The sequence below is a fragment of the Rhinopithecus bieti genome, unplaced genomic scaffold (genome assembly GCF_001698545.2).
Source record: "Rhinopithecus bieti isolate Rb0 unplaced genomic scaffold, ASM169854v2 scaffold_13247, whole genome shotgun sequence".
In the NCBI taxonomy this organism is placed as follows: Eukaryota; Metazoa; Chordata; class Mammalia; order Primates; family Cercopithecidae; genus Rhinopithecus; species Rhinopithecus bieti.
The window spans coordinates 507,278-577,736 of record NW_016807505.1 but is presented as its reverse complement, the minus strand read 5'-3'; the positions used below and the strand labels follow the sequence as shown (position 1 = coordinate 577,736).

At 54.3% G+C, this 70,459-nt stretch overlaps 2 protein-coding genes and 1 long non-coding RNA gene across 5 annotated transcripts in view; all 3 read right to left on the bottom strand.

Annotated features, from left to right (window-relative positions):
• The window catches only part of LOC108535959 (uncharacterized), an 8,485-nt gene extending 1,294 nt beyond the window's left edge, over positions 1-7,191 (bottom strand). The window contains exons 1-10 of one of the 2 annotated variants that reach the window (XM_017882400.1): positions 7,175-7,191; positions 6,070-6,201; positions 5,594-5,693; positions 4,240-4,368; positions 3,810-3,854; positions 2,611-2,655; positions 2,374-2,505; positions 1,940-1,985; positions 496-626; positions 72-116 (exon numbers count right to left, since the gene is read on the bottom strand). In XM_017882400.1, the coding sequence (XP_017737889.1) occupies positions 620-626; positions 1,940-1,985; positions 2,374-2,505; positions 2,611-2,655; positions 3,810-3,854; positions 4,240-4,368; positions 5,594-5,627 (438 nt within the window). In that variant the 5' untranslated portion in view covers positions 5,628-5,693; positions 6,070-6,201; positions 7,175-7,191 and the 3' untranslated portion in view covers positions 72-116; positions 496-619. Of the gene's footprint in view, positions 1-71; positions 117-181; positions 290-495; positions 627-1,939; positions 1,986-2,373; positions 2,506-2,610; positions 2,656-3,809; positions 3,855-4,239; positions 4,369-5,593; positions 5,694-6,069; positions 6,202-7,174 lie in introns of those variants that run through there. The other variant, XM_017882401.1, reaches the window with a different exon arrangement.
• Positions 7,192-9,842: 2,651 nt separating this feature from the next.
• On the bottom strand, positions 9,843-20,095 carry LOC108535960 (uncharacterized). Its single transcript, XM_017882402.1, has 13 exons — positions 19,920-20,095; positions 19,185-19,315; positions 18,761-18,804; positions 16,529-16,660; positions 16,118-16,134; positions 15,216-15,277; positions 14,672-14,843; positions 13,873-14,285; positions 12,791-12,921; positions 12,362-12,406; positions 11,663-11,793; positions 11,235-11,278; positions 9,843-9,894 (listed from the first exon to the last, which is right to left on the bottom strand). Exons 1-8 carry the CDS (start codon positions 19,962-19,964, stop codon positions 14,283-14,285), a joined length of 606 nt encoding a protein of 201 aa, XP_017737891.1. The 5' UTR covers positions 19,965-20,095; the 3' UTR covers positions 9,843-9,894; positions 11,235-11,278; positions 11,663-11,793; positions 12,362-12,406; positions 12,791-12,921; positions 13,873-14,282.
• Positions 20,096-33,703: 13,608 nt separating this feature from the next.
• Positions 33,704-50,846, bottom strand: LOC108535962 (uncharacterized). Of its 2 annotated transcripts, XR_001887375.1 has the most exons (19): positions 50,544-50,846; positions 50,120-50,162; positions 48,670-48,801; positions 46,803-48,277; positions 46,412-46,457; positions 44,907-45,039; positions 44,480-44,524; positions 43,211-43,296; positions 42,561-42,604; positions 41,697-41,823; positions 39,777-39,907; positions 39,632-39,654; positions 39,351-39,394; positions 37,848-37,978; positions 36,599-37,466; positions 36,028-36,149; positions 35,604-35,647; positions 34,132-34,260; positions 33,704-33,750 (listed from the first exon to the last, which is right to left on the bottom strand). It is a non-coding gene; the product is annotated as an uncharacterized LOC108535962 (long non-coding RNA). The 2 variants fall into 2 exon arrangements; XR_001887376.1 differs by lacking the exon at positions 39,632-39,654.
• Between the last annotated feature and the right edge of the window lie 19,613 nt (positions 50,847-70,459).

Genomic DNA, 70,459 nt, shown 5'->3' with positions numbered 1-70,459 from the left:
GGCCATACACGGACCCTCGGGGACTCATGTGGCCTGGCTCATGACCCATGACCCCAGCAGGATCCACTCACCTATGCCGGTCAATGCCAGGGGGCCTGCCTGGGCAGAAGAGCTCACTGAAAGACACAGGGGAGAACAGGGGCTCAGGGAGGAGCCACCAATGTTTCCTGGCCCAGGGAACCGGAGTGCCACAGCAAGCCCACAGTGGGAGCCTGGGCTGCCTCATAGAGGAGAGCAGAGACAGGTTGAACCACCTCCAGATGCCCTTCAGAGCCTTGAAGTCTCCAGCCTAAAATACAAGGGCCCTGCCGGGGACTTTGTGATCCCAGTGTCCTCTTCCAAAATTATCACCTAGGCTGGGACTCAGCGTAATCCTATTGAGCATGATTTTTAAGTCATCACCTCTCTTCAGAACGTTATAAGGTTCTCATCATTGACCCAACCTAGGACAACCCCTCCCCGCACTTGCATCCAGCAGGACCAGGATATGCTCACCACAGCTCAGTGCAGGAGACCAGGGCACCAGGAGAGGCCTGAGCTTCAGTGTACCTGGGACTGGGAACTAGTTGACAGACACTGGTCCAGGGCCATTGGGCCCAATGCAAGTCTTCCTCCAGGCTCACCATCTGGGGGGACAGGAGAAGGACATGTGTCCAAATAGGGCCTCACATCTCCATGTGGAGAAGGGGATAAGGGATATCCCTGTAATGGGTTCCATGTGGAACACTGACTCGTCGTGGATGCAGGGCACCCTTGGCCCTCCCCATCACCAAACCCTGAAAAAACAGGGCAGGCTGGTCACTGGGTTCGGGCCAGACACCTGGGCTGCACCCTACTTCTGGTCGGGAGAACACCTCCACTGGCCCCACCAGCTCCCCTGCATGATCCCAGGGTTGCCCTGTGACCACTGGCATGGGCCACGGCCACCAGCCCGCTCCTGGCCAACCAAGGAGGGTAGACTGGAAGCTATGCACCATTGCAAACCTGGCAGTCACATAGCCTGCCCCTGGGCATGGTGGGCACCCACTGAGGAGCCCTCCCCAAGTGTGCACTGAAAATCACAGCCTGGGGACCCAGGCCACGTGCTTTCACTGGTGGGACCCCATCCATAACCCACACACCTCCCAAACAGAGAGCCGGGCCACACTCGGTCAATCAAGGACCACATGGTATTTTCTCTTTTCCTTGGGCCCAAGATCCTGCAAACCTGGAGGTGACCCCATGGCTCAGAAGCCGGGGTGGCAAATTCCCGGTACAAGACCCTAGACAGTGGACCTTCCCACCTCAGAATGCCACTGTTACCGCCACTCAAACGTGAAGAACAGGTGACCCCCATGGGATACAGGCTGCCCCCTCAGCCCAAAGCCCATGGGTCACAGGACTGGCCTGAAGCACCACCAGGAGCCAGCCAGATCTCAACCGTGACCAACCCCATTGAAACTGTACGACCCCTGACCAGGCTCAGTATGTGCCACTGGGATGGCCCATTGTTCAACAGGATCGGCCCCATTCAGGGCCACAGGTGGGATGAGATCCTTGAACCTCTGTGGCTCGACCCGGTCACCACCCCCCAGGAACAGGCCCGGGAACCAAGAGCTCCCATGTGATACCCGTGGCAACCCGGAGTCCTTCTGGCCCCCCTCATGTGACCTGGGCAGTCCTCAAGACCTGATCCGCACACCAAGTCTCAACTGGGTGATGTCCTGCATGGGGCTGAAGGAACCCTTTGCTATCTGGACCATCATCACCCCTGCAGGGCTTCAGGGAAGGCATCCTCCTCGGGTAAGATTCCCAAGGAAGCTGCCCTCCTGGAGAAACTATGCCTCCCTGGTGGGAATTAGGGTGGCTCCCTAAGGAAACCCTCATGGCCCAAAGTCTGACCCTCGGCAACCCCAAGCAGCCTGGCTCATGGACCATGACACCAGCAGGATCCACTCACCTATGTTGGTTAATGCCAGGAGGCCACCCCTTGGCAGAAGAGTTCACTGAAAGACACAAGGGGAGAAGAACCAGGGCTCAGGGAGGAACCACCCATGTGCCATGTCCCTGGGGAACAGAAGGGCCAACACCAAGCCCGCACAGGGGGCCTGGGCTGCCTCACGGAGGAGCGCAGAGACAGAGTCGGGCCTCCTTCAGATACCCTTCAGGGCCTCCAGGGCTCCAGCCCAAAATACAGTGGCCCTGCCAGAAATCTTGGGATCCCAGCATCCTCTTCCAAATTTCTCACCTAGGTTGGGCCTCAGCGTAATCATTGAGCATGGTAATTTTAAGTCATCACCTCTCTTCAACACGATATAGGGTTCTCATCATTGACCCAACCCAGGGCACCCCCCTTCCCCACACATGCATCCAGCAGGACCCAGATGTGCTCACCACAGGTCAGTGCAGGAGACCAGGGCACCAGGAAGGGCCTGAGCTTCAGCGAACCAGGGGCTGAGCACCTGGCTGATGGATGCTTGCCAGGGTCCATTGGTCCTGATGTAAGTCTTCCTTCAGGCTCACCATCTGAATGGACAGGAGGAGGACATGTGTCTGAACAGGGCCTCACACCTCCAGGTGGGGAACAGGGTAAGGGATACCCATGTGATGGGATCCATGTGGAACACTGACCTGTCATGGATACAGGGCACCCTCGGCCCTTCCCATCATCAAACCCTGAAAAAACAGGGCAGGTGGATCACTGGGCTTGGGCAAGATCCCTGGTCTTCATGCTATTGCAGACCTTGAGGGTACCTCCAGTGCGCCCTCTGGCTTCTCCTTTGCACCAGCCAGGTCTACCCCAGGACCACTGAGCATGGGACAGGGTCACCGACATGCTCACGGCCAACCGAGGAGGCTGGCCCAGAAGCCATCTGCTGCTGTGGACATGGAAGTGGCATAGCCTGCCCCTGGGCGTGGTGGGCACCTGCCCAGGTGCTCTCTCCAAGTCACACCTGAAATTGCAGCCTGGAGTCCCAGGGCCATGTGCTTTCTCTGGTGGGTCCCCATCAATGCCCCACAAGTGTCCCAAACACAGAGCCAGGCCACCCTTGGCCAATCCTGGGCCACATGGTGTCCTTTCCTTTCCTTAGGCCCAAAACCCTGCCTCCCTGGACATGACCCCATGGCACAGAAAAAGCCTGGGCAGCAAATTCCTGGGACAGGACCATCAACAGCACGCCTTCCCACCACACATTCCACTCTTCCAGCCACTCACTCATGGGGAAGGGGTGACCTCTAGCAGGACACAGGCTGTCGACTTGGCCTAAAGCCCATTAGCCCCAGGTCTGGCCCACAGCCCCACCAGGCACTGGCCAGAGCTCAGCCTTGACCCAAACCCAGGGAAATAGCACTGCTCCCAACCAAGCTCAAAGAGGCGCCATGGGATGGTCCATAGCTCAACCATCCCATTTTGAGCCATGGTTGGGGTGTAATCCTTGAATCTCCATGGCCCAACCCCATGGGCTCATTCAAGCACCCCTGTCTGGGGAAAGAGAGCTCTTGCATGGCCTCCGTGGTGCCCCGGAGGCCCTGTGGCCCGTTATGTGGCCTGGGCAGTCCTCGAGGCCAACACACGCACCGAGTCTCAGCTAGGAGCTCCTCTGCACGGGGATGAAGGACCTGCCTCGACCACTGCCATCCCTGCAGGGCTTCAGGAAAGCAACGTCTTGGGTACAATTCCCAAGGAAGCTGCCCTCCTGGAGAAACTGTCCCTCCCCAGTGGAAATACAGGTTGGTTCCCTGAGGAAACCCTCCTGTCCTAAAGACTGACCCTCGGTGACCCCATGCGGCCTGACTCATGGCCCATGACGGCAGCAGGATGCACTCACCTATGCTAGTCAAAGCCAAGGGACCCTTCTGAGCTGAAGAGTTCACTGAAAGACACAAGGTGAGAATGAGGACCCAGGGAACAGCCACCAATGTGCCCTGCCCTCAGGAAACAGGTGTGCTGACAGCAAGTCCACACAGGGAGACTGCTGTGCTTCATGGAGGAGCGCAGAGACAGGGCTGGGTCTCCACGAGAGGCCCTTGAGGGCCTCCAGGTCTCCAGCCCAAAATAGAGTGACCCTGTCAGGGACCTCGTGATTCCCAGTGTCCACTACCAAAATTGTCACCTAGGCTGGGCCTCAGCGTAATCCTATTGAGCATGATTTTTAAGTCATTACCTCTCTTCAGGACAATATAAGGTTATCATCATTGACCCAACCCAGTGCACCCCGCTCCCCATGCATACATCCAGAAGAACCTGGATGGGCTCACCAGCTCCATGAAGGAGACCAGGGCACCAGGAAGGGCCCAAGCTTTGTGCAACAGGACTTGGGCACCTGGCTGATAGCCTCTGGCCTGGGCACAGCAGGCCGAATGCAAGTCTTCCTCCGGGCTCACCATCTGGGGAGACGACAGGAGAGCCCATGTGATGGGATTCATGTGAAATACTGACCTGCCATGAACATAAGGTACCCTTGGGCCTCCCTGCCACCTAAGCCTGGAAGGATAGGGCAGGGAGGTCACTGGGCTCGGGCAAGACACCTGGGCTATGCCTACTGCATGCCTCAAGATAACCTCCACTGCCCACACCGGCTGCTCCACATGACCTCAGGGCTGCACAGAGACCACTGGACACGGGATACGGCCACCAACCAGCTCACGGCCAACAAAGGAGGCTGGTCCTGATACCAGGCACTGCTGCAGACCTGGTAGTTGCATAGCCTGCCCTTGGGCATGGTGGATACCCCACCAGGTGCTCTCTCCAAGTGTGCATTGGAAATCGCAGCCTGGGGCCCCACAGGCCCATGCTTTCTTTGGTGGGTCCCCATCCATGCCCTACACACCTCCCAAACTCAGAGCCAGGCCATACTCGACCAATCGGGGGCCACATGGTGTCTTCTCTGCTCCTTGGGCCCAAGACCCCACCACCTGGAGGTGACGCCATGGCTTAGAAGCAGCCTGGGCAGCAAACTCCTGGGACAGGTCCCACCACAGCAGGCCTTCCCACCTAAGGAGGCCACGTATCCTGACACTGGAACTCAGGAAAGATGTGACCCCCAGCAGAACTTGAGCTGCTGACCTGGCCCAAAGCCCACAAGTCCCTGGGCCAGCCTGCAGTACCATCAGCTGCTGGCCAGAGTTCAAGATTGACCCATCCCCACTGAAACAGTGACACATCCCCACCAGGTTCAATGTGGAGCCACTGGGATGGCTCATTGCTTAACAGCATCAGTCCCATTCAGGGCCATGGGTGGGAGTGATGCTTGAAACACCGTGGCCTGACGCTGTGGGCCTGATCACTCAGTCACCACCCCCACCACAAGCCTGAAGACCGAGAGCTCCTGCATGACCCCTGTGGTGCCTCACAGCCTGTGTGGCACCCCGCATGTGGCCTGGGCAGTTCTTGAGGCCTGACCCATGCACGGAATCTCATCTGGGAGCTGTCTGCCCTGCAGGAGCTGTAAAAACCCTTTGCTGCTTGAAACATCATCACTTCTGCAGGTCTTCAGAGAAAATGTCCTCCATGGATCCGATTAGAAAGAAAGTGGCCCTCTGGGAGAACCCAACCTTCCCCAGTGGGGATTCCCCCACTCCCTGAGGAAACCCTCCTGTCCCGAAGGCTGACCTGGCATCCCCACGCAGCCTGGCTCATGGCCCATGACACCAGCAGGTTCCACTCGCCTATGCTGGTCAAGGCCAGGGGGCCACCTGGGCAGAAGATGTCACTGAAAGACACAAGGGAGAAGGGGGACTCAGGGAGGAGCCGCCAACCTGCCCCGCCCCTGGGGAATGGGGCGCTGACACCAAACTCCGTGAGCCTGGGCTGCCTCACGGAGGAGTGCAGAGACAGGGCTGGGGGCTGCCAAGATGCCCTTCAGGACCTTGAGGTCTCCAACCCAAAATACAGTGGCCCTGCCAGGGACCTCAGGATCCCAGTGTCCTCTTCCAAAATTCTCCCCTAGGTTGGGCCTCAGCGTAATCCTATTGAGCATGATTTTTAAGTCATCACCTCTCTTCAGACAATATAAGGTTCTCATCATCGACCCAACCGAGGGCACCCCCCTCCCATGCATGCATCCAGTGGGACCCAGACGGGCTCACCACAGCTCAGGGCAGGAGACCAGGGCTCCAGGAAGGGCCTGAGCTTCAGCACATCAGGAGCTGGGCACCTGGTTGACAGACATTGGCCCGGGTCCATTGGGCCCAATGCAAGTCTTCCTCTGAGCTCACCATCTAGGACAGCAGGAGGACACGTGTCCAAATAGGGCCTCATACCTCCATGTGGGGAAGGTGGGTAGGGGATATCCATGTGATAGGATCTGTGCAGGGTACTGACGTGTCACGAAGACGGACACAGACCACCCTTGGCCCTCCCAGCCACCCAACCCTGGAAGGACAAGGTAGGCGGGTCACTGGTCTCATGCAAAAAGTCCAGGCTGCACCCTACTGCAGGTCCTGAGAGCACCTCCACTGCCCTGCTGGCTGCCCTGCACAATGCCAGGTCCGCCCTGAGACCACTGGGCACAGGCCAGGGCCACCAACCAGCACATGGCCAACCAGGAGGTTGGCCTGGATGCCACACACTGCTGCAGACTTGGCAGTCGAGAGCCTGCCCCTGCCCCTCTCCAAGCATACACTGGAAATCACAGCCTGGGGCTCCAGGGCTATGTACTTTCTCTGATGGGTCCCCATCCATGCCCTGCATACCTCCCAAATACAGAGTCAGGCCACACTCAACCAATCCAGGGACACATGGTGTGTTCCCCTTTCCTTGGGCCCAAGAGGCTGCCACCCTGGAGGTGACCCCATGGCTCTGAAGCAGCCTGGGTGGCAAATTCCCAGGACAGGTTGCTCAACAGCGGGACTTCCCACCTTAGGAAGCCACCACTCCAGCCATTCAACCTCCGGGAAGGGGTGACCCCAAGCATGACCCAAGCTGTCCCCACGGCCCAAAGCCCATGAGTTCCAGGGCCAGCCTGCAGCACCACAGGTACTGGCCAGAGCTCAGCCTTGACCTAGCCCCAGGGAAACAGCACCACCCACCACCAGACTCAAGGAGGCGCCACTGGGATGGCCCATTGCTCAACAGGGTCAGTCTCATTCAGGGTCATGGGTGTCCTTGAAACTGCATGGCATGATCCCCATGGCCTGATTGCCTGCCCCTCTCCCCAGAACCCCCGTAGTGCCCCAGAACCTCTGTAGCCACCTCATGTGTCCTGGGCAGTCCTCGAGGCCTGACTGACGCACCGAGTCTCAGATGGGAGCTGCCCTGCATGGAGTTGAATGAACTCTTTCCTGCCTGGACCACCATCACCCCTGCTGGGCTTCAGGATAGGCATCCTTCTTGGGTACGATTCCCAAGGAAGTGGCCCTTCTGGAGAACTCATCCCCGGTGGGAATTCAGGTCCACACTTTTAGGAAATTCTCATGACCCGAAGGCAGATGCATGGTGACCCCACTCTGCTTCGCTCATGACCCATGACCCAAGCAGGATCCACTCACCTATGCCAGTCAATGCCAGGGGTGCCATCTGGGCAGAAGAGCTCACTGGAAGACACAGGGGAGAACAGGGGCTCAGGAAGGAGCCGCCCACATGCCCTGTCCAGGAACCAGAGCACCAACACCAAGCCCACACAGGGAGCCAGGGCTGCCTCACGGAGGAGCGCAGAGACAGGGCTGGATCCCCTCAAGATGCCCTTCAGGGCCTTGAGGTCTCTAGTCCAAAATACGGTAGCCCTGCCTCTGACCTTGGGATCCCAGCATCTTCTTCCAAAATTCTCACCTAGGCTGGGCCTCAGTGTAATCCTATTGAGCATGATTTTTAAGTCATCACCCCTCTTCAGGACAATGTAAGGTTCTCATCATTGACCCAACCCAGGGCACCCCCCTCCCCACTCATGCATCCAGCAGGACTCGGATGTGCTCACCACAGCTCAGTGCAGGAGACCAGGGCACCAGGAAGGTCCTGAGCTTCAGCACACCAGGGGCTGGGGATCTGGCTGACGGACACTGGCCCAGAGCCAGGGGGTCTTCCTCTGGGCTCACCATCTGGTGAGATAGGTGGAGGACGGGTCCAAACAGGGCCTCACCCTCCCTGCTACTGAACCCTGGAAGGACATGGGACCCTCCCTGCTACTGAACCCTGGAAGGACATGGGACCCTCCCTGCTACTGAACCCTGGAAGGACAGGGCAGGAGGTTCACTGCGCTCAAGCAAGAACACCTGGGCTGTGCCCTACTGCAGGCCCTAAGAGCACCTCCACTGCCCATGCCGGCTCCCCGAACAACCCCAGGGCCACACCAGGACCCCTCGGCACAGGCCAGGGCTATCAATCAGCTCATAAGCAATCTAGGAGGCTAGCCCGGATGCCACAAACTGCTGCAGACCTGGTAGTCACATAGTCTGCACCGGGGCATGGAGAGTGCCCCCTCAGACACCCTCTATAAGCATGCTAGAAATCGCGTCCTGGGGCCTCAGGGCCATGTGCCTTCTCTGGTGGGTCCCCATGTATGCACCACATACCCCCCAAACATTTTCCCCACTCTCGGCCATTCAGGGGACACATGATGTCCTCTCCTTTCTTTGGGCTCAAGATCCCGCCTCCCTGGAGGTAAACCCATGGCTCAGAAGCAACCTGGACAGCAATTTGCTGGGACAGGACCCTCAACAGTGACCTTCCACCACAGGATGCCTGCCACCCTTCCGGCCACTCCACCTCTGGGTAGGATGACCTCCAGCAGCAGGCAGGCTGCACCCTTGGCCCAAAGCCCACAATTTCCAGGGCCAACCACCAGGTGCAGGGGTTGGGTCAAGGCCAGAGCTCAGCCTTGACCCAACCCCATTGAAGCCACGCTGCCCACACCAGGCTTAAGGAAGCACTACTGGGATGACCCATTGCTCAACAGGGTTGGTCCCATCAGGGCCATGGGTGGGGCCTGACCCTTGAATCTTCACAGCCTGACTCCATAAACTTGATCACTCACACCCTGCCGCCATCCCACCACCCCCAGTAAGCCTCAAGGATGGAGAGTTCCTGCTTAACACCCGTGGCCTCCGGAGATCCTATGGATCCCCTCATGTTGCCTGGGAGTCCTCAAGCCCTGACCCGTGGACTGAGTCTCAGCTAGGAGCTGCACTGCATTGGTTTGAAGGAACCCTTTCCTGCCTGGACCACTGTCACCCCTGCACAGCTTCAGGGAAGGAGTCCTTCTTGGGACCAGTTTCTATGGAAGACGCCCTCCTGGAGAAACCAGCCCTCCCCAGTGGGGATTCAGGTCAGCTCCCTGAGGAAACCTACATGGTCTAAAGGGTGACCTTCGGCAACCCTATGCACCGTGGCTCATGGACCATGACGCCAGCAGGACGTACTCACCTATGCCCTCAAGGCCAGGGGGACCACCTGGGCAGAAGAGCTCACTGAAAGACACAGGGGAGAACAGGTACTCAGGGAGAAGCCGCCAATATGCCCCATCCACGGGGAGCAGGAGGGCCGACACCAAGCCTGCACAGGGAAAGTGGGTTGCCTCATGGACAGGAGCAGAGACAGATTTGGGCACCCCCGAGATGCCCAGGGCCTCAGTGACTCCAGCCCAAAATATAGTGGCCTGGCTGGGGATCTCAGGATCCCACCATACTCTTCCAAAATTCTCACCTAGGTTGGGCCTCAGCGTAATCCTATTGAGCATGATTTTTAAGTCATCACCTCTCTTCAGGACAGTATAAGGTTCTCATCATCGACCCAACCCAGGGCATCCCCTTTCCGCACATGCATCCAGCAGGACCTGGAAAGGCTCACCAAGCTCAGTGCAGGAGACCAGAGCACCAGGAAGGGCCTGAGCTTCAACACACCAAGGGCTGTACACCTGGCTGACAGACACTGACATGGGGCCAGTGGTCCCAATACAAGTCCTCCTCCAGGGCCACCATCTGGGGGGACAGGAGGAGGACATATGTCCAACCAGGGGCTCATGCCTCCACGCAGGGAAGAGGGTGGAGGGGTGCCGGTTCACGCATGCTCTCCCTCCGTGGGCCCATTTGATGGGATCCATAGGAAACACTGATGTGTCACAGACACAGAGGACCCTTGGCCCTCCCTGCCAGGGAACCCTGTGAGGACATGGCAGGCAGGTCACTGGGCTCAGGCAAGACACCCAGGCTGCACCCTACTGCAGGCCACCAGAGCACCTCCACTGCCCACACTGGCTATCCCACATGACCCCAGGGCTGCACCCAAACCCTGGGAAAGGACCAGGGCCACCAACAGCTCATGGCCAACCAAGTAGACTGGCCCAGATGCCACGTGCCGCTGCTGACCTGATAGTTGCACAGTCTGCCCCTGGGAATGGAGGGGTCCAGGACCGTCTCCAAGGGTGCACTAAGAAATTGCAGCCTTGGGCCTGAGGGCCACGTGTTTTCTCTGGTGGGTCCCTATCCATGCCCCATACAACACCTCCCACATGCAGAGCAGGGCCACACTCGGCCAGTTGAGGGAAACATGGTATCCTCTCCTTTCCTTGGGCCCAAGACCCTGCCAACCCTGGAGGCGACCCCATGGCTCAGAAGCAGACTGGATAGCAAATTTCCAGGACAGTTCCTTCCACAGCTGGCCTTCCCACCTCAGGAGGACGCCCTTCCCGCCACCCGCCCACAAGGAAGGGGTGAATCCCCAGCGGGACACAGGCTGCACCCGGGGCCCAGTGCCCATGAATTTCAGGGCTGGACTGCACCACCAACAGGCACTGGCCAGAGCTAGTATTGACCCAACCTCAGGAAAACAGCACCACCCCATACTTGGTTCAAAGAGGCACCCCTGGGATGCCCCATTGCTTAACAGGGTTGGTTCCCTTCAGGGCCATGGGTGTGGTGTGATCCTTGAATCTGGGGCCCGACCCCATGGGCCAAATCGCATACTACTCTCCAGGTTCGGAGAGACCCCGCGAGGCCCCTGTGGTGCCCTGGAGCCCTTGTGACCCCCCTCAAGGGGCCTGGCCATCCTAGGGGCCTAACCCAAGCACTGAGTCTTGGCTGGGCACTGCCCCGCGTGGGGCTGAGGGAACCCTTTCTTGCCTGGACAACTGTCACCCCTGCAGGGCTTCAGAGAAGGCATCCTACTTGGATCAGATTCACAAGGAAGCTGCCCTCTGGGAGAACCCATCCCAGGTGGGGGTTCAGGTCGGCTCCTGAGGAAACCCTCATGGCTCAAATGCTGACCCTCGGCAATCCTATGGCCTGGCTCATGGCCCATGACCCAAGCAGAAGCCACTCACCTATGCTGGTCAATGCCAGGGAGTCTGCTGGGTGAAAGAGCTCACTGAAAGACACAGGGGAGAACAGGGGCTCAGGAAGGAGCAGCCAAAATGCCCCACCTCCAGGAAAGCAGAGCGCTGACACCAAGCCCACACAGGGAGCTTGGGCTGCCTCACGGGGGAGAGAAGACAGAGTTGGGCCCCCAACGAGGTGCCCTTCAGGGCTTCCAGGTCTCCAGCCCAAAATACAGTGACCCTGCCAGGGATCTCATTGATTCCCAGTGTCCTCTTCCAACATTGTCACCTAGGGTGGGCCTCAGCGTAATCCTATTGAGCATGATTTTTATGTCATCACCTTTCTTCAGGACAATATAAGGTTCTCATCATTGACCCAACCCAGGGCACATTCCTCCCCACGCATGCATCCAGTGGGACCTGGATGTTCTCACCATAGCTCAGTGCAGGAGACCAGGGCATCAGGAAGGGCATGAGTTTTAGCACACTGGGGTCTGGCATCTGGCTGATGGACACTGGCTTGGGGCCAGGGGACCCAGGAAGAGTCTTCCTCCAGGTTCACTATCTGCAGGGACAGGGGTCAGGTGTCCAAACAGGGCCTCACATCTCCATGTGGGAAAGGGAGCAAGGGGTGCCTGCTCACACATGCTGTCCCTCCATGGACCCATGTGATGGGATCCATGTGAAACATTGACGGTAATGGACCCAGGGAACCCTTGGCTCTCCCTGCCACTGAACCCTAGAAGCCTGACCCCATGGGCCTGATTGCCCACCTCTCTCTGGGGATGGAGAGCCCCCCACACAATCCCCATGGCACCCTGGAGCCCCTGTTGTCCTGCTCATGTGGCCTGGGCAGTCCTCAAGGTCAGACCTCATGTCAGCAGGGAGCTGCCCCGCATGAGATTGAAGGAACCCTTTCCAGCCTGGACCACCATCACCCCTGCAGGGCTTCAGCGAAGGTGTCCTCCTGGTGTCAGATTCCCCAGGAAGCCACTGTTCTGGAGGACCAACCCATCCCTCCATGGTGGGGATTCAGGTCGGCTCCCTGAGGAAACCCTCCTGTCCCAAAGGCTGACCCTCAGTGACCCCATGTGTGTGCCTCATGGCCCATGAACCCAGCAGGATCCACTCACCTATGCTGGTCAATGCCAGGGGACCCATCTGAGCAGAAGAGCTCACTGAAAGAATCAAGGGGAGAATAAGGATTCACGAAGGAGCCACCAACCTGACCCGCCCCCAGAAAACCAGAGTGCCAACACCAAGCCCGCACAGAGATCCTGGGCTGCCTCACAGAGGAGTATAGGGACAGGGTTAGGCACCCCCCAGATAGCCTTCAGGGCCTCCAGGTCTCCAGCCAAAAATACAGGGGCCCTCCTGGGGACCTCAGGAGCCCAGCATCCTCTTCCAAAATTCTAACCTAGGCTGGGCCTCAGCATAATCCTTTTGAGCATGATTTTTAAGTCATTACCTCTCTTCAGGACAATATAAGGTTCTCATCACCGACCTAACCCATGGCACCTCCCTCCTCACCGCTGCATCCAGCAGTACCCGAATGGGCTCACCAAGTTCAGTGCAGGAGACTAGGGCACCAGGAAGGGCCTGAGCTTCAGTACACCAGGGGCTGGACACTGGGCTGACGGACACTGGCCCAGGGCCATTGGGCCCAAAACAATTCTTCCTCTGGGGTCACAATCTGGGAGAACAAGAGTAGGACAGTTGTCCAAACACAACCTCACTCCTCCATGTGAGCAGAAAGTGGGGTGTGGCAGTTCAAGCACACTCGCCCTCCATGGACCCACGTGATGGGATGCATGCGGAACACTGGCCCATCACGGACACAGGGCACTCAGTGCTCTTAGCCACAGAACCCTGGAAGGACAGGGCAGGTGGGACCCTGCTGGCTCCCCCACACAACCCCAGGGTCATGCCAGGACTACTAGGCACAGGCCAGGGCCACCAACCAGTTCACGGCAAACCAAGGAGGCTGGCCTGCATGTCAGATGCCACTGCAGACCTGGCAGTCACATAGCCTATCCCTGTGCATGGTGGGCACCCACCCAGATGCCCTTTCCCAGCACATACTGGAAATAGCAACCTGGGGTCCCAGGGCCACATGGTTTCTCTGGTGGGTCCGCATCCATGCCCCACACACCTCCTGAACACAGAGCAGGGCTACAATCAGCTAACCAGGGGACACACAGCATCTTCTCCTATCCTTGGGCCCAAGATCCGCTACCCTGGAGGTGACCCCATGACTCAGAAGCAGCATGGGCCGCATATTCCAAGGACAAGACCCTTGACAGCAGGCCTTCCAACCTCCAGGCAACCATTCCCGACACTTGCCCACTGGGGAAGGGGGGATTTCCAGCCACGGGGAAGGGGGGACTTCCAGCCACAGGGAAGGGGGGACTTCCAGGGGGAGCAGGCTGACACCTTGGCCCAAAGCCGACGAGTCCATGGCCAGACCTCAGCACCACCAGGCGCCGGCCGGAGCTCAGTCTTGACCCAAACCTAGGGAAACAGCACCGCCCCCCTCAAGGCTAGACGAGGCTCATTACTCAACAGGGTCTGTCCCATTCATGGCCATGCATTGGGCACAATCCTTAAATCTCTACAGCTCGACTCCATGGGCCCTATTACCCACCTTTCTGCATGAATGGAGAGCTCCTGTGTGACTCCCATGGTGTCCCAGATCCCCTATTGGCCCCTCAGGTGGCCTGGGCAGTCCTCGAGGCCAGACTCGAACACCTAGACTCATCTGGGAGCTACTATGTGTAAGACTGAAGGAACCCTCTCCTGCCTGGACCACTGTCATCCCTGCAGGGCTCCAGGGAAGGCAACCCCCTTGGGTCTGATTTCCCAGGAAGCCACCCTCCTGGAGGACCAACCCATCCCTCCCCGGTGGGGATTCAGGTTCACTCCCTGAGGAAACCCTGCTGTCCCAAAGGCTGACCCTCAATGACCCCACCTGGCCTGGCCCGTGGCCCATGATGGCAGCAGGATCCACTCACCTATGCCGGTAAATGCCAGGGTGCCCTGCCTGGGTTGAAGACCTCACTGAAAGACACAGGTGGAGAAGTGGGGCTCAAGGAGGAGCTTCCACGTGCCCCACCCCAGGGAACTGGACCACCAACAGCAAGCCCACACAGGGAGCCTGGGCTGCCTCACGGAGGAGTGCAGAGATAGGGTTGGGCCCCCCAGATGCCCTTCAGGGCCTCTAGGGCTCCAGCCCAAAACTAATAAATAAAGTCCCCTACCGGGGACTTCGGGATCCCAGCATCCTCTTCCAAATTCTCACCTAGCGTGAGCCTCAGCGTAATCCTATTGAGCATGAATTTTAAGTCATCACCTCTCTTCAGGATAATATAAGGTTCTCATCATCGACCCAAACCAGGGCACCCTCCTCTCCATGCATGCATCCAGCGGGACCCAGATGTGCTTACCACAGCTCCGTAGGAAACCAGGATGACAGGTAGGTCCCAAGCTTCAGCACACCAGGGTGGGCACCTGGCTGATGGCCACTGGCCTGGGTCCATTGGGCCCAACGCAAGTCTTCCTCCAGGCTCACCATTTGGGGGGACAGGAAGAGGACATGTGTCCAAACAAGGCCTCATCCTTCCATGTGGGGAAGGGGTAAGGTATACCCATGTGATGGGGTCCATGAGGAACACTGACCTATCATGTACATGGGGAGCCCTTGGCCCTCCCCATCACCAAACCCTGAGAAAACAGGGTAGGTAGGTCTGGGCTCAGGTAAGATGCCCAGACTGCACCCTACTGACGGCCTTGATAGCATCTCCACTGCCCAAGCTGTCTGCCCCACACAATCCCAGAGCCACTCCGGGAACACAGGGCACGGGGAACCAACCAGCTCATGGCCAGCCAAGGAGAGTGGCCCAGAAGCTATGTGCCACTGTGGACGTGGAAGATGCATAGCCTGCCCCAGGGTGTGCTGGGCACCTGCCTAGGTGCTATTTGCAAGCCCACCTGAAATCAAAGCCTGGAGTCCAAGGGCCACATGCTTTCTCTGGCGGGTCCCCATCCATGTCCTGTAAATGTCCTAAACAGAGTCAGGCCACCCTCGGGCAACCATGGGCTACATAGTGTCCTCTCTTTCCTTAGCCCCAAGACCCCACCACCCTGGAGGTGACCCCATGGCTCAGAAGCCAAATTCTCAGGACAGGACCATCGACAGTGGGTCTTCTGACCTCAGGATCCACTCTTCCAGTCACTCACCAGCAGGCAAGGGGTGATCTCTAGCAGGACCAGGCTGCCGAATGGACCAAAGCCCAGAAGAACCTGGGCTGGCCTGCAGCATCACCAGATGCTGGCCAGAGCTCAGCCTTGACCCAAACCCAGGGAAACAGCACCGCCCCACACCAGGCTCAAAGAGGCGCCATTGAGATGGCCCATTACTCAACACGGTCGGTCTCAGTTAGGGCTGCGGTTGGGATGCAATCCTTGAATCTCTGTGGCCTGAACCCACGGGCCCAGTCGAGCACCTCTCCAGCGAAAGAGAGCTCTCGTGTGACCCCTGGGGCACCCCAGAGCCCCTGTGACACCTGTCATGTGGCCTGGGCCGTCCTTGAGGCCAGACCTGCATACCAAGTCTCAACTGGGAACTGCCCCACATGGGAATAAGGGGACCCTTTCCTGCCTAGACCACTGTCATCCCTGTAAGGCTTCAGGAAAGGCATTGTCTTGGGTCTGATTCCCAAGGAAGCCGGCCTCCTGGAGAAACCGCCCTCCCCAGTAGGGATTCAGTCGGCTCCATGAGGAAACCCTTCTTTCCCAAGGGCTGACCCTCAGTGACACCACGCAGCCTGGCTCATGGCCCACGATGTCAGCAGAATGCACTCACCTATGCGCATCAATGTCAGGGGACTCACCTGGGCTGAAGAGCTCACTGAAATACAGAAGACACAAGAAGAGAACAGGGGCTCAGGAAGGACCCAGCAAGGTGCCCTACCTCAGGGTACCAGAGAGCCAACACCAAGCCCACAGAGGGAGCCTGGGCTACCTCATGTAGAAACGCAGAGACAGGGTAGAGCTCCCCCAAGATGCTGTTCAGGGCCTGGATTTCTCCAGTCCAAAATACAGAGCCCCTGACAGGGACCTAGAAATCCCAGCATCCTCTTTCAAAATTCTCACTTAGGCTGGGCCTCAGCGTAATCCTATTGAGCATGATTTTTAAGTCATCACCTCTCTTTAGAACAATATAAGGCCCTCATCATTGACCCAACCCAGGGCACCAACCCCCCAACCCATGCATGCATCCATTGGGACCCAGATGGACTCACCAGAGCTCTGTGCAGGATACCAGGGCACCAGGAAGGGCCAGAGCTTCAGCTTATCAGGGGCTGAGCACCCGGCTGAGGGACACTGTGTCAGGACCAGCAGGTCCAATGCAATTCTTCCTCCAGGGTCACCATCTGGAGGGGTGAGGGACAGGTGTCCAAACAGGGCTTCATGCCTCCATAGGGGAAAGTGGGCAGGGGGTGCTAGCTCGCACATGCTCTCCCTCCATGGACTCATGAGATGAGATCCATGTAAAACAGTGACGGTCATGCACGTGAGGAACCCTTGGCCCTCCCTGCCACTGAACCCTGAAAGAACAGGGCAGATAGATCATGGGATTCCAGTAAGACGCCTCGGCTGCACCCTACTGTAGGACCCTGGAGCACCTCCACTGCCCACGCCAGCTCCCCCCTACAACTCTGGGCCTCAATGGGACCACTGGGCAGGGCCAGGGCCACCAACCAGCTCACGGCAAACCAAGAAGGCTGGCCTGGATGCCATGCACCACTGCAGACCTGGCAGTCACATAGCCTGCTCCTGGGCATGGAATGCACACATTCATGCACCCTCCATAAGCTCACACCAGAAATACCATCCTGGGGCCCCAGGGCCACGTGCCTTCTCTAGTGGGTCCCCATTCATGCACCTCACACCTCCCAAACACAGAGCTGGGCCACGCTCTGCCAATCAGGGGCCACATAATGTCCTCTCCTTTCCTTTGGCTCAAGACCCCATCACCCTGGAGGTGACCCCATGACTCAGAAGCAGCCTTGGCAGCAAATTGCTGGGACAGGACCCTTCACAGTGGCCCTTCCACCACAGGATGCCACCCTTCTGGCCACTCCACTATGGGGAGGGCTGAACTCCAATGGGACCCGGGCTGCACCCTTGGCCCAAAGCCCACGATTCCCAGGGCCAACCATGAGGTGACAGCCAGAGCTCAGTCTTGACCTAACCCCACTGAGGCTGAGCCACCCCCACCAGGCTCAAGGTGCCACCACCGGGATGTCCCATTCCTCCATTGCTCAACAGGGTCGGTCCCATTCAGGGCCATAGGTCATTCCTGACCCCTGAATGTTCAGGGTCTGACTCCGTAAGCCGGATCAGCCACACACTGTCCCCCTTCAAGCCTCGGGGACAGAGAGCTCCCATATAAGACTCCTGGCCCCGGAGACCCTGGGAATGCCCTCATGTGGCCTGGGCAGTCCTCCAGGACTGACCTGTGCACCAAGTCTCAGCTAGGATCTGCACTGCATTGGGTTGAAGGAACCCTCTCCTCCCTGAACCTTTGTTACTCCTGCAGGGTTTCAGGGAAGACATCCTTCTTGGGACTGATTTCAAAGGAAATCTCCCACCTGGAGAAACCATCCATCCCTGGTGGGGATTCAGGTCAGCTCCTTGAGGAAACCCTCATGACCTGAAGCGTGACACTCTGGGACCCCACCCCGGCCTGGCTCATGGCCCATGACCCCAATAGGATCCATTCACCTGAGGCCCCGCCACCATGGAGGTGACCCCATAGCTCAGAAGCAGCCTGGACAGCAAATTTCTGAGACAGGACCTTCCACAGCAGGTCTTCCCACCTCAGGAGGACACTCTTCCTGTCACTTGCTCACAAGGAAGGGGTGACCCCGAAGGGACATGGGCTATCCCCTTGTCCCGAAGCCCACCAATCCCAGGGCGGGACTGCACCACCATCAGATGTTGGCCAAAGCTAGTCTCCACTCACCCTAAGGAAACAGTGCCGACCTGCACTTGGCTCACAGAGGCACCACTGGGATGGCCGATTGCTTAATAGGGTCAGTCCCATTCAGGGTCATGGGTTTGGTGCAATCCTTGAAAATCCACAGCCCAACCCCATGGGCCAAATCACACACACCTCTCCAAGGTCAGAGAGCCTGTGCATGAACCCCTTGGTGCCCCAGAGCCCTTGTGTCCCCCTTCATGTGGCCTGGCCATCCTAGAGGCCAGACCTGAGGACCGAGTCTCAGCGGGACACTGCCCTGCATGAGGTGGAGGAAACCCTTTAATGCCTGGACCACCACAACCCCTGCAGGGCTTCAGGGAATGTATCCTCCTGGGGTCTGATTCCTAAGGAAGCTGCCCTCCTAGAGAACCAATCCCAAGTGGGCATTCAGGAAGGCTCCTAAGGAAACCCTTGCAGCTGAAGACTGATGCTCGGAAACCCCACACAGCCTGGCTCATGGACCATGACCCCAGCAGGATCCACTCACCTATGTCGGTCAATGCAAGGGGGTCTGCTGGGCAGAAGAGCTCACTGAAAGACACAGGGGAAAATGGGGGCTCAGGAAGGAGCCACCAAAGTGCTCCACCCCTGGGTAACAGCAGCGCTGACACCAAGCCCACGTAGTGAGCCTGGGCTGCCTCATGGAGGAGTGCAGAGACAGGGGTGGGCACCCTCTAGATGCCCTCAGAGCCTCCAGGTCTCTAGCCCAAAATATAGTGGACCTCACAGGGAACTCATGTTTCCCAGCATCCTCTTCCAAATTCTCACCCAGGCTGGGCCTCAGCGTAATCCTATTGAGCATGATTTTTATGTCATCACCTCTCTTCAGACAATATAAGGTTCTCATCATCGACCCAACCCAGGGCACCCCCTCCCCATCAATGCATCCCGTGGGACCCGGATGTGCTCACCACAGCTCAATGCAGGAGACGAGGGCATCAGGAAGGGCCCCATCTTCAGTGTACTGGGGCTGGGCACTTGACTGACAGACGCTGGCCCTGGGCCAATGGGTCCAATGCAAGTCTTTCTCAAGGTTCAACGTCTGGGGAAACAGGAGTAGGACATGTGTCCAAACACAACCTCATCCCTCCATGGAGGCAGAAGGTGGGGTGTGGCGGCTCAGGGATGCTTGCCCTCCATGGACCTATGTGATGGGTTCCATGTGGAACACTGGCCCATTGAAGACACAGGGCACCCTGTGCTCTCTCAGCCACCAATCCTTGAAGGAACAAGGCAGGCGGGTCACTGGGGTCGGGCAAGAAGCCCCAGCTGTGCCCTACTGCAGAGCCCATGAGCACTTCCACTGCCCATGCTGGCTCCACCGCATGACCCCAGCATCATGCCAGGTCTACTGGGCACAGACCAGGGCCACCAAACAGCTCATCGCCAACCAAGGAGGCTGGCCCAGATGCCAGATGCCACTGCAAAGCTGGCAGTCACATATCCTGCCCCTGTGCACTGTGGGAACCCATCCAGGTGCCCTATCACAGCACGTACTAGTCCTGTACATGCCTGGGGTCCCAGGGCCACATGCTTTCTCTGGTGGGTCCCCATTCATGCCCCCCACACCTCCTAACACAGAGCAGGGCCACACTTGGCTATTCGGGGGACACATGGTGACTTCTTTCCTTGGGCACAAGACTCACCATCCTGGAGGTGACCCCACGGCTCAGAAGCAGCATGGGTGGCATATTCCAGGGACAAGACCCTTGATAGCAGGCCTTCCACCTCAGGAGGCCACCCTTCCAGACACTTGTCCACAGGAAAGGGGTGAATTCCAGCCAAGGAGAGAACCTCAGCAATACGTGGGCTGACCCCTTGGCCTAAACCTAACGAGTCCATGGTCAGACTGCAGCAACACCAGGTGCCAGCCTGAGCTCAGCCTTGACCCAAACCTAGGGAAATAGCACCGCCCCCTCCAGGCTCAAAGAGGTGCCACAAGTTGGCATATTGCTCAACTGGCCCATCCCATTCAGGGCAATAAGTCATATGCGATCCTTGAATATCTGCAGCTCAACTCCATGGGCCCTAGCCCACCTTTCTCCACAGATGGAGAGCTCCTGTGGACCCCATGGCATCCTGGAGGCCCTGTGGACCCCCTCATGTGGCCTACACAGTCCTCAAGGTCACAACAGCACACGAAGACTCAGCTGGGAGCTGCCCTGTGTGAGACTGAAGGAACCCTCTCTTGCCTAGACGACTGTCATCCCCACAGGACTCCAGGGAAGGCATACCCCTTGGGTTCGATTCCTCAGGAAGCCACTCTCCTAGAGGATCAACCCTTCCATCCCTGGTGGGCATTCAAGTCTGCTCCCTAAGGAAACACTCCTGTCCTGAAGGCTGACCCTCAGCGACTCCACGCGGCCTGACCCATGGCCCATAACACCAGCAGGATCCACTGACCTATGCCACTCAATGCCAGGGTGCCCTGCCTGGGTGGAAGAGCTCACTGAAAGACACAAATGGAGAAGGGGGGCTCAGGGAGGAGCTGCCCTCATGCCCCACCCCAGGAAACTGGACCACCAACAGCAAGCCCCCTCAGGGAGCCTGGGCTGCCTCACAGAGGAGTGCAGAGACAGGGTTGGGCCCTCCAGATGCCCTTCAGGCCCTCCAGGTCTCCAGCCCAAAATATAGGGGCCCTAATGGGGACTTCGGGATTCCAGCGTCTTCTTCCAAAATTCTCACCTAGGCTGGGCTTCAGGGTAATCTTATTGAGCATCATTTTTAAGTCATCACCCCTCTTCAGGACAATATAAGGTTCTCATCATCGACCCAACCCAGGACACCCTCCTTCCTGCACAGGCATCCGGTGGGACCCGGATGTCGTCACCACAGGTCAGTGCAGGAGACCAGGTCACTAGGAAGTTCCCAAGCTTCAGCACACCAGGGGCCGGGCACCTGGCTTTGGGACACTGGCCGAAAGACACTGAGCCCAACACAAGTCTTCCTCTGGGCTCACCACCTGGAGGGACAGGAGGAGGACATGTGTCCAAACGGGGCCTCATGCCTCCATGCAGCAAAGGGGTGAGGGTTACTCACGTGATGGGATCCACGCAGAACACAGACCTATCACGGAAGTGGGCCACCCTTGGCAAACCACACTTGAAATCGAAGCCTGGAGTCCCAGGGCCATAGGCTTTCTCTGGCGAGTCCCCATCCATGGCCCGCACAGGTCCCCAAAACAGAGTCAGGCCACTTTCGGCCAACACTGGGCCACATGGTGTCCTCTCATTCCTTAGGCTCAAGACTTTGCCACCCTGGAGGTGACCCCATGGTTCAGAAGAGGCCTGGGTGGCAAATTCCCAGGACAGGACCATCGACAGCAGGTCTTCCTACCTCAGGATCCACTCTTCCAGCCACTCACCGACATGCAAAGTGTGACCTCCAGGAGGATGTGGGCTGCCGACTTAGACCAAAGCCCACAAGTTCAAGGGCCAGCCTGCAGCATTGCCAGGCAGTGGACAGAGCTCAGTCTTGACCCAAACCCAGGGAAACAGCACCAACCCCAACAAGCTCAAAGAGGCACCATTGAGATGGCCCATTACTCAACACAGTCGGTTGCATTTAGGGCCATGGTTGGGATGCAGTCCTCGAATCTCTGCAGCCTGACCCCACGGGCCCGTTCGAGCACTTCTCCAGGGAAAGAGAGCTTTTGTGTGACCCCTGTGGCACCCTAGAGCCCCTGTGGCCCCCTTCATGTGGCCTGGGCCAGACCCACACACCAAGTCTCAGCTGGGAGCTGCCCTGCATGGGACTGAGGGGACTCTTTCCTGCCTGGACCACTGTCACCACTGTAAGGCATCAGGGAAGGCATTGTCTTGGTTCTAATTCTCAAGGAAGCCAGCCTCTTGCAGAAACCATCTCTCTCCAGTGGGGATTCATGTTGGCTCCCTAAGGAAAGTCTTCTTTCCCAAGGGCTGACCCTCAGTGACACCATGTGGCCTGGCTCATGGCCCATGATGCCAGCAGAATGTACTCACCTATGTGCGTCAATATCAGCGGGCCCACCTGGGCTGAAGAGCTCACTGAAATACAGAAGACACAAGAAGAGAATAGGGGCTCAGGAAGGACCCAGCAAGGTGCCCTACCCCGGGGAACCGGAGAGCCAACACCAAGCCCACAGAGGGAGCCTGGGCTGCCTCATGTAGAAATGCAGAGACAGGGTAGAGCTCCCCCAAGATGCTGTTCAAGGCCTGGATTTCTCCAGTCCAAAATACAGAGCCCCTGACAGGGACCTAGAAATCCCAGCATCCTCTTCCAAAATTCTCACTTAGGCTGGGCCTCAGCGTAATCCTATTGAGCATGATTTTTAAGTCATCACCTCTCTTCAGAACAATATAAGGTTCTCATCATTGACCCAACCCAGGGCACCACCACCCCCCAACCCATGCATGCATCCACTGGGACCCAGATGTGCTCACCACAGCTTTGTGCAGGAGACCAGGGCACCAGGAAGGGCCTGAGCTTCAGCTCACCAGGGGCTGAGCACCTGACTGAGGGACACTGTTTCAGGGCCAGCGGGCCCCATGCAATTCTTCCTCCAGGGTCACCATCTGGAGGGGTGGGGGACAGTTGTCCAAACACAGTCTCACGCCTCCATGCAGGAAAGTGGGCAGGGCATGCTGGCTCACAGATGGTCTCCCTCCCTGGACTCAATACATGGGATTCATGTAAAACATTGATGGTTATGCACGCCCCTCCCTGCCCCTGAACCCTGGAAGGAAAGGGTAGGCGGGTCATGGGATTCCAGCAAGACGCCCAGGCTGCACACTACTGTAGGACCCTGGAGCACCTCCCCTGCCCACACCAGCTCCCGCACATGACTTGGCCACACTTGGACCACTGGGCAAGGCCAGGGCCACCAACCAGCTCATGGCAAACCAAGGAGGTTGGCCTGGATGCCATGTGCAGCTGCAGAACTGGCAGGCACATAGCCTGCCCCTGGGTGTGGAAGGCACCAGTCCAGGCACCCTCTATAAGCCTACACCAGAAATCGCATCCTGGAGCCCCAGGGCCACATGCCTACTCTGGTGGGTCCCCATTCATGCATCGTGTGCCTCCCAAACAGAGCCAGGCCACACTCAGCCAATCAAGAGACACATGGTATCTTCTCCTTTCCTTTGGCTCAAGACTCCACCACCCTGTAGGTGACCCCACGTCTCAGAAGCAGCTTGGGCAGCAAATTGCCAGCACAGGTCCCTTAACAGTGGACCTTCCACCACAGGATGCCACCCTTCCGGCCACTCCACTTTGGGGAGGGGTGACCTCCAATGGGATGCAGGTTGCACCCTTGGCCCATGATTCCCAGGGCCAACCACCAGGTGCCGGCCAGAGCTCACCCTTGACCCAACCCCAGTGAGGCTGCACCACCCCCACCAGCCTCAAGGAGGCACCAGTGGAATGGCCCATTGCTCAACAGGGTCTGCCCCATTCTGGGCCCAGGGTATGGCCCGACCCTTGAGTCTTCAAGGCCTGACTCCGTAAGCCCGATAACCCACACCCAACCCCCTGCAAGCCTCGGGGAGGAAGAGCTCCTGTATAAGACTCCTGGCCCCAGAGACCCCGTGGATGCCCTCATGTGGCCTGGGCAGTCCTCCAGGCCTGACCTGTGCACCAAGTCTCAGCTAGGATCTGCACTGTGTTGGGTTGAAGGAACCTTCTCCTGCGTGAACCTCTGTTACTCCTGCAGGGTTTCAGGGAAGGCATCTTTCTTGGGATCGATGTCCAAGGAAGCCACCCTCCTGGAGAAACTATCTGTCCCTGGTGGGGATTTAGGTCGGCTCCCTGAGGAAACCCTCGTGGCCTGAAGGGTGACCCTCAGTGGACCCCCATGGCCTGGCTCATGGGCCATGACCCCAGCAGGATCCACTCACCTATGCCGCTCAAGGCCAGGAGCCCGCCTGGGCAGAACAGTTCACTGAAAGACACAGGGGAGAATGGGGGCTCAGGGAGGAGCCACCAACCTGCCCCAGCCCCTGGGAACCAGAGTGCCAACACCAAGCCCGCATGAGGAGCCTGGGCTGCCACACAGAGGAGCACAGAGACAGGGTTGGGCACCCCCAAGGTCCTCTTCAGGGCCTCGAGGACTCCAGCCCAAAATACAATGGCCCTGCCAGGGGACCTTGGGATCCCAGCATCCTCTTCCAAAATTCTCACCTAGGCTGGGCCTCAGCGTAATCCTATTGAGCATGATTTTTAAGTCATCACCTCTCTTCAGGACAATATAAGGTTCTCATCATTGACCCAACTCAGGGCACCACCTCCCCACACATGCATCCAGCGGGACCTGGATATGCTCACCACAGCTCAGTGCAGGAGACCAGGGCGACAGGAAAGGTCTGAGCTTCAGCACACCAAGGGCTGGGTACCTGACTGACGACCACTCGCCCTGGGACAGCAGGCCCAACAAAAGTTTTCCTCTGGTCTCACCATCTAGGGGACAGGAGGTGGACCTGTGTCCAAATGGAACCTCACGCCTACACGCGGGAAGGGGGTGGGGACGCCTACACGCGGGAAGGGGGTGGGGGATGCCAGCTCACGACTGCTCTCCCACCACTGACCCATGTTATGGGATCCATGTGAAACACTGATGTGTCATGGATGCAGGGGAACCTTGGCCCTCCCCACGACTGAACCCTGGAAGGACAGGGCAGGTGGGTCACGGGACTTGGGCAAGATGCCCTAGCTACGCCCAATTGCAGGCACCTTGAGCACCTCCACTGCCCACGCTAGCTGCCTCTCACAATTCCAGGGCTGTATTGGCCCCTGGGGTGCAGGCCAGGGCCACCTACCCTCTCAAAGCCAGCCAAGGAGGTTGGCCCGGATGCCATGAACTGCTGTCTGGCAGTCGCACAGCCTGCCCCTGTGTGTGGAGGGCGAGCGCCCAGGCCCTGCTCCACACCACACCGGAAATCGCAGCCTGGGGCCCCAGGGCCTCGTGTGTTCTCTGGTGGGTCCCCATCCATGGCCACACAACACCTCCCACCCACAGAGCGGGGCCACACTCAGTCAATCAGGGGACACCTGGTGTCTTCTCCTTTACTTGGACCCAAGATCCCGTCCCTCTAGAGGTGACCCCATGGCTCAGATGCAGCCTGGACCACAGATTTCCAGGACAGGTCCTTCCACAGCAGGTCTCCCCACCTCAGGAGGACAGCCTTCCTGTCACTGCCCACAAGGAAGGGGTGACCCCCAGTGGGACGTGGACTGTACCCTTGGCCCAAAGCCCACAATTCCAGGGCCGGAATGCAGCACCCTCAGGTGCCAGCTAGAGCTAGTCTTGACACACCCTTAGGGAAACAGTGCCGCCCTACACTTGGCTCAAAGAGGCACCACTGGGATGGCCCATAGCTTAATAGGGTCAGTCCCACTCAGGGCCATGGGTTTGGGGAGATCCTTGCAAATCTGAAGCCCAACCCCATGGGCAGAATCGCACACAACTCTCCAAGGTCAGAGAGCCCCTGCAAGACCCCCTCGGCACCCCAGAGCCCTTGTGGCCACCCGCATGTGGCCTGGTCATCCTAGAGGCCTGACCTGAGCCTGAGTCTTAGCGGGGCACTGCCCCACATGGGGCTGAGGAAACCCTTTACTGTCTGGACCACTGCAACCCCTGCAGGGCTTCAGGGAAGGCATCCTCCTTGGGTCTGATTCCCAAGGAAGCCGCCCGCCTGGAGAACCCATTCCAAGTGAGGATTCAGGACAGCTCCTGAGAAAAATCTTGCGGCCAAAGGCTGATGCTCAGCAACCCCATGCAGCCTGGCTTATGGGCCATGACCCCAGCAGGATCCACTCACCGATGCTGGTCAATGCCAGGGGGTCTGCTGGGCAGAAGAGCTCACTGAAAGACACAGGGGAGAATGGGGGTTCAGGAAGGAGCCACCAAAGTACCCCGCCCCCAGGTAAGGGGAGGACCGACACCAAACCCACATAGTGAGCCTGGGCTGCCCCACGGAGGAGCGCAGAGACAGGGTTGGGCACCCTCCAGATGCCCTCAGAGCCTCCAGGTCTCCAGCCCAAAATACAGTGGTCCTGCCGGGGAACTCGTAATTCCCAGCATCCTCTTCCAAAATTCTCACCCAGGCTGGGCCTCAGCGTAATCCTATTGAGCATGATTTTTAAGTCATCACCTCTCTTCAGACAATATAAGGTTCTCATCATTGACCCAACCCAGGGCACCCCCTCCCCACACACGCATCCAGTGGGACCCTAACTTGTGCTCACCAAGTTCAATGCAGGAGACCAGGGCCCAGGAGGGTGCAAGCTTCAGCTCACCAGGGGCTGAGCACCTGGCTGATGGCCACTGGCCTGGGGCTAGCAGGCGCAACGCAAGTCTTCCTCTCTGGTCACCATCTGGAGGGACAGGGGACAGGTATCCAAACAGGGCCTTACGCCTCCATGCGGGAAAGCAGGGAGTGGGGGCTGGTTCACACATGCTCTCCCTCCATGGACCCATGTGATGGCATCCATATGAGATAATGATGGTCATAGACCCAGGGATTGCTTGGTCCTCTCTGCCACTGAACCCTTGAAGGACAAGGTAGGCAGGTCACAGGGCTTGGGTAAGACGCCCAGGCTGTGTCGTACAGCAGGCCCCTGGAGCACCTCCACCGCTCATAGCGGCTCCACTGCACGACTCTAGACCACAACAGAAACCCAGGGCAGGGTCCAAGGCTGCCAACCAGCTCACAGCCAACCAAGGAGGCTGGCCTGGAAGCCAGGCGCTGCTGCCAACCTGGCAGTCCCACAGCCTGCCCCTGTGTGCGGAGAATGCCTGCCCAGGATCCCTCTCCAAGCGCACACCAGAAATCGCAGCCTGGGTCCAGGGCCACGTGCTTTGTCTGCTGGGTCCTCATCCATACCCCAGATACCTGCCAAACACAGAGCTGGGCCACACTCAGCCAATCAGGAGCCACATGGTACCCTCTCCTTTCCTTGGACCCAAGACCCCGCCACCCTGGAAGTGACCCCATGGCTGAGAAGCAGCCTGGGCAACAAATTCCCGGGTCGGGTCCCTCATGAGGGTACCTTCCAACCACGGGATGCGACCCTTCTAGTCACTCACCTCGAAGAAGGGGTGACCCCCAGCAGCAGGTGTGCTGCACCCTTGACCCAAAGCCCATGAGTCCCAGGGCCAGCCTGCAGCACCACAAAGCACCAGCCACGGCTCAGCCTTGACCCAACCAGTTGAAGCTGAACCGCCACCCACCAGGCTCAAGAAGGAGCTACTGGTGTGGCCCATTGCTCAACAGGGTCATTTGCATACAGGGCCATGAGTGGGGCACGATCCTTGAATCTCCACAGCCCCACCCCATGGGCCCGATCGCCCATCCATTTCCAGGGACAGCGAGCCCCCGAGTGATCCCCGTGGCACCCCAGAGCCTCTGCTGTCCCGCTCATTGGTCCCAGGCAGTCCTCGAGGACAGACTCGCAAACCGAGTGTCAGCTTGGAGCTGCCCTGCATGAGACTGAAGGAACCGTTTCCAGACTGGACCACCATCACCCCTGCAGGGCTTCAGGGAAGGCATCGTATTGGGTCTGATTCCCCAGGAAGCTGCTTTTCTAGAGGACAAACCCATCTCTCCACAGTGGAAATTCAGGTCGACTCCCTGAGGAAACCCTCCTGCCTGAAGGCTAATACTTGGTGACCCCAAGCAGCCTGGCGCATGGCCCACGATCCCAGCAGGATCCACTCACCTATGCTGGTCAATGCCAGGGTGCCCGCCTGGGTGGAAGAGCTCACTAAAAGACACAGGGGAGAATGGCGGTCAGGGAGGAGCTGCCCACGTGCCTCGCTCCTGGGGAACAGGAGGGCTATCACCAAGCCCACACAGGGAGCGAGGACTGCCTCATGGAGGAGCACAGAGACAGGGTTGGGCCCCCCAGATGCCCTTCAGGGCTTCCAGGTCTCCAGCCCAAAATACAATGGCTCTGCCAGGGAACCTCCGGATCCCAGTGTCCTCTTCCAAAACCCTCACCTAGACTGGGCCTCAGCGTAATCCTATTGAGCATGATTTTTAAGTCATCACCTCTCTTCAGGACAATATAAGGTTCTCATCATCGACCCAACTCAGCACACCACCTCCCAGTGCATGCATCCAGCAGGACCCGGATGTGCTCACCACAGCTCAGTGCAGGACACCAGGGTGCCAGGAAGTGTTCAATGTTCAGTGCACCAGGGGCTGGACACCTAGCTGACGGACACTGGCTGGGGCCATTGGGCCCAATTCAAGTCTTCCTCCAGCCTCAACATCTGGGGAAACAGGAGTAGGACAGGCATCCAAACACAACCTCACGCCTCCATGGAGGCAGAAGGTGGGGTGTGGCGGCTCAGGGATGCTTGCCTTCCATGGACCCATGTGATGGGATCCATGCAGACGACTGGCTCATCTCAGACACAGGGCACCCAATGCTCTCTCAACACTGAACTCTGGAAGGACAGGGCAGGCGGGTCACTGGGCTTGGGCAAGAAGACCCGGTTGTGTCCTACTACAGGTCCCATGAGCACCTCCACTGCCCATGCCGGCTCCCCTGCACGACCCCAGGATCATGCCAGAACTACTGGGCACAAACCAGGGCCATCAACCAGCTCACAGCCAACCAAGGAGACTGGCCCGGATGCCAGGTGCCACTGCAAAGCTGGCAGTCACATAGCCTGCCAGTATGGGCACCCATCCAGGCGCCATTGTGCATTGTGGGCACCCACCCAGGCACCCTATCCCAGCATGAAATGGAAATCACAACCTGGGGTCCCAGGGCCACATGCTTTCTCTGGTGGGTGCTCATCCATGCCCCACGCAACTCCTAAACACAGAGCAGGGCCACACTCGGCTAACTGGGGGACACATGGTGACTTCTCCTTTCCTTGGGTCCATGACCCATTACCCTGGAGGGGACCCCATGGCTCAGAAGCAGCATGGGCAGCATATTCCAGAGGTAAGACCCTTGACAGCAGGCCTTCCACCTCAGGAGGCCACCCTTCCTGACTCTTGCCAACGGGGAAGGGGTGATTTCCAGCCACAGGGAAGGGGAGACCCCAAGCAGGACGTGACGCGTCCTTGGCCTAAACCTGACGAGTCCATGGCTGGACTGTAGCACCACCAGGCACTGGCGAGAGCTCAGCCTTGACCCAAACCTAGGGAAATAGCACCGCCCCATCCAGGCCCAAACAGGTACCATGAGATGGCACATAGATCAGCAGGGTCGGTCCCATTCAGGGCAGTAAGTCCTGTGCGATCCTTAAATCTCTGCAGCTCAACTCCATGAGCCCTATGCCCACCTTTCTTCAGGGATGGGGAGCTAATGTATGACCCCATTGTGTCCCGAAGTCCTTGCGGCCTCCCTCATGTGGCCTGGTCAGTCCTCAAGGCCAAACCAGTGCACCGAGACTCAGCTGGGAGCTGCCCTGCTTGAGACTGAAGGAACCCTTTCCTGCCTGGACCACCGTCATCCCTGCAGGGCTGCAGGGAAGGCATCCTCCTTGGGTCCAATTCCCAAAAAGTCAGCCCTCTTGGAGGACCAATCCACCCCTCCCTGGTGCAGATTCAGGTCGGTTGCCTGTGGAAACCCTCCTGTCTCAAAGGCTGACCCTTGGTGACCCCACGCTGCCTGACTGATGACCCATGACCCCAGCAGGACAACTCACCTATGCTGATCAGTGCCTGGGGGCTGCACCTGGGTGGAAGAGCTCACTGAAAGACACAAGGGAGAATGGGGGTTGACAGAACCAGAGCACCGACACCAAGCCCACACAGGGAGCCTGGGCTGCCTCACAGAGGAGCACAGAGAAGGGGTCGGATCCCCACAAGATTCCATTCAGGGCCTCAAGGTCTCCAGCCCAAAATACACTGGCCATTCCGGGGAACTCCAGATCCCAGCATCTTCTTCCAAAATTCTCACCAAGGCTGGGCCTCAGCGTAATCCTATTGAGCATGATTTTTAAGTCATCATCTCTCTTCAGGACAATATAAGGTTCTCATCATCGACCCAACCCAGGGCACCACCCCCCAACCGCCCGCCACCCATGCATCCAGTGGGGTGCAGATGGGCTCACCGCAGCTCAGTGCAGCAGACCAGGGCGCCAGGAAGGGCCTGAGCTTCAACTCACCAGGGGCTGAGCACCTGGCTGAGAGACACTGGTCCAGAGCCAGCAGGCCCAATGCAAGTCTTCCTCTGGGGACACCATCTGGAGGGGTGGGGGACAGGTGTCCAAACAGAGCCTCATGTCTCCATGCAGGAAAGTGGGCAGGGTGGGGCTGGCTCACACATGCTCTCCCTCCATGGACTCATGAGATGAGATTCATGTAAAACCGTGATGGTCAGGAACGCAAGGAACCCTTGGCCACTAAACCCTGGAAGGACAGGGCAGGCGGGTCACAGGGTCGGAGCAAAACGCCCAGGCTGCACCCTACTGCAGGACCCTGGAGCACCTCCACTGCCCATGCAAAATCCCCTGCTCGACTCTGGGCTGCACCGGGACCACTGGGCAGGGCCACGGCCAGCAACCAGCTCACAACAAACCAAGGAGGCTGGCCTGGATGCCACGTGCCACTGCAGACCTGGCAGTTACATGGCCTGCCCCTGGGCATGAAATGAACCCATCCAGGCACTCTCTATAAGCTCACATCAGAAATTGCACCCTGGGGGGGCCCCAGGGCCACGTGCCTTCTCTGGGGGGTCCCCATTCATGCACCGCACACCTCCCAAACACAGAGCTGGGCCACGCTCGGCCAATCAGAGGCCACGTGATGTCCTCTCCTTTCCTTCGGCTCAAGACCCCGCCACCCTGGAGGTGACCCCATGGCTCAGAAGTAGCCTGGGAAACAAATTGCCGGGACAGGACCCTTCACAGTAGGCCTTCCACCACAGGATGCCACCCCTCCCGCTACTCCACTTCAGGTAGCGGTGACCTCCAATGGGACTCGGCTGCACCCTTGGCCCAAAGCCCACGATTCCCAGGGCCAACCACCAGGTGCTGGCCAGAGCTCAGTCTTGACCCAACCCCAGTGAGGCCACACCACCCCCACCAGGCTCAAGGAGGCACCATGGGGATGGCCCATTGCTCCACAGGTCAGTCCTATCAGGGCCATGGGTTGGGCCCAGTCCTTGAATCTTCACGGCCTGACTCCATAAGCTCGATCACCCACACCCTACCCCGCTGCAAGCCTCAGGGACAGAGAGCTCCTGCATAACACCTGTGGCCCCCGGAGACCCAGTGGAACCCATCATGTGGCATTGGAAGTGCTCCAGACCTGACCCGTGCCCCAAGTCTCAGGAGCTGCACTGCATTGGGTTGAAGGAACCCTCTCCTGCCTGGACCTCGGTTACCCCTGCAGGGTTTCAGGGAAGGTGTCCTTCTGGGATCAGTTTCCAAGGAAGCCACCCTCCTGGAGAAACCAGCCATCCCTGGTGGGGATTCAGGTCAGCTCCCTAAGGAAACCCTCGTGGCCTGAAGGGTGACCCTCAGCAATCCCCCGTGGCCTGCCTCATGGCCCATGACCCCAGCAAGATCCACTCACCTATGCTGCTCAAGGCCAGGGGCTCACCTGGGTGGAAGAGCTCACTGAAAGAGGAGAACAAGGGCTCAGGGAGGAGCCTCCAATGTGCCCTGCCCCCAGGGAACCAGAGTGCCAACACCAAGCCTGCACAAGGAGCCTGGGCTGCCACACAGAGGAGAGCAGAGACAGTGTTGGGCATCCCGGAGGTGTCCTTCAGGTCCTCAAGGACTCCAGCCCAAAATACAATGGCCCTGCCAGGGGACCTTGGGATCCCAGCATCCTCTTCCAAAATTCTCACCTAGGCTGGGCCTCAGCGTAATCCTATTGAGCATGATTTTTAAGTCATCATCTCTCTTCAGGACAATATAAGGTTCTCATCATTGACCCAACTCAGGGCACCACCTCCCGACACATGCATCCAGCGGGACCCGGATGTGCTCACCACAGCTCAGTGCAGGAGACCAGGGCGACAGGAAAGGTCTGAGCTTCAGTGCACCAAGGGCTGAGCACCTGACTGATGACTACTCGCCACGGGACAGCGGGCCCAACGAAAGTTTCCTCTGATCTCACCATCTGGGGGACAGGATGTGTACATGTGTCCAAATGGAACCTCACGCCTCCACATGGGAAGGGGGTGGGGGTGCCAGCTCATGGTTGCTCTCCCACCATGGACCCATGTGATGGGATCCATGTGAAACACTGACATGTCATGGACGTGGTGGTACCTTGGCCCTCCCCACCACCAAACCCTGGAAGGACAGGACAGGCCAGGTCACTGGGGCTCAGGCAAGACACCCTGCGGGCCATCTGCCAGGCACCTTGCGACGCAACTCCACTGGCCCACTCCAGTTGCCTCGCATAGACCCAGGGCTGTACGTACCCCCCTGGGCTGTGGGCCGGGCCACCTACCATCTCACAGCCAACCAAGGAGTCCTGCCCTGGCATGACCTGCACCTTCTGCCCCCATCTGGCAGTTGAGTGCATAGTCTGCCCCTGTGTGTGGAGGCCCGACGCCAACCCAGGCCCCCACTCCACACCACACCAGAAATCTGCAGCCCTGCGGACTCAGCGGCCTCGTGTGTTCTCTCATACAATCCGCCCATCCTATGCCTCACACAACACCTTCCACTACACAGAGCGGGTTGGCCACACTCAGCCAATCGGGGAAATCGGGGAATGCATGGTGTCTTCTTCTCCTTTCCTTGACCCCACCACCCTGTAGGTGACCCCGTAGCTCAGAAGCAGCCTGGACAGGTCCTTCCACAGCAGGCCTTCCCACCTCAGGAGGACACCCTTCCCGCCACTCGCCCACAAGGAAGGTATGACCCCCAGTGGGACATGGGCTGTATGCTTGGCCCAAAGCCCATGAGTCCCAGGGCCAGACTGCAGTACCATCATGGGGTCACTGGAGCTAGTCTTGACCTAACCTCATGGAAACAGCACCACCCCACACTTGGCTCAAAGATGCACCACTGGGATGGCCCATAGCTTAATAGGGTCATTCCCATTCAGGGCCATGGGTTTAGAGAGATCCTTGAAAATCTGAAGCCTGACCCCGTGGGCCAAATCACACACACACACACACCTCTCCAAGGTCGGAGAGCCCCTGCAAGAACCCCTTGGTACCCCAGAGCCCTTGTGGTCCCCCTCACGTGGCCTGGCCATCCTAGAGGCCTGACGTGAGCACTGAGTCTCAGCCGGGTGCTGCCCTGCATGGGGTTGAGGAAACCCTTTACTGCCTGGACCATCACAACCCCTGGAGGGCTTCAGGGAAGGTATCCTCCTTGGGTCCAATTCCTAAGAAAGCTGCCTTCCTGGAGAACACGTCCCAGGTGGGGATTCACTTCAGCTCCTAAGGAAACCCTTGTGGCCAAAGGATGACCCTTGGAGACCCCACATAGCCTGGCTCATGGGCCATGACCCCATCAGGATCTACTCACCTATGCTGGTCAATGCGAGGGAGTCTGCTGGGCACAAGAGCTCACTGAAAGACACAGGGGAGAATGGGGGCTCAGGAAGGAGCCGCCAAAGGGCCCCACACCTGGGTAACAGGAGTGCTGACACCAAGCTCACATAGTAAGCCTGGGCTGCCTCACGGAGGAGTGCAGAGACAGGGTTGGGCACCCTCCAGATGCCCTCAGAGCCTCCAGGTCTGCAGCCCAAAATATAGTGGACCTCACAGGGAACTCATGTTTCCCAGCATCCTCTTCCAAAATTCTCCCCTAGGCTGGGCCTCAGCGTAATCCTATTGAGCATGATTTTTAAGTCATCACCTCTCTTCAGACAATATCAGGTTCTCATCATTGACCCAACCCAGGGCACCCCCTCCCCACACACATATCCAGCAGGACCAAGATGTGCTCACCAAGCTCAATGCAGGAGACCAGGTCCCAGGAAGGCCTGAGCTTCAGCTCAACAGGGGTTGTGCAACTGGCTCACGGCCACTGGCCTGGGGCCAGCAGGCACAATGCAAGTCTTCCTCTGGGGTCACCATCTGGAGGGACAGGGGATAGGTGTCCAAACAGGGCTGCACGCCTCTGTTCGGGAAAGGGAGGAAGGGGTGCTGGCTTACACATGCTCTCCCTCCATGGACCCATGTGATGGGATCTATATGAAATAATGACAGGCATGGACCCAGGGAACTCTTGGCCCTCTCCGCCACCAAACCCTCAAAGGACAGGGTAGGCGAGTCACTGGGTTCAGGCAAGATGCCCAGGCTGTGCCATACAGCAGCCCCTGTGGCACCTCCACTGCCCATGCTAGCTCCACTACACAACTCTGGACCACAAGAGAACCCCTGAGCAGGGTCCAAGGTCATCAACCGGCTTACGGCCAACTAACGAGGCTGGCCCGGATGCCAGGCACTGCTGTCGACCTGGCAGTCCCACAGCCTGCCCCTGTACAGGGAGGACACCCGCTCAGGCTCCCTCTCCAAGCATGCACCAGCAATCGCAGCCTGGGGTCAAATGCCACGTGCTTTCTCTGGTGGGCCCTCACGCACACCCCAGACCCCCTGTCAAACACAGAGCTGGGCCACACTTGGCCAATCAGGAGCTACATGGTGGCCTCTCCTTTCCTTGGGCCCAAGACCCCACCATCCTGGAGGTGACCCCATGGCTCAGGAACAGCCTGGGCAACAAATTCCCGGGACAGGTCCCTCATAAGGGGGGCTTCCAACCTCGGGACGTGACCCTTCCCACCACTGACCTCGAAGAAGGGGTGACCCCCAGCAGCAGGCGGGCTGCACCCTTGACCCAAAGCCCATGAGTCCCAGGGCCAGCCTGCAGCACGACAAAGCACCAGCCATGGCTCAGCCTTGACCCAACCAGCTGAAGCCAAGTTGTCACCCACCAGGCTCATGGAGGTGCCACTGGGGTGGCCCATTGCTCAACAGGGTCATTCGCATTTAGTGCCATGAGTGGGGCATGATTCTTGAATCTCCACAACCTGACCCCATGGGCCTGATCGCCCACCCCTCTCTGGGGAGGGAGAGTCCCCGTGTGATCCCTGTGTCACCCCAGAGCCTCTGCTGTCCCACTCATTTGTCTTGGGCAGTCTTCAAGGAAAGACTCGCACACCAAGTGTCAGCTGGGAGCTGCCCTGCATGAGACTGAGGAACCCTTTCCAGACTGGACCACTGTCACCCCTGCAAGGCTTCAGGAAGGCATCGTATTGGGTCTGATTCCCCAGGAAGCCACCCTCCTGGAGGACAAACCCATCTCTCCACAGTGGAAATTCAGGTCGACTCCCTGAGGAAACCCTCCTGCCTGAAGGCTAATACTTGGTGACCCCACACAGCCTGACTCATCACCCATGATGCCACCAGGATCCACTCACCTATGCTGGTCACTGCCAGGGGGTCTGCTGGGCAGAAGAGCTCACTGAAAGACACAGGGGAGAATGGGGGCTCAGGAAGGAGCCGCCAAAGTACCCTGCCCCCAGGTAAGGGGAGGGCCGACACCAAGCCCACAGAGTGAGCCTGGGCTGCCCCACGGAGGAGCGCAGAGACAGGGTTGGGCACCCTCCAGATGCCCTCAGAGCCTCCAGGTCTGCAGCCCAAAATACAGTGGTCCTGCCGGGGAACTCGTAATTCCCAGCATCCTCTTCCAAAATTCTCACCCAGGCTGGGCCTCAGCGTAATCCTATTGAGCATGATTTTAAGTCATCACCTCTCTTCAGACAATATCAGGTTCTCATCATCGACCCAACCCAGGGCACCCCCTCCCCACACACGTATCCAGCAGAACCAAGATGTGCTCACCAAGCTCAATGCAGGAGACCAGGACCCAGGAGGGCCTGAGCTTCAGCTCAACAGGGGCTTGGCAACTGGCCACTGGCCTGGGTCCAGTGGGCACAACATAAGTCTTCCTCTGGGGTCACCATCTGGAGGGACAGGGGACAGATGTCGAAACGGGGCTTCATGCCTCTGTGCGGGAAAGCGAGGAGGGGGTGCTGGGGCTCACATGCTCTCCCTCCATGGACCCATGTGATGGGATCTATATGAAATAATGACAGTCATGGACCCAGGGAACCCTTGGCCCTCTCTGCCACCAAACCCTCAAAGGACAGAGTAGGCGAGAGACTGGGTTCGGGCAAGATGCCCAGGCTGTGCCATATAGCAGCCCCTGCAGCACCTCCACTGCCTATGGTGGCTCCACTGCATGACTCTGGACCACAACAGAACCCCTGGGCAGGGTCCAAGGTCACCAACCAGCTCACGGCCAACCAAGAAGGCTGGCCCAGATGCCAGGCACTGCCGCCGACCTGGCAGTCCCATGGCCTGCCCTAGTACAGGGAGGACACCCTCCCAGGCTCCCTCTCCAAGCACGCACCAGAAATCGCAGCCTGGGGCCCAGGGCCACATGCTTTCTCTGCTGGGTCCTCATCCACATCCCAGACCCCTGTCAAACACAGAGCTGGGCCACACATGGCCAATCAGGAGCCACATGGTGCCCCCTCCTTTCCTTGGGCCCAAGACCCTGCCACCCTGGAGGTGACCCCATGGCTCGGAAGCAGCCTGGGCAACAAATTCCTGGGACAGGTCCCTCATGAGGGGGGCTTCCAACCTCGGGACGCAACCCTTCCCACCATTGACCTCAAAGAAAGGGTGACCCCCAGCAGCAGGCAGGCTGCACCCTTGACTCAAAGCCCATGATCCCAGGGCCGGCCTGGAGCACCATGAAGCACCAGCCATGGCTCAGCCTTGACCCCACCAGTTGAAGCCAAGCTGCCACACACCAGGTTCCAGGAGGTGCCACTGGGGTGGCCCATTGCTCAACAGGGTCATTCGCATTCAGGGCCATGAGTGGGGTGTGATCCTTGGATCTCCATAGCCTGACCCCACGGGCCCAACTGCCCACCCCTCTCTGGGGAAGGGACAGACTCATACACCACGTGTCAGCTTGGAGCTGCCCTGCACAAGACTGAAGGAACCCTTTCCAGACTGGACCACTGTCACCTCTGCAGGGCTTCAGGGAAGGCATCGTCTTGGGTCTGATTCCCCAGGAAGCCACCTTCCCAGAGGACAAACCCATCTCTCCACAGTGGAAATTCAGGTCGACTCCCTGAGGAAACCCTCCTGCCTGAAGGCTAATACTTGGTGACCCCACACGCAGCTTGACTCATCACCCATGACGCCACCAGGATCCACTCCTCACTGATGCTGGTCAATGCCAGGAGTCTGCTGGGCAGAAGAGTTCACTGAAAGACACAGGGGAGAATGGGGGTTCAGGAAGGAGCCACCAAAGTACCCTGCCCCCAGGTAAGGGGAGGGCCGACACCAAGCCCACAGAGTGAGCCTGGGCTGCCTCATGGAGAAGCGCAGAGACAGGGTTGGGCACCCTCCAGATGCCCTCAGAGCCTCCAAGTCTCCAGCCCAATATACAGTGGTCCTGCCAGTGAACTTGTAATTCCCAGCATCCTCTTCCAAAATTCTCACCCAGGCTGGGCCTCAGCGTAATCCTATTGAGCATGATTTTTAAGTCATCACCTCTCTTCAGACAATATCAGGTTCTCATCATCGACCCAACCCAGGGCAACCCCCTCCCCGCACAGGCATCACAGGAACCCAGATGGGCTCACCACAGCTCAGCGCAGGAGACCAGGGCACCAGAAGGGTCTGAGCTTCAGTGCACCAGGGGCTGGGCACCTGGCTAATGGACACTGGCCTGGGGCAAGGAGGCCCAAAGCAATTCTTCCTCGAGGCTCACCATCTGAGGGGACAGGTGGAAGACATGGGTTCAAACGGCCTTACCACTCCGCACAGGGAAGTGTGCAGGGGGTGCCAGCTCACCCATCCTTGCCCTCCATGGACCCATGTGATGGGATCCGTGGGGAACATGGACTCATCATGAACGCAGGGGACCCGTGACCCTCCACATCGCCGAACACTGCAAGGACAGGGCAGGTGGGTCACTGTGCTCAGACCAGAACCCCTGGGCCGCACCCTACCATGGGCCACATCCTATGGCAGGCCCGGAGAGCACTTCCCCTGCCAACACCAGTTCCCCCACATGACCCCAGGGCCTCACCAGGACCACTGGGCATGGGTCAGGGGCAACCAGCTCATGGCAAACCAAGGAGGCTGGCCTGGATGCCATGTGCCACTGCAGACCTGGCACTCACACAGCCTGTCCCTGGGCATGGAATGCACCCATCCAGGTGACCTCTACAAGCTCACACAGGAAATCACATCCTGGGTCCCTAGGGCCATGTGCCTTCTCTGGTGGGTCCCCATTCATGCACCACACACCTCCCAAACACAGAGCCAGGCCACACTCAGCCAATCAGGGCACACATGATGTCCTCTCCTTTCTTTCGGCTCAAAAACACGCCACCCTGGCGGTGACCCCGTGTCTCAGAAGCATCCTGGGCAGCAAATTGCCAGGACAGGACCCTTTACAGTGGGACTTCCCCAACACGATCCCACCCTTCTGGCCACTCCACTTCAATGAGGGATGACCTTTAGAGGGATGCGGGCTGCACCCTTGGCCCAAAGCCCACGATTCCCAGGGCCAGTCTCCAGCACCATGAGGTGAATGCGAGAGCTCAGCCTTGACCCAACCCCCCTAAGGCCACACCGCCCCAACCAGGCTCAAGGAGGCACTGCTGGGATGGCCAATTGCTCAACAGGGTCCGTCCATTTTGGGCCATGGGTTGGGACCAATCCTTGAATCTTCACAGCCCGACTCCATAAGCCTGATCATCCTCACCCTACCCCTCCACAAGCCTCGGGCACCAAGAGCTCCTGCATAACACCTGTGGCCCCCGGAGATACTGCAGACCCCCTCATGTGGCCTGGGAAGTCCTTCAGGCCTGACTCGTGCAATGAGTCTCAGCTAGGACATGTACCGCATTGGGTTGAAGGAACCCTTTCCTGCCTAGACCGCCATCATTTCTGCATAGCTCCAGGGAATGTGTCCTTCTAGGGACAGATTTTCAAGGAAGCTGCCCTCCTAGAGAAACCATCCATCCCTGGTGGTTTCAGGTTGGGTCCCTGAGGAATCCCTCTTGGCCTGAAGGGTGACCCTCAGTGACTCAAAGCTGCCTGGCTCATGGCCCATGGCCCCAGCAGGATCCACTTACCTATCCCGCTCAAGGCCAGGGGCTCGTGTGGACAGAAGAGTTCACTGAAAGACATGCAGGAGAACCGGGAATCAGGAAGGAGCCTCCAATATGCACCACCCCTGGGGAACTGAAGGGCCAACGCCAAGCCCACACAGGGAGCCGGGGCTGCCTCAAGGACGAGCGCAGAGACAGGGTTGGGCATCCCCGAGTTGCCCTTCAGGACCTCCAGGTCTCCAGTCCAAAATACTGTGGCCCTGCTGGGACCATGGGATCCCAGAGTCCTCTTCCAAAATTCTCACCCAGGCTGGGCCTCAGCGTAATCCTGTTGAGCATGATTTTTAAGTCATCACCTCTCTTCAGGACAATATAAGGTTCTCATCATCGACCCAACCCGGGGCACCCCCCTCCCCACACACGCATCCAGTGGGACCCAGATGTGCTCACCACAGCTCAGTGCAGGAGACCAGGGCGCCAGGAAGGGCCTGAGCTTCAGTGCACCAAGGTTGGACATCTGGATGATGACCACCGGCCTGGGGCCAGTGACCCAAAGGCAAGTCTTCCTCTGGGGTCACCACCTGAGGGGACAGGAGGAGGACATGTGTCTAACCAGGGGCTCAGGCCTCCAGACAGGGAAGGGGGTGGAGGGTGCCAGCTCACGCTTGCTCTCTCTCTGTGGACCCATGTGATGAGATCCATGTGAAACACTGATGTGTCTCAGACGTGGGGGACCCTTTGCCCCCCAGCCACTGAACCATGGAAGGACAGGGCCAACAGGTTCCTGGGCTTGGGCAAGACACCCGGGCTGTGCCCTACTGCAGGCCTCTCAAGCACCTCCCTTGCCCATGCTGGCTTCCCTCATGACTCCGGGCAGCACCGGGACCCCTGGGCAGGGGTCAGGGACACCAACCAGCTCACAGTGAACCAAGGACGCTGGCTTGGATGCCATGCGCCACTGCCAACCTGGAAGTTGCACAGCCTGCCCTGTGCATGGAGGGCAAGCACCCAGGCCTCTCCTCAAGGTGCACTGGAAATCGCAGCCTAGGGCTCCAGGGCCACGAGCTTTCTCTGGTGGGTCCCAATCCATGCCCCACACAACACCTCCCACACACAGAGTGGGGCCACACTCAGCCAATCAGGAGACATACGGTGTCTTCTCCTTTCCTTGGGCCCAAGACCCTGCCACCCTGGAGATGACCTGATGGCTCAGAAGCAGCCTGGAGTGCAAATTTCCAGGAAAGTTCCTTCCACAGCAGGCTTTCCCACCTTGGGAGGATACCCTTCCCATCACTCACCCATAAGGAAGGGGTGACCCCCAGCAGGACACAGGCTGCACCCTTGGCCCAAAGCCCACGAGTCCCATGGCTAGATTGCACCACCATCAGCGACTGGCCGGAGCTAGTCTTGACCCTACCTCAGAGAAACAGCGCCACCCCCACATGGCTCAAAGGGGTGCTACTCGGAGGGCCCATTGCTTAACAGGGTCGGTCCCACTGAGGGTCATGGGTTTGGTGCAATTCTTGAATCTCCATGGCCTGACCCAACGGGCCAAATTGCCCACCCTTCTCTGGGGTTGGAAAGCTCCCGTGAGATGCCCATGGTGCCCCAGAGCCCTTGTGGCCCCCGTCATGTGGCCTGGCCATCCTAGAGGCCTGACCTGAGCACCAAGTCTGAGCTGGGCACTGCCTAGCTCCACTGCCCTGCGTGGGGCTGAGGAAACCCTTTCCTGCGTGGACCACTGCCACCCCTGCAGAGCTTCAGAGAAGGCCTCTGCCTTGTGTCCAATTCCCAAGGAAGCCTCCCTCCTGGAGAACACATCCCCAGTTAGGATTCAGATCGGCTCCTGAGGAAACCCAGGTGGCCTGAGGGCTGACCCTCGGGGACCCCATGCTGCTTGGCTCATGGCCCATGACACCAGCAGTATCCACTCACCTATGCCAGTCAATCCCAGGGGTATCTGCTGGTGGGAAGAGCTCACTGAGAGACACCGAGGAGAATCTGACTCAGGAAGGAGCCGCCAATGTGTCCCACCCCCGGGGAAGCTGAGTGCGGACACCAACCCCACACAGGAAGCCTGGTGTGTCCAACGAAGGAGCACAGACAGGGTTGGGTACCCCTCCATGAGATGCCCTTCAAGGCCTCCAGGTCTCCAGCCTAAAATACAGTGGTCCTGCCGAGGACCTTGTGATTCCCAGCGTCCTCTTTCAAAATTCTCACCTAAGTTGGGCCTCAGCGTAATCCTATTGAGCATGATTTTTAAGTCATCACCTCTCTTCAGGACAATATAAGGTTCTCATCATCGACCCAACCCAGGACACCCCCATCCCCACTCACACATCCAGAGGGACGTGGATGGGCTCACTATACCTCAGTGCCAGAGACCAGGATGACAGGAAGGACCTAAGCTTTAGCTCACGGGAGGCTGAGCACGTGGTTGACAGACACTGGTCCAGGGCCAAAGGGCTCAACGCAGTTCTTCCTCTGTGCTCACCATCTGGAGGGACAGGGGAAAGGTGTCCAAATAGGGCCTTAAGATTCCATGCAGGAAAGCGGGGAGGGGCTGCTGGCTACACATGCTCTACCTCCATGGACTCATGCGATGGGACCCATGTGAAATAGGGACAGTTATGGACCCAGGGAACCCTTATACCTCCCCACCACTGAACCCTGGAAGGACAGGACAGCCAAGTAACTAGGCTCAAGCAAGATGCCCAGGCTGTGCCCTACTGCAGGCCCCTGGAGCACCTCCACTGTCCAAGCTGGCTTCCCTGCACTTCCTGGGCTGCATTGTGACCCCTGGCAAACCAAGGAGGCTTGCTCTGAAGCTAGGCGCCACTCTAGACCTGGCAGACGCACAGCCTGCCCCTGCACGGGGAGGGTGCACAGACTCCCTTTCCAAGCACACACTGAAAATCACAGCCTGGGGCCACCCTCATGTGGCCTGGGCAGTCCTCAAGGCCAGACCCTAGCACCCAGTCTTGGCTGGGAGCTGCCCTGCATGGGACTAATGGAACCCTTTCCTGCCTGGACCAATGTCACTCCTGCAGCGCTTCAGGGAAGGTGTCCTCCTTGGGTCAGATTCCCAAGGCAGCGGCCCTCCTGGAGAACTAATCCCTCCCCAGTGGGGATTCAGGTTGGCTCCCTGAGGAATCCCTCCCGTCCTGAAGGCTGATCCTCAGTGACACCATGTGGCCTGGTCCACGGCCCATGAGCCCAGCAGGATCCACTCACCTATGCCGCTCGAGGCCAGGGGTCCTCCTGGGTGAAAGAGTTCACTGAAAGACACAAGGGGAGAAAAGGGGCTCAGGGATGAGCCACCCACATGCACCACCCAGGGGAATCTGAGTACTGACACGAAGCTTACACAGAGAGCCTGGACTGCCTCACGGAGGAATGTAGAGACAGGTTTGGGCCCCATCTAGGTGCCCTTCAAGGACTCCAGGTCTCCAGCCCAAAATACAGTGGCCCTGTTGGGGACCTAGGGATCCCAGCATCCTCTTCCAAAATTCTCACCTAGGCTGGGCCTCAGCGTAATCCTATTGAGCATGATTTTTAAGTCATCACCTCTCTTTAGGACAATATAAGGCTTTCATCATCGACCCAACCCAGGGCACCCCCCTCCCTGCTTAGGCATCCAGTGGCACCCAGATGGGCTCACCAAAGCTCAATGCAGGAGACCAAGGTGACAGGAAGGGCCCAAGCTACAGTGCAATAGGGCCTAGGCACCTGGCTGATGGACACTGGCCCGGGGACAGTGCGTCCAACACGAGTCCTCCTCTGGGGTCATCATCTCGAAGAACAGAAAGAGGACAGGTGTCCAAACACAACCTCACCCCTCCATGCGGGCAGAAGGTGGGGTGTGCCAGCTCAGGGATGCTCACCTTCCATGGACCATGTGATGAGATCCATGTGGAATACTGGCCCGTCACAGACGCAGGGCACCCGATGCTCTCTCCACCACTGAACCCTGAAACGACAGGACAGGCAGGTCATTGGGCTCAGGCTACAAGCCAGGGCTGCATCCTACTGCAGGCCACACAAACACCTCCACTACACATGCCAGCTCCCCTGCATGACACCAGGGTCACCCCAGGACTACCGGGCACAGGCCAGGGCCACCAACCAGTTCATGGTCAACCAAGGAGGCTGGCCTGGATGCCTGAGGCTGCTGCAGAGCTGGCAGTCGCATAGCCAGTCCCTGTGCATGGTGGGCACCCACCCATGTGCTGTATCCAAGCATGTACTGGAAATCACAACCTGGGGTCCCAGGGCCACGTGCTTTCTCTGGTGGGTCTCCATCCATGCCCCTCACACCTCACAAACACACAGCCTGGCCACACTGGACTAATCAGGGAGAATGGTGTCTTCTCCTTTCCTCGGACCCAAGACCCCACCACACTGGTGACTCCATGGCTCAGAAGCAGCATGGGCAGCACATTTCCAGGACCAGACCCTCAACAGTGGGCCTTCCCACTTCAGGAGGCCACCCTTCCTGACACTAGCCCACTGGGAAGGGATAACTTCCAGCCACAGGGAAGGGGTGACTTCCAGCGGGATGCAGGCTGCACCCTTGGCCCAAAGCCCACGAGTCCAAGGGCTGGACTGCAGCACCACCAGGTGCCAGCCAGAGCTCAGCCTTGACGTAATCCCAGTGAAACAGCACCGACCCCCTTCAGGCTTGAAGAGGCCCATGGGAAGGCCCATTCCTTAACTGGGGGGGCCCATTCAGCGCCATGTGTCAGGTGCGATCCTTGAATCTCAACAGCTCAACTCCATGGGCCCGATCACCCACCTTTGTCCAGGGACAGAGAGCGCCTGTGGGATCCCTATGGCACCCCAGAGCTCCTGTGGCCCCCCTCATACGGCCAGGACAGTCCTCGAGTCCAGACGCGAGCACTGAGACTCAGCTGGGAGCTGCCCTGGGTGGAACTGAAGGAACCCTTTCCTGCCTGGACCACTGTCACCCCTGCAGGGCTTCAGGGAAGGCATCCTCCTTGGTTCCTGTTCCCCAGGAAGCCACCCTCCTGGAGAACCCATCTCTTCCCAGTGGGGATTCAGGTTGGCTCCCTGCGGAAACCCTTGTTTCCTGAAGGCTGACCCTTGGCAACCCCTCACGGCCTGGCTCAAGGCCCATGACACCAGCCACTCACCTACGCCAGTCAATGCCAGGGGGCCCTCCTATGTGGAAGAGCTCACTGAAAGACACAAGGGGAGAACGGGGCTCAGAAAGGAGCTTCCCATGTGCCTCAACCTGGGGAACTGGAGGGCCGACACCAAGCCCGCACAGGGAGCCCGGGCTGCCTCATGGAGGAGCGCAGAGACAGGGTCGGGCACCCCCAAGATGCCCTTCACGTCCTCCAGGTCTCCAGCCAAAAATATAGGGGCTCTCCTGGGGACCTCGGGATCCCAGCATCCTCTTCCAAAACTCTCACCTAGACTGGGCCTCAGCGTAATCCTATTGAGCATGATTTTTAAGTCATCACCTCTCTTCAGGACAATATAAGGTTCTCATCATCGACCCAACCCAGGGCAACTCCCTCCCCGCACATGCATCCAGCAGGATCCAGATGTGCTCACCACAGCTCAATGCAGGAAACCAGGGTGCCAGGAAGGGCCTGATCTTCAGTGCAGCAGAGGCTGGGCACCTGGCTGTCGGACGCTGACCTGGGGCCATTGGGCCCAGTGCAAAGTCTTCCTCCGGGCTCAACATCTGGGGAAACAGTAGGACAGGTGTGCAAACACAACCTCACGCCTCCATGGGGGCAGAAGGTGGGGTGTGTCAGCTGAGGGCATGCTCATCCTCCATGGACCCATGTGATGGATGCATGCGGAACACTGGCCCATCACGGACTCAGGGCACCCAATGCTCTCTCAGCCACCGAACCCTGGAAAGACAGGGCAGGCAGGTCACTGGGCTCGGGCAAGAGGTCCTGGTTGTGGCCCACTGCAGGTCCCATGAGCACCTCCACTGCCCATGCTGGCTCCCCTACAGGACCCCAGGGTCATACCAGATGTACTGGGCACAGGCCAGGGCTACCATTCAGCTCACAGCCAACCAAGGAGGCTGGCCCGGGTGCCAGATGCTGCTGCAGACCTGCAAGTCACATAGCCTATCCCTGTGCACTGTGGGCACCCACCCAGGCACCCTATCCCAGCATGAACTGGAAATCACAACCTGGGGTCCCAGGGCCACATGCTTTCTCTGGTGGGTCCCCATCCATGACCCACACACCTACTAAACAGAGCAGGGCCACACTCAGCTAATCGGGGACACATGGTGACTTCTCCTTTCCTTGGGCCCAAGACCTGCTACCCTGGAAGTGACCCCACGGCTCAGAAGCGGCATAGGCGGCATATTCTAGGGACAAGACCCTTGACAGCAGGCCTTCCACCTCAGGAGGCCACCCTTCCAGACACTTGCCAATGAGGAAGTAGTGACTTCCAGCCACAGAAAAGGGGAGACCCCCAGCACAGGGGATCCTTTAGACACACAGCTGACCCCTTGGCCTAAAACTAACGAGTCCATGACTGGACTGCAGCACCACCAGGCACCGGCCAGAGCTCAGCCTTGACCCAAACCTAGGGAAACAGCACTGCCCCCTTCAGGCTCAAAGAGGCGCCCTGGGATGGCACATTGCACAACGGGGTTGGTCCCATTCAGGGCAATAATTTGTATGCAATTCTTGAATCTGCAGCTTGAATCCATGGGCCCTATGCCCACCTTTCTCCGGGGATGGAGAGATCCTGTGTGACCCCACGGCATCCTGAAGCCCCTGTGGCCCCCCTCATGTGGCCTGGTCAGTGGTCAAGGCCAGACCAATGCACTGAGACTCAGCTGGGAGCTCCCCTACGTGAGACTGAAGGAACCCTTTCCTGCCTGGACCGCCGTCATCCCCACAGGGCTGCAGGGAAGGCATCCTCCTTGGGTCTGATTCCCAGAAAAGCAGCCCTCTTGGAGGACCAACCCACCCCTCCATGGTGCGGATTCAGGTTGGCTGCCTGTGGAAACTCTCCTGTCTCAAAGGCTGACCCTCGGTGACCCCTCGCTGCTGATGACCCATGACCCCAGCAGGACCACTCACCTATGCCAGTCAATGCCTGGGGGCCCCACCTAGCCAGACGAGCTCACTGAAAGACACAAGGGAGAATGGGGGTTCAGGGAACCGGAGCCCAAGCCCACACAGGGAACCTCGGCTGCCTCAAGGAGGAGCGCAGAGACAGGGTTGGGCCCCCCCGAGATGCCATTCAGAGCCTCAAGGTCTTCTGCCTAAAATACAGCGGCCATGCCAGGGAGCTCGGGATCCCAGCATCCTCTTCCAAAATTCTCACCTAGGCTGGGCCTCAGCGTAATCCTATTGAGCATGATTTTTAAGTCATCACCTCTCTTCAGGACAATATAAGGTTCTCATCATTGACCCAGCCCAGTACACCCCCTCCCTGCACATGTATCCAGAGGGACCCAGATGTGCTCACCACAGCTCAGTGCAGGAGACCAGGGTGCCAGGAAGGGCCTGAGCTTCAGCTCACCAGGGGCTGAGCACCTGGCTGAGAGACACTGGCCTGGGGCCAGCAGACCCAACGCACGTCTTCCTCTGGGGTCACCATCTGGAGGGGTGGGGGACAGGTGTAGAAACACGGCCTCACACCTCCATGCACAAAAGTGGGCAGGGGGTGCTGGCTAACACACGCTCTCCCTCCATGGACTCAAGAGATGGGATCCCTATAAGCACTGACGGTCAAGAACGCAGGGAACCCTTGGCCCTCCTTACCACAGAAACCTGAAAGGACAGGGCAGGCAGGTCACAGGATTTGAGCAAGATGCCCAGGATGCACCCTATTGCAGGCTCCTGGAACACTTCCGCTGCCCACACCAGCTCCCCTGCATGACTGTGCCACAACGGGACCACTGGGCAGGGCCGGGACCACCGACCAGCTCACAGCAAACCAAGTAGGCTGACCTGAATGCCACGTGCCACGGCAGACACCCTCTACAAGCTCACACCAGAAATTGTATCCTGGAGCCCCAGGGCCACATGCCTTCTCTGATGGGTCCCCATTCATGCACCACATACCTCCAAATGCAGAGCCGGGCCATGCTCAATCAATCAGGGACACATGATGTCCTCGCCTTTCCTTCGGCTCAAGACCCCGCCACCCTGGAGGTGATCCCATGACTTAGAAGCAGCCTCAGCAGCAAATTGCTGGCACAGGACCCTGGACAGTGTGCTTTCCACCACAGGTTGCTATCCTTCTGGCCACTCCACTTTGGGGAGGGATGACCTTTAGCTGGACGCAGGCTGCACCCTTGGCCCAAAGCCCACGATTCCCAGGGCCAGCATGCAGCACCACCAGGTGAAGGCCAGAGCTCAGTCTTGACCCAAACCCACTGAGGCCACACCACCCCCACCAGGCTCAAGGAGGCACCACGGGGATGGCCCATTGCTCCACAGGTCAGTCCCATCAGGGCCATGGGTTGGGCCGGATCCTTGAATCTTCACGGACTGACTCCATAAGCCCGATCACCCACACCCTGCCCCTTTGCAAGCCTCGGGGACGGAGAGCTCCCGCATAACACTCGGTGCCCCCAGAGACCCTGTGGACCCCCCTCATGTGGCCTGGAAAGCCCTCCAAGCCTGACTTGTGCACTGAGTCTCAGCTAGGACATGCACTGCGTTGAGTTGAAGGAACCCTCTCCTGCTTGGACCTCTGTCATCTCTGCACGGCTTCAGGGAAGGTATCCTTCTTGGGACCATTTTCTAAGGAAGCTGTCCTCCTGGAGAAATCATCCATCCCCAGTGGGTTTCAGATGGGCTCCCTGAGGAATCCCTCGTGGCCTGAAGGGTGACCCTCAGTGATCCAAAGCGACCTGGCTCATGGTCCATGACCCCAGCAGGATCCACTTACCTATCCCACTTAAGGCCAGGGGTCGCCCTGGGCAGAAGAGCTCACTAAAAGACACAGACACAGGGGAGAACAGGGGCTCAGGAAGGAGGAGCCTCCAGTGTGCCTCAACCCCAGGGAACTAGAGGGCCGACACCAAGGCCGCACAGGGAGCCTGGGCTGCCTCACAGAGGAGCGCAGAGATAGGGTTGGGCACCCCAAGATGAACTTCAGGGACTCCAGGTCTCCAGCCCAAAAATACAGCGGCCTTGCCAGGGACCTTGGCATCTCAGCATCCTCTTCCAAAATTCTCACCTAGGCCGGGCCTCAGCATAATCCTATTGAGCATGATTTTTAAGTCATCACCTCTCTTCAGGACAATATAAGGTTCTCATCATCGACCCAACCCAGGGCACCCTCCTCCCCACACATGCATCCAGCTGGACCCAGATGTGCTCACCACAGCTCAGGGCAGGAGACCAGGGCACCAGGAAGGGCTTGAGCTTAAGTGCACCAAGGGCTGGACACTTGGCTGATGGACACTGGCCTAGGGCCAGTGGTCCCAAAGCAAGTCTTCCTTTGCAGTCACCATCTAGGGGGACAGGAGGACATGTGTCCAACCAGGGGCTCAGGCCTCCACACGGGGAAGGGGGTGGGGGGTGCCAGCTCACACATGCTCTCTCTCTCTGTGGACCCATGTGATGGGATCCATGGGAAACACTGATGTGTCATGGATGGGGGGACCCCTGCCCTCCCAGCCACTGAACCATGGAAGGACAGGGCAGGTGGGTTCCTGGGTTCAGGCAAGACGCCTGGGCTGTGCCCTACTGCAGGCCCCTCGAGCACCTCCATTGCCCACACCAGCTCCCCTGCACAACCCCAGGTAGCACCTGGACCCCTGGGCAGGGGCCATGGACACCAACCAGCTCACGGTGAACCAAGGACACTGGCCCGGACACCACATGCTGCTGCCTACCTGGCAGTTGCACAGCCTGCCCTGTGCATGGAGGGCACCCACCCTCCTTTCCTCAAGGTCCACTGGAAATCGCAGCCTGGGGCTCCAGGGCCACAAGCTTTCTCTAGTGGGTCCCAATCCATGCCCCACACAATACCTCCCACACACAGAGTGGGGCCACTGGGAGACATATGGTGTCTTCTCCTTTCTTTGGGCCTAAGACCCCGACCCCTGGAGTTGTCCTAATGGCTGAGAAGCAGACTGGACCTTTCCAGGAAAGGTCCTTCCACTGTGGATCTTCCCAACTCAGGAGGCCACCATTACCGCCACTCGCCCACAAGGAAGGGGTGACCCCCAGTGGGATACGGGCTACAGCCTTGGCCCAAAGCCCATGAGTCCCAGAGACAGACTGGACCACCATCAGGCACTGGCCACAGCTAGTCTTGACCCAACCTCAGAGAAACAGCGCCGCCCCTCACATGGCTCAAAGAGGTGCCACTGGGAGGGTCCACTGCTTATAGGGTCGGTCCCATTGAGGGTCATGGGTTTGCTGCAATCCATGAATCTCCGTGGCCCGACCCCACGGACTGAATCGCCCACCCTTCTCCGGGGTTGGAGAGCCCTCACGAGATGTCCGTGGTGCCCTGGAGCCCTTGTTGCCCCCCTCATGTGTCCTGGACATCTTAGAGGCCTGACCCGAGCACCAAGTCTGAGCTGGGCACTGCTCTGCGTGGGACTGAGAAAACCCTTTCCTGACTGAACCACTGCCACCCCGCAGAGCTTCAGAGAAGGCCTCTGCCTTGTGTCCAATTCCCAAGGAAGCCTCCCTGCTGGAGGACACATCCCCAGTGGATTCAGGTCAGTTCCTGAGGAAACCCAGGTGGCCTGAGGGCTGACCCTCGGGGACTGCCCACGGCTTGGTTCATGGCCCATGACACCAGCAGTATCCACTCACCTATGCTGGTCAATCCTAGGGGTCTGCTGGGCGGAAGAGCTCACTGAAAGACACCAAGGATAATGGGGCTTAGGAAGGAGCCACCAACGTGTCCCACCCCCAGTGAAGCTGAGTACAGACACCAAGCTCACACAGGAAACCTGGTGTGCCTAATGGAGGAGCACAGACAGGGCTGGGCTCCTGCATGAGATGCCCTTTAGGGCCTCGAGGTCTCCAGCCTAAAATACAGTGGCCCTGCCAGGGACCTCAGGATTCTAGTGTCCTCTTCCAAAATTCTCACCTAGGCTGGGCCTCAGCGTAATCCTATTGAGCATGATTTTTAAGTCATCACCTCTCTTCAGAACAACATAAAGTTCTCATCATCGACCCAACCCAGGGCACCTCCTCCCTGCTTAGGCATCCAATGGCACCTGGATGGGCTCACCCAAGCTCAATGCAGGAGACGAAGGTGACAGGAAGGGCCCGAGCTTCGGTGCAACAGGGGTTAGGCACCTGGCTGAGGGACACTGGCCCGGGGACAGTGGGCCCAACACAAGTCCTCATCCGGGGTCACCATCTCGAGGAACAGGAAGAGGACAGGTGTCCAAACACAACCTCACCCCTCCATGCGGGCAGAAGGTGGGGTGTGCCAGCTCAGGGATGCTCGCCTTCATTGGACCATGTGATGAGACCCATGTGGAATACTGGCCCGTCACAGACGCAGGGCACCTGATGCTCTCTCCGCCACTGAACCCTGAAATGACAGGACAGGCAGGTCACTGGGCTCAGGCTACAAGCCAGGGCTGCACCCTACTGCAGGCCACACAAACACCTCCACTACACATGCCAGCTCCCCTGCATGACACCAGGGTCACCCCAGGACAACCGGGCACAGGCCAGGGCCACCAACCAGTTCATGGTCAACCAAGGAGGCTGGCCTGGATGCCTGAGGCTGCTGCAGAGCTGGCAGTCACATAGCCAGTCCCTGTGCATGGTGGGCACCCACCCACGTGCTGTATCCAAGCATGTACTGGAAATCACAACCTGGGGTCCCAGGGCCATGTGCTTTCTCTGGTGAGTCTCCATCCATGCCCTCACACCTCGCAAACACACAGCCTGGCCACACTGGACTAATCAGGGAGAACGGTGTCTTCTCCTTTCCTCAGGCCCAGGACCCCACCACACTGGAGGTGTCTTCATGGTTCAGAAGTAGCATGGGCAGCAAATTGCCAGGACCAGACCCTCAATAGCGGGCCTTCCCACTTCAGGATGCCACCCTTCCCGACACTAGCCTACTGGGAAGGGATAACTTCCAGCCACAGGGAAGCGGTGACTTTCAGTGGGACGCGGGATGCCCCCTTGGCCCAAAGCCCATGAGTCCAAGGGCTGGACTGCAGCACCACCAGGCACTGGCCAGAGCTCAGCCTTGATCTAACCCCAGTGAAACAGCACCACCCCCTTCAGGCTCGAAGAGGCCCATGGGTTGGCCCATTGCTCAACAGGGTGAGTTCCATTCAGGGCCATGTGTCAGGTGTGATCCTTGAATCTCCACAGCTCAACTCCATGAGTCTGATCACCCACCTTTACCTTTCTCCAGGGACACAGAGCTCCTGTGTGACCCCCAAGGCACCCCAGAACCCCTGTAGCCCCCACATACAGTCAGGACAGTCCAGATGCAAGCCCCGAGACTCAGCTGGGAGCTGCCCTGGGTAGAACTGAAGGAACCCTTTTCTGCCTGGACCACCATCACCCCTGCAGGGCTTCAGGGAAGGCATCCTCCTTGGTTCCTGTTCCCCAGGAAGCCACCCTCCTGGAGAACCCAACTCTTCCCAGTGGGGATTCAGGTTAGCACCCTGAGGAAACCCTTCTTTCCCGAAGGCTGACCCTTGGCAACCCCTCGTGGCCTGGCCCATGGCCCATGATGCCAGTTGGATCCACTCACCTATGCCAGTCAATGCCAGGGGGCCCTCCTGGGTGGAAGAGCTCACTGAAAGACACAAAGGGAGCATGGGGCTCAGGGAGCTGCCACTAACGTGTCCCACCCCAGGGAACCACAGTGCCAACAGCAAGCCTGCACAGGGAGCCTGGGCTGCCTCACAGAGGAGCGTAGAGACAGGGTCGGGCCCCCCAGGTGCCTTTCAGGGTCGCCAGATCTCCATCCCAAAATACAGTAGCTCTGCCAGGGATCTCAGGATCCCAGTATCCTCTTCCAACATTCTCACCTAGGCTGGGCCTCAGCGTAATCCTGTTGAGCATGATTTTTAAGTCATCACCTCTCTTCAGGACAATATAAGGTTCTCATCATTGACCCAACCCAGGGCACGCCCCTCCCCACACATGCATCCAGCAGGACCCAGATGGGCTCACCACAGCTCAGTGCAAGAGACCAGAGAGCCAGGAAGGGCCCAAACTTCAGTGCGCCAGGGGCCGGGCACCTGGCTGACAGACACTGGCCCTGGGCCATTGGACCCAATGCAAGTCCTCCTTCAGGGTCACCATCTGAGGGACAAGGGAAAGTGTCTGAACAGAACCTCATGCCTTCATGCGGGAAAGGAGGCAGGGGGTGCTAGCTCACACGTGCTGTCCCTCCATGGACCCAGGTGATGGGATCCATGTGAAAGAGTATTGGTCATGGACGTGGGGGACCCTTGGTCTTCCCTGCCACTGAACCCTGCAAAACAGGGCAGGCTGGTCACTGGGCTTGGGCAAGATGCCCAGGCTGTGCCCTACTGCAGGTCCCTGGAGCACCTCCACTCCCCATGGTGGCTCCCCTGCAATTCCAGGGCTGCACTATGACCCCTGGGTGGGGCCAAGGCCACTATCCAGCTCAGGCCCACCAAGGAGGCTGGCCCTGAAGGCAGGCACTGCTGCAGACCTGGCAGACGCACAGCCTGCCCTGCACGGGGAGGGGGCCTACCCAGGCTTCCTCTCTAAGCACACACTGGAAATAGCAGCCTGGGACCCAGCCTCATGTGGCCTGGGCAGTCCTCAAGGCCAGACCCTAGCACCCAGTCTCGGCTGGGAGCTGCCCTGCATGGGACTAATGGAACCCTTTCCTGCCTGGACCAATGTCACTCCTGCAGCGCTTCAGGGAAGGTGTCCTCCTTGGGTCAGATTCCCAAGGCAGCGGCCCTCCTGGAGAACTAATCCCTCCCCAGTGGGGATTCAGGTTAGCTCCCTGAGGAATCCCTCCCATCCTGAAGGCTGACCCTCAGTGACCCCACGTGGCCTGGTCCACGGCCCATGAGCCCAGCAGGATCCACTCACCCATGCCGCTCAAGGCCAGGGGTCCTCCTGGGTGGAAGAGCTCACTGAAAGACACAAGGGAGAATGGAACTTCAGGGATGAGTCACCCACATGCCCCGCCTCAGGGAACCAGAGCATTGACACCAAGCCCGCACAGGGAAACTGGGCTCCCTCACAGACGAGCGCAGAGACAGGGTTGGGGCCCCTGCAGATACCCTTTAGGACCTCCAGGTCTCCAGCCCCAAATCCCTCCTGCCAGGGATCCCAGTGTCCTCTTCCAAAATTCTCACCTAGGCTGGGCCTCAGCGTAATCCTATTGAGCATGATTTTTAAGTCATCACCTCTCTTCAGAACAATATAAGGTTCTCATCATTGACCCAACCCAGGGCACCCCCCTCCAGACACAAACATCCAGCGGGACCTGGATGTGCTCACCACAGCTCAGTGCAGGAGACCAGAGTGCAAGGGAGGGCCGAGCTTCAGCGCACTGGGGACTGGGCACCTGGTTGATGGACATTGGCCCGGGGACAGTGGACCCAAGGCAAGTCTTCCTCCAGGCTCACCGTCTGGGGGACAGGAGGACATGCGTCCAAACATGGCCTCACGCCTCCATAGGGGGATGGTGGTGGGGGGTGCTGGCTCATGCATGCTCTCCCTCCATGGACCCACGTGATGGGAACACTGACCCATTACGGACACATGGGACCCTTGGCCCTCCCCATCACCGCACCCTAGGACAGGGCAGGTGGGTTACCGAGCTCGCACAAGACACCTGGGCTGTGCTCTATTGCAGGCCCCACAAGCACCTCCACTACCCACATCAGCTCCCCCGCAGGATCCCTGGGCCACTCCGAGACCGCTGGGCACAGACCAGGGCAACCAACCTGCTCATGGCCAACCAAGGAGGCTGACCTGGAAACCACATGCCACTGCAGACCTGGTAGTTGCAGAGCCTGTGCCTGGGAGTGGAGGGCACCCACCCAGCATTCTCTCCAAGTGTGCATGGGAAATCGCAACCTGGGGCCCCGGGCCACATGTGTTCTCCGACGGGTCCCCATCCATGCCCTACACACCTCCCAAACACAGAGCTGAGCCACATTCGGCCAATCGGGGAACACATGGTATCTTCTCCTTTCCTCGGGCTCAAGACCCCACCATCCTGGAGGTGAGTCTGTGGATCAGAAGAAGCCTGGGAGGCAAATTTCCAGGACAGGACCCTTGACAGTGGGCCTTCCCACCTAAGGATGCCACCTTTCCACTAGTTGCCCACGGGGAAGGGGTGACCCCCAGCAGGATGCAGGCTGGCCCTTTTGCCCAAAGCCAGTGAGTCCCAGGGCCAGCCTGCAGCACTACCAAGCACCAGCCAGAGCTCAGCCTTGACCCAACCCCCTTGAAGCTGCATCGCCCCCCACTAGGCTCAGAGGCACCACTGGGATGGCCCATTGCTCAAAGGCTCAGTCCCATTCAGGGTCATAGTTGGGGCTCACTCCTTGAATCTCCAAAGGCCTGACCCCATGGGCTTGATTGCTCACCCCTCTCTGGGGAAGGAGAGATCCTGTGTGACCCCTGTGGTGCCCTGGAGCTTCTATGGACCCCCTCATGTGGCCTGGGCAGTCCTCAAGGCCAGACCTGCACACTGAGTCTCAGCTGGGCACTGCCCTTTGCTGCCTGGACCACCATCACCGCTGCAAGGCTTTAGAGAAGATATCCCCCTTGGGTCAGATTCCCAAGGAAGCCGCCCTCCTGGAGAACCCAGCCCTCCTCAGTGGGGATTCAGGTCAGGTCGATTCCCTAAGGAAACCCTCCTGTCCCAAAGGCTGACCCTTGGTGACTCCACCAGCCTGGCTCATGGCCCATGACCCCAGCAGGATCCACTCACCTATGCCAGTCAATGCCAGGGCCATGCCTGGGTGGAAGAGCTCACTGAAAGACACAGGGGAGAACGCAGGTCAGGGAGGAGCCACCCACATGCCCTGCCCCTAGGGAACCAGAGCCCCAGCATATGCCCACACAGGGAGCCTGGACTGCCTCATGGAGGAGCTCAGAGCCAGGCTTGGGCCCCCTCCAGATGCCCTTCAGGGCCTCTAGGTGTGTAGCCCAAAATACAGTGGCTCTGTCAGGGGCCTCTGGATCCCAGCGTCCTCTTCCAAAATTCTCACCTAGACTGGGCCTCAGCGTAATCCTATTGAGCATGATTTTTAAGTCATCACCTCTCTTCAAGAAAATATAAGGTTCTTATCACCGACCCAACCCAGGGCACAACCCTCCCCGCGCATGAATCCATCAGGACCTGGATGGGCTCACCACAGCTCAGTGCAGGAGGCCAGGGCACGGGGAAGGGCCTGAGCTTCAGCGCACCAGGGGCTGGCACCTGGTTGACTGACACTGGCCCAGGGCCATTGGGCTCAACCAAAGTCTTCCTCCGAGGTCACCATCTGGGGGGACAGGAGTAGGACAGGTGTCCAAGCAGAACCTCATGAAGGCAGTGGGGTGCGCTGGCTCAGGTATGCTCTTTCTCCACAGACCCACTTGCTGGAAACACTGACCCATCACGGACGCGGGACACCCTTGGCCCTCCCTGCCTCCCAACCCTGGAAGGACAGGGCAGGCGGGTCACTGGGCTCGCACAAGATGCAGAGGGTGTGCCCTACTGCAGGCCCCCGGGAGCACCTCAGCTGCCCAAGCCGGCTCCCCCGGCAAGACCCCCGGGCCACTCCAGGACCACGCGGCACAGGCTAGGGCCACCAACCAGGTCATGACCAACCAGAGAGGCTGGCCCAGAAACCACTCGCAGCTGCAGACCTGGCAGTCACATAGCCTGCCCCTGGGCATGGTAGGCGCCCTCCCAGGCATCCTCTCCAAGCGCGCACGGGAAATCGCAGCCTTGGCCTGGGCGCCACGTGATTTTTGCGGTAGGTCCCCATCCACGCCCCACACTACCGTTGAACTGGTCTAATTCGGACGTCAGCATTTATTTTTCGAGCGTGTTTGTGAATATTTTATTGTCTTGCATCTTTTTACTTTTGAATTGCTTGAAATTGTACATTATATATATATATATATATATATGGATTCATATTCTGTAATTTATTTTTGGTACGTATCTTCATTTGTATACAACTACTTATATGTTTTCGAATGTAAGATGTATTTTCTTTTTTGTCAGTTTTTCTATTTGTATTAACATTGTCAAAATTAACCTTGAATTCTCCCAGTGTTTTTGACCATTTTATGCCTTTTCCTCATCTTACCCATTCTATGTAGTTTTAAAATAATTTTAGAAGACTTTTTCATGGGTGTGCAATACAAGCAATACAAGCATGATTTCTCATACTGGGACCTTAAGGTTTTTATACACCCTTGCCTTGTTTGGCATATACTAGACCATGCCACTTTTTTACATATTCTTTCTATATTTATGGTTGCCTTTCAGCAGGATTTTGCATGGGCTATTTGTGAGGTATTCTAAAATTACATACTTTTTTATTGTTACACTTTATATTCTAGGGTACATGGCCACAACATGCAGGTTTGTTACCTATGTATACATGTGTCATGTGTCATGTTGGTGTGCTGCACCCATTAACTCATCACTTACATTAGTTATATCTCCTAATGCTATCCCTCCCCTCTCCCCCGACCCCACAGCAGGCTCTGGTGTGTGAATTGTTCTACGTTCCCACCTATGAGTGAGAACATCCGCGTGTCTTCGGTTTTCTGTTCTTGAATCAGGCGCTGAACTGATGGTTTTCCAGCTGCAGCGCGATGTCCGCTAACAAAGGACATGAACTCATCCTTTTTTATGGCTGCATAGTATTCCATGGTGTATGTGCCACACTTTTTATCCAGTCTTTCACTTGATGCGACATTTGGGTTTGCGGTTCTCAACGTCTTTGCTATTGTGAATAGTGCTGCAATAAACACTGCAATAAACATATGTGTGCATGTGTCTTTATAGCAGCATGATTTATAACCCAGTAATGGGATGGCTGGGTCAAATGGTATTTCTAGTTCAATACCATTCAGGACATACACATGGGCAAGAACTTCATGTCTAAAACACCAAAAGCAATGGCAACAAAAGCCAAAATTGACAAACGGGATCTAATTAAACTAAAGAGCTTCTGCACAGCAAAAGAAACTACCAACAGAGTGAACAGGCAACCTACAGAATGGGAGAAAATTTTTACAATCTACTCATCTGACAAAGGGCTAATATCCAGAACCTACAAAGAACCTACAAAGAACTCAAACAAATTTACAAGAAAAAAAAAAACCATCAAAAAGTGGGTAAAGGATATGAACGGACACTTCTCAAAGGAAGACATTTATGCAGCCAACACACACATGAAAAAATGCTCATCATCACTCGCCATCAGAGAAATGCAAATTAAAACCACAATGAGATACCATCTCACACCAGTTAGAATGTCAATCATTAAAAGTCAGGAAACAACAGGTGCTGGAGAGGATGTGGAGAAATAGGAACCCTTTTATACTGTTGGTGGGACTGTAAACTAGTTCACCCATCGTGGAAGACAGTGTGGCGATTCCTCAAGGATCTAAAATTATATACCTTAATAGAAAGCAATCCCAGTATCTAGAATGCAGTTATGAGCTCACTCTGTATTGTCATTTCCCTACATTTTCGATGTGTTTTTTGCTGTCACTCTCATTAGACTGACAACGAGGAGTTCACATGTTTTCACACACATGAAATTCATGTGTTCATCAACATAATCAATTCTGGGTTTAGCTGGAATTGAATTGCCTCAGTCTCATATTCCAATTTTGTTGGTAGGATCCTTAATTTTCTTTTTCTTATTTTATTTTTTTTCTGAGACAGAGTCTCGCTCTGTCACCAGGCCAGAGTGCAGTGGCACGATCTCGGCTCACTGCAGCCTCTGCCCCCCCAGTTCAAGTGATTCTTCTGCCTCAGCCTCCCAAGTAGCGGGGATTACAGGTGCGTGCCACCATATCCAGTTGATTTTTTTTTTTGTATTTTTAGTAGATATGGGGTTTCACCATGTTGGCTAGGATGGTCTCAATCTCTTGACCTCGTGATCCAGCCACCTCAGCTTCCCAAAGTGCTGGGATTACAGGTGTAATTAACTTTACACCTTAACTTTCAAACTTTTGATCCTTAACTTTCAAAATTATTTCAGAAACCCTAAATCTGTTACACTCAGAGTCCCATTTATATTACAGAGATGTTGGTCTTGTCTTGTAGAGAGACCTTACTTTCTGTATTCAATTGTTAATGATATCAACATCAGGAGTAATATTCTGTGATAGGACAGCATCAAGTGGAGCTGTCACTCCATAAGAACATCTCATTTCAATATCCAGGTTGACCAAATCACTATACTTGACCTCCTTGGTAGTGAATATTTCCTAGTTCAGTGGGCTATTTGAAACTGTCATACCACGAATGCATATTTGAACAGATTGTTTAGATTTTGATTCTATCATGTTTGCATCTTTCTGCAAATTGTCCAAAGCACTAAGTTTATCAGTAATTGTATCTATATCAGAAGAGTTTACAATTGTAGTCCTAATTTTTATTCCCCCTAATACTATATTTAATAATCTCTGGCCAGGTATGGTGGCTCACAAACCCAGTGCTTCAGAAGGCTGAGGCAGCAGGATAATTTGAGGCCAGAAGTTTGAAACCAGCCTGAGCAAGACCCTGACTCTACAAAAAAAGAAAGAAAGAAAGAAAGAAAGAAAGAAAGAAAGAAAGAAAGAAAGAAAGAAAGAAAGAAAGAAAGAAAGAAAGAAAGAAAATAAGGCAGGCATGGTGGCATGTCCCTATAGTCCCAGCTACTCAGGAAGCTGAGACAGGAGAATCCCTTGAGTCCAGGAGTTACAGGCAATACAGAGCTGTGATTGTGCTACTGCACTCCAGTGTAGGCAACAAAGCCAGACCCCATCTATTAAGAAAAGAAATCTATTTTAGTTTGATCATAGTGCCATTTTAGTCCTTGTGTAAAAACATTTCATAGTGGTAAAGCCTATCATGTACAAGTAGAATTCCATTTACTCACATTAGCTATTGTAATATTAAATGATACAGACCATTTAATTATCCTTGAGTTCATAAGTATGGGGACTGGAGACTGCCAGGTTCTAGACAGGGTAAGCTCATTTTTAGGGGATGATATGTTTTGGGGGTTTTGAAGAAACTAACCTTCATCATTTGGGCTGGGATATTTCCTCCCCATCTGTGCATCTATTTAAGCTTTATTAAATTGGATCCCCATGGCTATTTAAGACATAGAGTTGGGCCAGGCCAGGCATGGTGGCTCACACCTGTAATCCTAACACTTCGGGAGTCTGAGGTGGGTGGATCACCTGAGGTTGGGAGTTCGAGACCATCCTGACTAACATGGAGAAACCCCGTCTCTATGAAAAACACAAAATTAGCCAGGCATGGTGGTGCATGCCTGTAATCCCAGCTACTTGGGAGACTGAGGCAGGAGAATCACTTGAACCTGGGAGGTGGAGGTTGCGGTGAGCCAAGATAGCGCCATTGCACTCTAGCCTGGGCAACAAGAGTTTTCTGCTCAAAAGCAAACAAACAAACAAGAAAAGATACAGAGTTGTTAGAGCTTTGTGATAACCTTCAGGGACTTTCAATTTGAATATAATTATGTTCAATTAGTTAAATATTTCTTCTCATCAGTATCTTCAATAACACAAAGGGTGATGATATTTAAGATTTTTTTTCAGTAATATTGGCTAATCAGTGGGAAGATGTGAAATTTTTCATTTCTTCTAAATTTAAATCATCCAGTTGGTGAGTTTGAAGTATTATGACAAAGAAAGGGGTTCATTGAGTCCTCATCTCATATTCAGGACAATTTTTAATTACCACAAAATTCCTTGAGGTTGAGATACTAAAGCTTTATGCTCAATTGATATAAACTAAGTATCAAAATCGTAATGCTCAAAATAATTAAGAACAAAACAGTCGATCTCTCCTGCTGTCAGATAAGTTTTTCTCTTCTGCTTCCACATTATTCAAGGTTACTATCTAGAGAATTTATCCTTAAGGCCCATTCAGTGGTGGATATTGGTCTCACATGTGAAGCACGTATCCACTTGGGTTTCTCCTTCATCTTGATAGCACTATGAATCCTCAGCCACACTTGATAGGGTTCTGTCCAGTGTGATCATAGTCTGTCATCAGAACACTTTGATACAGACTGAGCCTCCTGTTCAATATCAATGACACATTCCCGGGGGGGCTTTTTCAGCATCTGGCCACATGTTGGCAAGGTGAGCCCCAGGGAAACCCACAAACTCTTTAAGTATCATGTATGGTCATGAGGGTTTTCCATTGTATCAGAGAATGGGTTAGGCTTAAGCCCAAGACTCGTAGATCTTCCAAACTCAAAGGGAGAAATGTTATGCTTGCTAGAGGGATTTAATCTTATTTTAAATGAAACGGATGGTAAAGTTTTACGTACTTTAGCTAAATAATTCTTTAGGGCACGTGGTTCATTCATTCCACTTGTTCAGAAGACTGGGGATAACAGGTAGGCAAGTTATTGGTATTTGTAGAGCATTACAAAGCTCCCAAATTCCCATACACATAGAATGACTTCCCCTACTGGATTCCAGATATTCAGGAATTCCAGCGGCTGAGATGATATGATTCAGTAAGAGCTTGATCGCTGAGCATCTGCTTTAGCCTATCCAGACACCAATACACAACACTGGGAAGAATACTGAATATCTTCTAAAGGTGGAAGTTCTATGAAGTTCTTGTGCCAGGAGATCCTAGGTAACATTGGCCTCAGCAGGCTTTCTTGACTTATCTTAGGTAAGTAAAGAATTTTTCTGACAAACAGCATACCTTCATATTATTTCCTGAATTACATGATCTTATTACAGAGATTTCAAGTTGTCAGTATATTCCTTTTGCTTGAATGAACTTGGTGGTGGTATGAAAAAGCCACTCAATCATATAACAATTGGAATAAAGGAAAGATTTCATTATATAATTCTCATTTTCCTATGGTGTTCATCTTAGTTCTCCTTCATTCCTAATTTTCTAATTCTTACAGAGTTGGCTATTTCTGAAATTATGAATAGGAGGTTTTCGATAGAAGTGATAGGGGTTTGATTTCCCCAGTTTAAAGGTCTGCAAATTAATTTCTTTTTAAAGAGTTAATCTTGTTTTCCAGTGTGAGCTTTACAATCAATTACATAAATCTGGTAGAGAAGTTTGAATGACTCTATTAAATCAGAAATTAGTTTCTCATGTAACATTTTAGTTCCTATTGATATTAGCATCTATTCTTCCAACGTTGGCTGGTCACATAACAGACCACAGACATATAGCTAATATCAGTATAGGTATATGCTTTACCACTGGTGGCTAATTTAACAGCTGGTATAATAACTACAATTCTGCCACTTGGGCTGATTTTATGTTTTGAAAAACAGAAGGCTCTATGCTTCAAGAGGGTTGATTACCATAGAAGATGCTTTTATATTCCCTTGTGGGTCTTTCACACCGAATATATTGATGAATATTCAGTCAGCATTGGGAATAGGAATATTAGATAAACCAGACCATGCCCCAGTGTCATCCTCAATGACTCCGAGACAGTCATGTTCAACTTACTCTGTCAAGATCTGGCCACAGAGTAGCTGTCAAAAGGTTACACCTGCCTAGAATAGCATTAGGATTAGACAGGAAGACTTGTTCTTAGCTCATTTGACAGCACACTGACAAGTACGGTGTCTTATGAACTTGTAAAATAGCAGTAACGACATGAAGTACTTTGTAAGTAAGTTAAATTTCCCAGAGACAAGGACTGAATCAGCCTTTTCAATCAGGGGAGTGGTTGCCACTCTACTTTGTAAATATCATGGCATTTCCAGAGAAACAAAATACAAGAACCCAAGAAAGTAAGCAATGTGCCTATAATCAAGGCCTAATTTTGGAGTAACCCTTAATCTCAAGACAGAAAAGGTAGAACCGCTTTTTTAACAAGGTTAAAAAAGTAATACAAGTGAAGACATAGCCGCCATTTTAAGGGCATAAAAGACTTCTTCAGCCTTATTTTGACTTCAATAAAAAGTTCTAGTGATGTTTCATGTAACATCTCAGTGAGAGGCTTAGCCTTTTCATAAAAGGCAGAGATCCACAATTAATCCTCAAAATCAGTGAAGTTTTTTTTTTTTTTTTTTTTTTTTTTTTTTTTTTTTTTTTTTTTTTTAGTATGTAGTTTCATTTGTACATTAGGCTGACTTCAGGATGCAACCACCTTCCATCTGCCAAGAACACAGATTCCAAATATTTTACTTCGGTTTGATAATATTGCAACTTAGCTAGCAAGGTTTTATGTCCTAGGAGTCTAAGAAATTTAGTAAAGCTAAAATGTCTTCTTTACTAGCATGTAAGGTATTAGCAGCTATCAATAATAATTAGCATGGAATCCTAATGTCAGGAAAATTCTTTACATTTTCTTATAAATGCCCAGAGAATACAGTAGGTGACTCTCTGAATTCCAGGAAGATCCACTGCCACAAATATTGAAAGCCTCCCGCTCCACAGGTAAACTCAAACAGGAACCTCAACTCCCCAGCTAAACGTGGAGAACAAAACATTGAACACAAATCCATGACAGAAAAATACTTAGATAACTCAGGAACAGATATTAAGATAGTAGCAAGATTGGGACTTACAAGTGTCAGAGGAATCACAACTTGTTTCTCTAAGATCATGCGTAAATCTATAAACAGTTTGACATTCCCTGTCAAGTTTTCCTAACTTTCTCACAGGCAATATGGAAGCATCATGTAGTGAATGTGCCTTTTTTTCTATGCCATATTTTATTAAATTTTCTAATTACATTGTATTTGAGATAAAAATAGAGAAAATGTTCTATACATGGCCAAGGTTTTTCTCTTTTGTAAGTTAACAAAATGGTATTGATCCCTTTTATTCAATCATTATCATTTTTTCCTAGGACTCATAGATACGGGTTTAGTTTCTGTAACTTGGGGGTGCTTCTCCAGCACTGAGTGAGACTCCCACTCTCTCACAGCCATCTTTTGTTTCAGAAAAGCCCACACTTAGCCATGCAGATACCTTGCATCCCAGTTCCAAAAGCACTCTCTTCAGAGTACAGAAGATCATAGCCCTTGGTTTACACAGCAGGCCCTTTCCTAAAAGATTACTGGGAATATTAGGAGACAAGGCATATTTTCCTCAGAGAAGGCCTATTTGCATGAAAACCTCAGAGGAGAAAGAATAGGTAGGAGATAGTCCAGAAATACTTATATCTTGGATGTTTTCCTACTTTAGGATAAAACAGAAAAGGTCTGTAGAAACTGTGGAATACGTTACTCCAGTCTCCAGTGGAAAGGGTAGAGAAAGATTAAAAGATGGGAAAAAGAAACAGACATGTAAGTTTATCCTATTCCCAGCTCTGTTTCCTCATTATATCAATTTTGCCCATGCTTTTCTCCATTTGCCAACTATTTTCTGATTTTATAGAGTAGGGAAGACCTCCTCAAGGAGGCTGTAAAGCTTGTCAGGTTTTATCCCTTGCGTCTTTCTCAATCTTATCCAAGATTCCTTTTTCTAATGTGTTGACTTTTTACAAGAGTGATGTATTAACTTCCCATTAGCTTGTGCCCTCTTATTTATTGGTGGCCCAAAGAAGTGTTTGTTACTTTGTGAATAATTGTAACTGGGCAGCTAACACTGCAGTCTTAAGGGTTTTTTTATTCCTTTTCTTTCTCCATATTTTCTCAAAGTTGAGTTACTGCTACCAATATTTGAGAAATTATCTGTTCTTGCCAGCTACCCACTTTTTCTCTTAGTTGTAGTTGAATTCCTGGCAACAAAAGTGCCAGAAAAATGGAGAGGACCAACGATCTATTCTAATCTGTCCGTGAATTTATACCTGTTAGTTTAGAAAATATTTCAGTGAATTATGGTAAAAATCAATGGAGAAGTCACCCAGCTTGTGAGTACAGCATTTAGCTTCTCCCAGTTCACATTCTGTGAAAGTTGTCAAGGGCTGCTATGAGCAGTCCTTCATGTTGGATTCCCAAGGCACTGAATAGCCTACCTGTCAGGGGAGGTGGAGAACTGGACTCCAAGTTCGTAGCCCTCCTTCATGAGGGGGCTCTCAAGTGGTCTTTATTGTGTCTGTCCCATTAGTCAATCAAAGTCAAATGGAGGCAACACTCCATTCAACAATCCAGTGTGCATCCCCAGTGCACAGGGCCGTAGATTGAAAACATACTGCAGAGTGCCTTGGGATATATTTGTGGATATCCTCAGAGCACTGAAAAATAACTCTTAAGATAGTTAATTTTGGCTGGAAAAAAAGGCATATGGATTATTAGTATTTTGGGTCCTCCAAGCAGTCCTGGATAAGTTCTAACAAGCATTTGAGTTGCTGAAATTCCAAAAGGCTAGAGCTGATATTCTTCATGTTGAGATGAAAAATAAGTTGATTTGAGATGATACCAACAAATCACAAGATTTCTCAACTTTCAATCAAAGCAAAGCTCAGGTATAAAATTAAGTTCTTCAAGTCCCTATTTTTGCCATTTAGTAGTCTGACTCCATTTTTTGTTACTTTTATTCCAAATTACTAGGACAACATTCACTAATCTGATGCTTTTATTCTATTACAGTCTCTTATCTAAATTCTCAGACTGCTTGTTCTTTCTCTTAATAAATTCTGTTTCCATAGCTGTGTTTTGCATAGCCTAGGACACCCCCACATCTCCTCCCAAGAATGGGTCTCAGCATAATACTTATGAGCATAATTTTTATGTCATCAAACCTCCTTAAGACCCAAGCCATGGCACTCCATATATATATTTGGTCCTAAAAATTATAACCAGGGTTGGTATCCTTAACCCCTTCTGTGAAAGTACATTGGAGTTCATACAGATTCAATGTGGCTTTTCATGTGTTCCTGATGTAAGAGGCCAGAGAGTCTTCTTCCTCTGGTGTTATTTATCTAAGGACAGGACTAGGGCAGTAGATGAGAACTGTATCTCATGGGTGTTATTCCTAAAAAAGTAAACTAGATATCAGGAAGCTCCTAATTTTATTGAATTTTATATCTATGGGCAAACAAACAAGTATCTGGATCTCAATCCCCTCTGGGTACAACTGCCAGGTTCCTTGAATATTCATTGTCCATCAATGATCTACAAACGTCATAACGCACTGCAAACCTGAAATACTATAATAGGGATGAATTTGTCTACTTGCATGCTTAGATACAAATAAATATTGCACTGTAGAAATTATACCGATGAATTACAAAATTTTTTCAACTTTCAGTCAAGGCAAGCTCAGGTAAAAGGTGAAAATCTTACAAGAATCCCTTCACATACATAACTCATGAAGAAGATCCCATAATGATATTCATATTGTCTGAAAGAATGAATCTAAATTCCTTAGAAACAAGTCTTCCCTAGAACCAAGGTCTATTTGAACTTTCTCAGTTACCAAAGGCAAATTTCATTCATGTAATATTGTATATCATGCCAACCAGATTTACTTCAATACAGTAAAATCACAGGAAAAAAATGAGGTGTAATTTCTAAAAATTATGACAATGAACCACTAAAATCAGGTTAACATAAAATAAGGGATTGCTCAGTTGGAAGGAAATAGATGGATGAAAATAAGTTTCCCACAGGGGACTGATTATCTGAAGCCCACAAATAGAATTTCTATTTTAATGGTGCTAAGACTATGTGAATCTAGATAATATGACATCATAGAGATGATACCAATAATCACAAGAGTTCTCATCTTTCAATCAAAGGAAAGCTCAAGTGTAAAATTAAGTTCTTCTCATAAGGATCTTATCATCTATGTGGATCGCACATGGAGAAGAATTAGTCACAATAGTATCTGTGTTCCTTGAGAGAATATGTGCATATTTTAAGGTTTACTTATCGTTCAACTCCTCATGGGCACTTTGTTTTCAATTTTTGCTATTAGATATGGCACCATATCTAATATATACATATTTTGGCCTGAGGGTATGTTGCCTCCATTCAACTTCAGTGAATACTAAGAGAATTCTAAAAACACGTAGACTTTTAAATTTTATACAGATGATCCTTGATTTATGAAGGTGTTACCTCCTAATAAACCCACTATGTTAAAAACACTGTAAATCAAAAATGCTTTTAGTACACCCAATGTACTGAACATCACAGCTTTGCCTAGCCTACCTTAATGTGCTCAGAACACTTACATTAGCCTACAGTGGGTCAAAATGATGGCAACACAGTACACGATGAAGTACTGGTGTTTACCTTCCTAACTGCATGATTGCTAGAGCTATGGCTCGCTGCCGCTGCCTAGCCTCACTAGAGTGTCATACAGCCAGCGGCTAGGGCAGGAAATGAAAAATCAAAATCCAAGGTATGGTTTCTACTGAATACATATCACTTTCACAACATCACAAAGTGGAAAAATGTAAATCAAACCATTATAAATTGGGGACTGTCTAGATATACCGGAAGATGTTTATCTGACTGTTGTCTGAACTATTTTTCTCATGGCTAACGACCTTGAACACCTTTTCATAAGCTTATTGGCCATTTAGATATCCTCTTTTGTGAAGTACTCATTTAAGTGTTTTCTAACTTTTTGACATGTAAATGTTGTATCTTTTATATGATGCTTCTTCATGGATTATATACTTTGAGAAATAAAAGTTTTAATTTGGATGCAAACTAATTCATCAATGTTTTCCTTTGTGCTTAGTGTTATTGGTATTTTTCACTTTCCCCCATATTATGATGACATTCTCCTATGTTATGTTATGCTCAAGAAGCTTTACTGTTTTGTCTTTCATGAATAGACCAACATTACACCTAGAAATGATTTATTTGTATGGTTTGAAAAGGACTTCACTTTTTTTTACGTATTGATATCCAGCACTATTGAACAAACCATTCTTTCCTCATCATGCAGGAGTGGCACTTTTATCATAAATCAAGTAATCATATCTCTGTTCATCTGCTTGTGGAATCTCTATTTTGTTCCATTAGGCTAGTTTTCTGTCTTTTGTTGGTAACTGTAACCTTGTGATAGTGGGCCTTAAATTTTGGCCCTGTAACTCATGCAAAATTGTCCATCTTCATCAAGACTATCTTGGCTCTTCTTGACTCTTTGTATCATATACAATTCTTGAAATTAGATTGAACATTTTTAAAAAAGGCATTCAGCTTTAGAATGCTCTTGCACTGGGATCTTTGAGTGAATTTGGGGGAGAATTAACATGAATAGTATATGTAATTGAATTTGCCACTCTGAATATATTATATCCCTCCATTTGCAAGGTATTATTTGCTTCCTTTCCATAACGTTTCATAATATTTTGTGTGATTTTTTTCCTATGGTATTGATGTTTCTGATGTTCCCAAAAATGTTATCTTTTAAAACTTCATTTTCATTTGTCATTTTACATAGAAATACATTTAATTTTAGTTATCTGTTTTTTAACCCAGCAATCTTGCTCAATTCACTTCCTAATTTTAATTGATCACATTCAGACTTGTTTCTTGTCTGTAAATAATGAAATGTATACCTTTTCATTTCCAATCCTTATTCTATGACTGTACTCCCCTAGTTAGGACATCCAGTGTAGTAACGAATAGAAATGATGAGAAAAAAAAATCACTATTTTATTCCCAATCTCATAAAAAAGCTTTTTCTATCTCCACTGTCAATAATTTTACAATTAATTTATTTTGTAAATACCCTTTATCTCATTAAATTTTGTTTCAATTTTAGTTCCTAAATTCCTAGTTCCAATAAAGAGACTTATAAAGAATAGTTTTATATATTATCAAATGCTTTTCTCTTTTGATATGATCATATAACTTTCTTCTCTCTTAAGTTACCATAGTGAATTACATTGAGTGATTTTAATTCATTTTAATTCAATGACATTGAGTGATTTTAATTCCTTTTGAAGTAAACATTTTGTAATAGTTTAAGATTTTTTAAAAGTGAAGCTGAAACAGAGTTCCTAAATACCCTACACCCAGTTTCCCCTCCTGTTAACATCTTGCATTAATATGGCACATTTGTCACACTCAATGAACCAATATTGATAGATTAGTATTAACTAAAGCCCATTTTATTCAGATTTCCATAGTTTTACATCATGTACTATTACTCTTCCAGGATCCCATAAAGGATGACATATTCCATTTACTTGTCTTGTCTATTTAGGGTCTTCTTGGCTGTCACACTTTCTCAAGCTTTCCTTTTTGATGACCTTCACAGTTTTGAGCAAAACTAGTCAAGTATTTTGTAGAGTATATCTCACGTGGGACTTGTTTGATGATTTTTCTCATGATGATACTGATCTTACGGGTTTTTGGAAGGAAGACTGTAGAGGTAAAGTGCAATTCTTATCACATCATATCAAAGGTATATACTATCAACATGATTTATCACTACCGATGGTAACCTTGATTACCATGCAGAGACAGTGCTTGTCGGATTTCTTCCCTGCACAGTTACTCTTCCCTTCTGTCCCCCATTTCCACCCTGTACTCTTTGAAAGAAAGTCACCACTGTACCTAGTAACTTTCTTCCCACACTTGACGAGTAAGGAGTTCAACCTCCTTAAGGGTAAACGTATCTATAAAAACTATATGAAATTATGCTTCACAAAAGATCTATGTTCTCCCCAATTTATTTATTCATTTGATTTGCATCAATATGGATTCATGGATATTTTATACTTTGGGTTGTAATCTAACATTATGCTATTTATTTTTTAAAAATTTGTTCCAGATTTGACCACTGGAAGCTCTTTTGGTTGGTTCCTGAGTCCCTTTGACATATTTTCACCAATGTGAGGTTATTCTTTTAGTACCTCCTTACTCTCTGTCACCATAAGATGCTCCAGACTCATCTTGTACATTTCCTACCCAGTCCTATTATCCGCCGTTTCTACAAGGATCCCTGATTTGTTCTATTGGAGAATGGTATTAAAACCCAAGGGCTGGGTTCTAGGTGCGCCCATTGTTACTAGAGTGTCATTGCTTCTAGACATTCTCAGTTGACAAATGGTGTGTACAATAACTATGTAAATACATGCACCTATATTTCTATGTGTAGCCATCTGTCTGTATATTAAACATAAGTTTACACTGTTTCCAACTCTAATGCATTACAAATCATTCTTTTCTTCTTGCCTGTAACCATTCCAACAACAAGAAACGTATACCATCTACTTAATTGTTCAATTCCAATATATGTATCATGATTTAGAATTCTAACTCATACACCTACAGAAAGCAACTTTATCAAATAGAGTGCAGTGCTCATGTACAGTCACTTTGCCTCTAGTCTTACAGATTCCACTCATTTTCAAAGTTACTTAAATCATTACTTTTCCTCCCCAACCTTATTCGTAAGCTTGTTTAATCCATTTGTAAAACAGCTGGACTCTTTTGTCAGACACTATATCCCCAAACTCCTAAATGATTTTTTAAAATTTGTGTACATTAAGGTTCATTTGTGTTTATGTGGACATAAGTTTTCAGATTAGTTGGGTAAATACCAAGGAGCATAGTGGCTAGATATATGGCAGGACTATGTTTAGCTTTCTAAGAAACCGCCAAACTGTCTTCAAAAGTGGCTGTGCTATTTTGCATTCCCACCACCAATGAATGTTGCTTGCCTTTTCAACAGAAGTTGGCATGATCAGGCTTTGGATGAATTTTAGCCATTCTATTATATGTGAATACATGTGTCATGCATACTGTGTGTAGTGCATGTGTACATGCACATGAGTGCATGTGTAGTGGTATTTTATTTATCTCCAGTGACAGAAAATGTTAAGCATCTTTACATAAGTGTATTTATCATTTGTATTTTTTGTTTGTTTTTTGGTGTGGTGTCTGTTCAGATCTTTTGCCTATTTTTTAATTGGGTCATTTGTTTTCTTATTGCTGAGTTTTAAGAGTTCTCGATATGGTTGACTGGAATACCTTTATTAGATATGTGTTTTGAAAATATTTCCCCCCAATCTGTGGTTTATCTTTTAATTAATTTAAGTGCCTTTTTCCAAACAGAACTTATAT

What these genes read in the sequence shown, in the direction of transcription:
- LOC108535960 (XM_017882402.1), bottom strand. Translation starts at nt 19,964, where the DNA reads ATGCCACCCATGCTGCTTCTGAGCCGTGGGGTCACCTCCAGGATG. An exon ending in CCTTGCATTGACCGACATAG is followed by an intron (nt 16,661 to 18,760) that starts GTGAGTGGATCC and finishes TCACCCCTCCAG; the next exon opens with ATGGTGACCCTGGAGGAAGA. An exon ending in ACTCCAGGCTTTGATTTCAG is followed by an intron (nt 14,844 to 15,215) that starts GTGGGCTTGCAA and finishes CCCACATGGAAG; the next exon opens with GATGAGGCCTTGTTTGGACA.